Below are 72089 nucleotides of genomic sequence, written 5' to 3'. Positions count from 1 at the left end.
GCAGATGTTCTCAATGTAGACATAAATCACCTGGGAGCCTGTGCATAATATAGGTTTCTAGGTCTTCCTCCTCCTCACACTAAAGATTGTGATGCAGGGGAACTGGGATTAGGCCCAAGGCTCTGCATTCTGGTGCTAACTGGCTCTTGACTGTATATTAAAAACCACATTGTCATCTAACCCCCAGCAAAAAGAGCCCAAATAACAATGTAAACTTAAAATTGTAGGGGCTTCGTTTTGTTCTTTTATATGTTCTGAGTCCTTTTAGCCATATATTATACATTGAGAAAAGTCACAAATCAGTCCAACAAACTGAAAGACACAAGGTGTAGGACTGCAGGTCATACTTATCACCTGTCTTGGGCTGTAGATCTTAGAAGAGAGTTTGAGCACCATCCAACTAAGAACATGCAGAGTCAAAGGCAGTTTGCTTACCTGGTCTATTGACGAAAACTGGATCTGGGTATGTTTTTCCTTGTTTAAGGAGAAGTAAACAGAAAGACAACAGCATGGGATCCAGGAAAGACTACGACAGCACAAGTGAAAGCACAAATTTCCCTAGATAATGAAGAGAAGAATAAACTAAATATATCCCTGAAAACAACACATTATAGAAACAGAAAGAAAATTTTATAACATTTTGCAGTCCTCTTTAAAATATGAGAATATATTTTCATTTTAGCAGATGCAGAGAATCATCAGAGAAAAATCGGAGATAATTTGACTGGAAGATGAGATGAAAAGAATAGGAAAAATAGAAGAGAAGAGGGAAATAAAAGAAGAGGTAGAAAGGAATAAAATAGAAAAGGCAGAAAATAAATCAGCAATTAAAGTTAAAACATGACAATTCTCCTGTAATATATTTTGAACTTCAATTGATTCCAGTTGGTTTATGTGCTGCTGGATAAAATCTGCAGCCCACGAGGAAAGCTCACCCTTGAAGTATGCTCTCTTAACTTTCTCTTTGGATTCCGCTCCTCTGCCAGGTCCAGGTACTGTGTCTACCACCAAATAGCTTATCCCAGAGTTGAACTGGAGTCTCTTATTATTTTTTATAAAAAGAATGCAATTTTTCTGCTATTTTTATTTAGCACTTGAAAAAAGTATTAAGCTATTTGCATGAAGTGCTTTGCCAATAAAGGTTCCTTACCTATCTCTACAATACAGAGCCATAAGAGCAATACCAAGCCAACTACATTGACAAGTACTTGAGGAAATATTTTCTGTGTGGTCAAAGCTCTTACTAGAATGGCTTGTGTAATTTTGTTCAATTAAGAAAGATCAAAAAGCTACCCAAAGAGGATATTAGCTGTCATCATGCCTTGGATCTATTATCTTCTACCTAGGAACTGTGAATGATCCTTTAACTGTTAATCTTTTTATTAATAATTTTTAATTGACAAACGCATATATTTATCAAGTACAACATGACATACACACACACACACACTGTGGAATGGCTAAAATAACCTATTTAATGTATGCATTACTTCACACACTTATTGTTTTTATGGTGAGAATACTTAAAACCTACTCTCTGTAATTTTTCAGTTATACAATATATTGTTATTAACTGTAGTCACCATAATATATAATAAATCTCTTAAACTTATTTTTCTAACTGAAATTTTGTGTTTTTTCACCCATATCTCCCCAATCCTCCCACCCTCAGGCTCTGTTAACTATCATTTTTCTCTCTGTTTCTATGAGATTGACTTTTTTACATTCCATAAATAAGTGAAAACAAGTGGCATGTGTCCTTCTGTGCTTGGCTTAGTCCACTTAACGTAACGTCCTGCAGATTCAGCCACATTGGCACAAATGACAGGATTTCCCCACTTTTTAAGGCTGAATAGCATTCCATTGTGTATATATACCACATATTCTTTATTCCTTTATCTACTGATGGACATGTAGGTTGATTCCGTGTGTTGGCTATTGTGGGTAACGCTGCAATTAAAGTGAGAGTGCAGGTGTGTCTTCAACATATTGATTCAGTTCCTTTGTATGAATGCCCAGAAGTGGGATTACTGGATCATATGGTAGTTCTACTTTTAGTTTTTTACCTATGATTTTCCATAATGACTGTACTAATTTATGTTCCAACAAACAATGTAAAAGAGTTCCCTTATTATCTATCCTTGCCAATATTTATCTTTCTTTTTTTTGATAAAAGTCACTCTAACGGGTATAAGGTGATATCTTATTGTGGTTTTAATTTGCATTTCCCTAATGATTAGAAGTGTTGATCATCTTTTCGTGTACCTGTCGACTATTTGTATGTCTTTTTTGTGAAATATCTAGTTACATTTCTTGCCCATTTTTAAATATGGTTATTGTTTTCTTGATTTTTTGTGTGTTCCTTACATATTTTGGATATTAATCCCTTATCAGATGTATGGTTTGCAAATATTTCCTACCATTTGGTAGGTTGTCTCTTCATTTTGTTCGTTGTTTCCTTTGCTTTGCAGAATATTTTTAGTTTGTTGCCATTCCGTGTGACTGTTTTTGCTTTCATTGCTTATGCTTTTAGTGGCATATCCAAAAAAATCATTGCCCAATGTCATGGAGCTTTCCCTCTATGTTTTCATCTAGTAGTTTCACAGTTTCTGGTCTTATATTTAAGTTCTTAATCCACTTTCAGTTCATTTGTGTATGTGGTGTGAGATAAAGGACTAGTTTCATTCTTTCGCCTCTGGAGATCCAGTTTTTCCAACATCGTTTATTGAAAAGATTGTCCTTAACCTTTTGTGTGATCTTGGCACCTTCGTTAAACATTGATTGACTATAAATAAGGGGGCTTATTTTTGAGATTTCGATTTTGTTTCATTGGTCAAATTGTCTGTTTTTATGCAAGTGCCATGCTCTTTTGATCATAATCCCTCCGTAATATGTTTTGAAATCAGAGAGCGTGATGCATTCAGCTTTGTTCTTTTTGCTCATTGTTTTTGCTATTCTGGATCTTTTGTGATTTCATACAACTTTACAGGTTGTTTCTTCTACTTCTGAAAAAAATTACACTGGAATTTTGATAGGGATTACATTAAATCTCTGGATCACTTTGGGTAATCTGCACTGGATAATACAGACATTTTCATAATATTAATTCTTCTAATCTGTTAATACCAGATATCTTTGAATTATTTGTATTTCTTCAATTTAATTAATCAATATTTTATAGTTTTCAGTATACAGGTCTTTTACACCTCCTTGGTTAAATTTACTCATAGCTATTTAATATTTTTGTTGGTATTGTAAATAAGATTTCCTAATTTTCTTTTTTTTTTTTTTTTTTTTTTTTTTTTTTTTTTTTTTTGAAACGGAGTCTCACTCTGTCGCCCAGGCTGGAGTGCAGTGGCGCGATCTCGGCTCACTGCAAGCTCCGCCTCCCGGGTTCACGCCATTCTCCTGCCTCAGCCTCCCGAGTAGCTGGGACTACAGGCGCCCACAACCGCGCCCGGCTAATTTTTTGTATTTTTAGTAGAGACGGGGTTTCACCGTGGTCTCGATCTCCTGACCTTGTGATCCGCCCGCCTCGGCCTCCCAAAGTGCTGGGATTACAGGCGTGAGCCACCGCGCCCGGCCAGATTTCCTAATTTTCATTTTTGGATAGTCTGTTATTAGTATATAAGAATGTTACTAATTTTTTATGTTGATTTTGTATCCTGAAATTTTACTGAGTTTATCAGTTCTTATAGCTTTTTGGTGGAATCCTTAGGGTTTTATATGTATAAGATCATGTTGTTAGTAAATAGAGACAATTTCACGTCTTCCTTTTATACTAGGATGCCCTTTATTTCATTCCCTTGCCTAATTGCTCTGGTTAAAACTGCCAGCACTAAGTTGAAAAGAAGTGGCAAGGGTGGGTATTCTTGTCTTGTCGCTGATATTAGAGAAAAATCTTTCAACATTTTAGTGTTGAAAATCATGTAAGCTACAGGATTTTTATATATGATATTAATTGTGTTGAAGTATATTTTTTTCTTTATTTTTTATTTTTGTGAGTATATAGTAGGTGTGTATATTTATAGGGCACATGAAATATTTTGACACAGGCATACAATGTGTACTAAACCTATCAGGGTAAATGGGTATCCATCACCTTTAGCATTTATCTTTTCTTTGTGTTACAAACAATCCAATTATACTCTTCTAGTTATTTTAAAATGGACTGTAGTCACCCCGTGGTGCTATCAAATACTTTTATATCTTACTCATCTTTATATTAGTCCATTACTCCATAAAGAATACCTGAGACTGGGTAATTACAAAGGAAAGAGGTTTGACTCATACTTCTGCATAGTTGGAGAGGCCTCAAGAAACTTATAATCATGGCAGAAGGCAAAGGAGAAGCAAGGCATGCCTTACATGGCTGCAGGAGAGTGACAGGACACAGGGGCAACAGCCACTTTTAGAACCATCAGATCTCATAAGAACTCGTGCATCACAGCCCCCATGATCCAATCACCTCCCATCAGATCTCTCCTTTGACACCTGAGGACAACAGTTTGGGATGAGATTTGGGTGAGGACATAGAGCCAAACCATATCAATCCTCTCTAATTATATTTTTGTACCCATTGACTATCCTCCTTTCCTTCCTATCACTACCCTTCCCAGCCTCTGGTACATTTTCTCTATACCTAATCTGTTGAGAGTTTTTATTATGAAAGAGTGGTTATATTTGTCAAATGCCTTTTCTGCATTTATTGACATGATTATAGTTTATTCCTTTCATTCTGCTAATGGGCTATGTCACATTAATTTGCATATGTTGAACCATTCTTGCATCCAAGGGAAAAATCTCACTTGATTATAGTGAATAACCCTTTCAATGTGCTATTGAATTTAGTTCGTTGGTATTTTGTTGAGGATTGTTCCATTTTGTGTTCATCAGAGATAGTGGCCTGTAATTTTTATAAATAGTGTCTTTATCTGGCTTTGGTATCAGGGTAATAATGGTGGCCTTGTAAAATGAGTTTGAAGCCTTCTCTTCTCTTCACTTGGAAAGAGTTTCAAAAGGATTGGTATTAGTTGTAATCTAAGTGTTTGGTAGAATTTAGCAGTGAAGACATCATGTCCTGGGCTTTTCCTTGATAGGAGACTTTTTATAACCAATTCTATCACTTTATTCATTATTGGCCTGTTCAGATTTTCTATTTTCCTGGGATTCAGTGTTGGTAGCTTGTATGTGTCTATGAATTTATCCATTTCTTCTAGGTTTTCAATTTGTTGTTGTATAATTATTCAAGTAATAGCTTATGATCCTTTGTATTTTTATAGTATTCCGGAGTTTTAATGTCTCTTCTTTTGTTTCTGGTTTTATTTATATATTTGAGACTATTCTCTTTCTTCTTAGTTTAGGTAAAGATTGTAAATTTTATTTTTTTAAAAAAACAACTCTAAGTTTCACTATCTTTTCTATTTTTTCCTACTCTCTATTTCATTCATTTTGCTATTAACTTTGTTATTCCCTCCATCCTACTAATTTTGTGCTTAATTTGTTTTTCTTTTTCCATTTCCTTGAGGTGTAATATCAGATTATTTGATATCTTTCTTCTTTATCGATATAGGCATTTATTGCTATACATTTTCCTCTTAGAATTGCTTTTGCTGCAATCCGTAAGTTTTGATACATTGCATGCCCATTTGTGTTTGTCTCAAGATGTTTTAAATTACTATTTTAATTTCTATTTTGATCCTTTGGTAACACATTCAGGAGAGTGTTGTTTAATTTTTATGCATTTGTGATTTTTTCAAAATTCTACCTATTATTAATTTCTGGTTTCATACCATTGTGCTCAGAAAAAATACTTTATATAATTTCAATATTTTAAAATTTATAAAAAAGTACTTTTTGGTCTAGCATAAGATCTATCCTGGATAATGCTTCACGTGTGTGCATGTGTGCTTCGAAAGAATATGTATTCTGCTGCTGTTGGATGAAATGTTCTGTATATATGTCTGTTAGTTTCATTTGGTCTAAAGTGTGGTTCAAATTCAATGTTGCTTACTGATTTTTTGTCTGGATAATCTGTCCACTGTTGACAGTGGCATATTAAAATCCTCTACTATTATTACGTTGCACTCTATCTCTGACTTCAGATTTATTTATATTTGCTTTATATATTAAGTTGTTCCCATGTTGAATGCATATATATATTTATTATATCGTTTCAGTTTATTGATCACCTTATCATTACATAATGACTTTCTTTGTTTCATTTTATAGTTTTTTACCTAAGCTCTATTTTATCTAAGTATAGCTATCCCCACTCTCTTAGCCTCCATTTTCATTGAATATATTTTTCCATTCTTTACTTTCAGTCTATTGGAGTCTTTGTGGTAAACTGAGATTCTTATGGACAGCATATAGTTGGTCTTGCTTTTTTATCCATTCAGCTACTCTATCTTTTGATTGAAGAATTTAATCCATTTATATTTTAGGTAATTATTGATAGGTAGGAGCTTACTACTGCCATTTTGTTAATTGTTTTCTGATTGTTTGGTGTATCCTTTGTTCCTTTCTTTCTCTCTTGCTGGCTGACTTTATTTATTTATTTATTTAGGAATGGGTTCTTGCTCTGTTGCCCAGGCTGGAGTGCAGTGACATAATTACATTTCACTACAGCCTTGAACTCCCAGACTCAGGTGATCTCACCTCAGCTTCCTGAATAGCTGGGACTACAGGCGCATGTCACCATGCCAGGCTAATTTTTTAAATTTTTAAATATTTTGTAGAGATGAGGTCTCACCATATTGCTCAGGCTGGTCTTAAACTCCTGGGTTCAAGTGATCCTCCTGCCATGGCCTCACAAAGCCCTTAGATTATAGGTGTGAGCCACCATGCTGAGACTGTCTTCCTTTGTGATTGAATAATTTTCTCTAATGGTATATTTTGATTCCTTTTTATCTTTTGTGTATCTATGGTAGGTCTTTGCTTTGTGGTTACCATGAGCCTTACATTAAACACCATATAGGGGCTTTTTAAGGCTATTTTAAGTTGATAACAACTTAACTTCAATTGCATAATATAACTTTACATGTTTTCTCCACCTCCTTCCCACATGTTGTATTTTTGATATTAAAATTTACATTTTTATATTGTATATTCCTTAATAAATTATTGTAGTTATTATTTTTAATAGTTTTGTCTTTCAATCTTTGTCCTAAAGATATAAGTGATTTATACAACATCCACATAGTATTAGAGTATTCTGAATTTGACTGTGTACTTACTATTACCAGCACGTTTTATATTTTCACATGTTTCTGTGTTAATAATTAGTTTCCTTTGTTTTAGCCTGAAGAACTTTCTTTAGCATTTCTTGCAAGAGAGGTCTGGTGATGCTGAACTCCCTCAGCTTTAGCATGTCTGGGAAAGATTTTTTCACTTCTTTATTCTCAAAAGATGCCTTTAGCACTTTTACTATATCCTTCCACTCTCTCTGGCCTATAAGGTTTTTTTTTTTTTTCTGATAAATCCATGGCTAGCCTTACTAAAACTTCCTTGTGTGTAATTTACTTTATTTATCTTGTTACTTTCAGGATCCTCTCTTTGTCTCTGATTTTTGACAGTTTGGTTATAACATATTTTAGTATAGTTTTGTTTGGATTGAAACTTATTGGAAACATTTGACCTTTAGTACCTTGATATTGATATATTTTCCCAGATTTGGAAAATTTTATGCTATTATTTCTTTAAATAAGCTTCCTACCACTTTGTCCCTTTCTTCTTGAACCTATAACTCAAAAATTAGCTTTTTTTAAATTAAATACATAAATCATGTAAGCTTTCCTTATTCTTTTTCAATTTTTTCTTTTTTCTTTTTTTTTTTTTTGAGACGGAGTCTCGCTCTGTCACCCAGGCTGGAGTGCAGTGGCCAGATCTCAGCTCACTGCAAGCTCCGCCTCCCAGGTTCCCGCCATTCTCCTGCCTCAGCCTCCCGAGTAGCTGGGACCACAGGCGCCGCCACCTCGCCCGGCTAATTTTTTGTGTTTTTAGTAGAGACGGGGTTTCGCCGTGTTAGCCAGGATGGTCTCGATCTCCTGACCTAGTGATCCGCCCGTCTCGGCCTCCCAAAGTGCTGGGATTACAGGCTTGAGCCACCGCGCCCGGCCTCAATTTTTTCTTTTTTCTCTTTCAGCTATATATCATCAAATAACTTGTCTTTGAGTTCACATTCTTTCTTCTGCTGCATCAATTTTGCTATTAATGCTATTGTATTTTTATTTCATTAATTGTAATTTTCAGCTCTGGAATTTCTGTTTGATTTTTTTTGTATAATTTCAATCTCTGTTAAATTTATATTTTTGGTTATTTATTGCCTTCATGATTCCATTGAGTTGTTTTTCTATATTTTCTTGAAGTTCACTAAGCTTCCTTAAAGCAATTATTTTGAATTATTTTTCAGTCAATTTGTATAACCGCATTTCTTTGGAATCAGCTATTTGAATATTATTCTATTCTTTTGAGGTTTTATATCTTGGTTTTTCATGTTTCTTGCTGCCTTACATTGATGTCTGCACATTTTGTAGAGTAGTCGTCTCTTCCAAACTTTAAGGGTAGTTGCACTATAAGAAGACCTTCCCCTATGTATGGGTAAGGGGTTGCAGAGCCGTTTTCTAGGTGGTGTACAGCAGTTCTGGCATCAGTGAGATCAGTGTTGAAGAAGATTGCAGCTGTCCTTAGGGGTCAAAGCTGTGAATGTCTGCAGTGAGTGGTGGTGAGACTTGTTGGGGTCTTTGATAGTAATAGCTGCTAAGACTTTACTGATCTCTTCTTCTCTCACCCGGGAACTTGTAGCTGAGGAGATTCCCAGTGGCACTAAGTCTGGTTTAAAAACTTGTTTGCAGTGGTTATGGCACCAGTGTCTGATGGGTGGTGCCTATGGCGTGGTCATGGAGTTGAAGTCTGAAGCATGGGCATAAGTGGAAAGACTATGACTTTGGGCTTTGGAGAAGTGATTGCACTGGTGCCTGGGGCATAGACACCTCTGCTGTCATCTTGGTAATAGAATTCAATGCATGGATGCTCATGAAGCAGCAGGGGAGCCAAGAATGGAAGCACAGGTACAGAAAAGTTAGAGTAGCTTCAGGGTTGGTGCAGGGCCTAGCCCTCCATGACAGCTCAGCTGGTACCCAAGGCACAAGCATTCCTGCTGCCACATTGGTAGCAATATGCAAGACACAGATGCTTGTGATATAGCCAAGAAGCTAAGAATGGGAACACATGAGTGCACAGAGTCAGCGAAACTGTAGGATCAGGGTGAGATCTAGCTTTCTATGGTAACTAAAACCGTTCCTGGAGTATGGGAATGCACAATGAGAGCTTGGCTCCGGGGTTTGGAGTGCAAACTATCTTACTGTGGTGGTGACTCCAATGTCTTAGACGTGAGCAGCCCTAATGCAGCTACAGAGCCTAAGTCTGAAGTGTGGGCACTCATGAAGTGGTCACAGCTCCAGCGTTGGGGCTTACATGGGGTTGTGTCAGGTGATGATTTCTTTCCCAAAGTGAAGGGAGGTATGTGGAGCCCCATCTCTCTCTCTCTCTAGGGTCTCTCAGCAGGAATGGCTGTTGGTTATCTCAGTGGCAAGAGATGATGGTGTCATCTGCAGAGCAGACCACTGGGAACTACAGATAGCCTCCAAGTCTCTAATTTCTATGCACACAAAAGGTGAACAAACATAGGTTATGATTATGTTAACCAAGATGATATTAATGTAAACTTCTTACAAAGTATCCAAGTGATATTTGTCATAAAAAAAAAATCTTAGCAAAGAGAAGGACATCTGCTTTAAACCTATGCTTGATCTGTTTCTGGAAGTGATCAAGTAGTTTGTAGCATAGCCAAGAGAAGAATAGGCCTACATGTGGTATTACTCCTTTTTCTTTGGTTTGTAAGACTGAATAAATGGACACAACGGAAATACAACCTAACATACAGGATGTGCATGAGGCTGTGTTTGGTACAAATATATATATTTACAACACTTATTTGGGCTACTTTGTTAGAACTGGAAAAAAAAGTTAACCCACAAACAAATACCAGTATTAAGTCTCATCACAACTGCTTTTAATTATGAGTTAACTTTTAAAAGTTAGCTAAATGCATCCACCGCACTCCATTCTTCCCAATAATTTATTAACAAGCACTCTTGATCTAGGTTCAGTATACCTTTAGCAGTGAAATCACTTTAGTTCCAATGACAAAAGTGATTATTTTATAATTCCCTGGATACATTAAGTGTACACAAAAGTCACACGTGCCTGTCCTACTGGAGAGTTCTGGCTCACATGGGGTGTCAGATATGCCCATTAGAGCCTTAGCTCGGTTTTGCTCATTTTGGAGTCCTTAGGAATGAGTCCTATCCTCCATTCCCATACTAAGGCCTTCATGCAGTGTGAGTCACTATCATCCTCTCTGATGGTATTTTTGTTGAGGTAGATCAGATTTGTGTTGAGCCCTTAAAACAGCAGCCTGTGTTTCTGTATCCCATACAATATTGTCACGTCTACGCATCCTCAGCTCAATCAAATGACTTCCACAAATGTAGTTTATAAGGAGTATAAAATATCAACGTAGGGAGGCAGAAACCTGCATTTCAAGTGCCTCTACTGGTCAATTTAATTGGTGCTTTGAGATATATGCTTAAAACACATGGAGTTCATCACTACTCTCAGTGCTAGTGTAATGTCCTTCAAATATATATTTAATAAACAAATAAATCAATAATCTTAAACAAAAAATTAGGCCGGGCGCGGTGGTTCAAACCTGTAATCCCAGCACTTTGGGAGGCCGAGGCGGGTGGATCACGAGGTCAGGAGATCTAGACCATCCTGGCTAACATGGTGAAACCCCGTCTCTACTAAAAATACAAAAAACTAGCCGGGCGAGGTGGCCGGTGCCTGTAGTTCCAGCTACTCGGGAGGCTGAGGCAGGAGAATGGCGTGAACCCGGGAGGCGGAGCTTGCAGTGAGCCAAGATCGCGCCACTGCACTCCAGCCTGGGCGACACAGCGAGACTCCATCTCAAAAAAAAAAAAAAAAAAAAAAAAAATTAATAGTTCTTTACAACAATTTGTATTGTATCTCTCAGTTGTATTCTGTTTTACCATCTGTCATAACCAATTTAATTTCAAAAGTTAAAACTAAACTTTGGAATTATTAATAAAATGGATACAAAATTACTTTATTTTTTCCCTACTAATAAGGAATAGAAAGGCCCAAAAGGAATATATTTTCCATTTTAATCTTCAATATGAAACTTTTTAATTTCATTCATAAAAATATCTTCTTTTTTCCATAAAACCTAGAAAATCCAGAGGTTTTTCATAAAACCTGGCATATTAAAACAGAATTATCTCCTGATTTGCCTGTGTAATACGTGTATATATTTCTCTTTACCACTCTGCCTGAGTTTGAATACAGACAAGGTATGCTTAAGGGAAAACATAGTAGTTTAAAGCGTCATCCTAATCCCAAATCTCATGTGAATGTATTGTTTTCCATATTTAGAATTAACATCCCGACTGGTCAGGTGTTCATGAGCCAAGCTACCACACAAATGAGCCTGATGAAGAGAGACCCACATAACTCAGACACTGGTCCCACCCCATCAACAACAGTCTTCTGGAATACTATTTTGAGAGGCTGTTTGTCTTTCAGTATCTGATCCTTTAAGACATAAGAAACATAGCCCACCATGGCTTGTCCATACTACTCTACCTCCACGTCTCCAAAGTTGCCTTTTACTTCCTTACCTCCAAGATAGCACAGTTCCTAAGGGTAGCTGAGGCCTTCCCACTGCAGTCTGATGAGAATGCTGCTCCAAGAGATGTGGGATGCAGTGGAAACAATTCTTTACATCGTTACAGCCCCATAAATACCTTTAAAGCAAGAAGGAAACAAAATTCAAAGTATCAAAATCAAAGATTAAAATGTGACAGAACCAATCAGTGTAGATTATGAGCACCCACTTCCTGCCTTACACTGTGTCTACAGGACTTTAAATATACCATTGAAGAGTGTGTGTGTGTGTGTGTGTGTGTGTGTATAATCAATAAGTACAATAAGAGTTGAAGACATATTCACTCTTTTCACTTGCTTGTAATCTTGTGGATGTAAAATTTACTCACTTAACGCAGCAAAAGTATAATAAGCTCAGATGCCTATAGTAAGTATAATAGATACTCAAAAGAGAGAATAGATTGGGTTATACGGTTATGTAGAGTCAATTTTAATTTTTCTATTAGTGATATTCAAAAGTAATCTTCCTTGGCTATCTACCCAGTTACTAAGAAATTATCTTACTTATTTAAACTGCTAAAGCTGAACCCTTCCCAGTAAAGCTAAATCTGAAACTATCACCCCAGAGAATGTAACACAGAGGTTAAGCATACAAACGCTGCAGCTGGAGTGTTTGCACTCATGTTTTGACTTTATTAGGTATGTGACCTTGGGCAAATTACTTCACCTCTTTGTGTCTCACTTTTCTAATTTGTAAGATGGTATATTTTTAAATTTTTCCATGGGATTACAGTGAAAATTAATTATATTCATATTATTTCTAGTATAGTCCCTGCTGGTAAGCATCATGTAAGTTTTCACTATTATTTCAAATACAAGGATTTGTATAGGCATTATGTGAGCATTTGCTATCATTTCTGGTTTCTACCATCACGTGGCTGACCTTCTCCTACATGGTAATATAATTTGGGAATGATGGACCAGTACAGTACCCTGCAACTGGAAGTTCATGGTTTCTGAATGAAAGAGTCCAAACCAAGCAGAGTACAGATAGGTTGAGTGTGCCCAGAAGGCACTGGAATAAGTTATTTGAAAAAATTGGCCTAATCCTCCATTTCTTTGAGAAAGAAAACAGTTACCGTAAAGGGTTAAGAAGCCTTCACATCCGGAGGCTGACAACCTGTGTCAAAATACTAAAATCATGTTCGAATGTGCTAGTTTTATGAGGCTAAACCCTCAATTAGCCAAGGGAGGCCTGTATACATCACTGCTTCTTTCTTCCTGAAGAAGTCATAAAGATAAATTTATTCAATGTCCCGAGATTTTCAGATATAACAATCAGTGCCACACTGCTTGAAAGCAGTAGGAAATGGTTGGGCGCCATGGCTCATGCCTGTAATCCCAGCACTTTGGGAGGCCAAGGTGAGTGGATCACCTGAGGTCAGGAGTTCAAGACCAGACTGGTCAACATGGCAAAACCCCGTCTCTACTAAACATACAGAAAAATTAGCTGAGCGTGGTGGTGGGCACCTGTAATCCCAGCTACTTGGGAAGCTGAAGCAGGAGAATTGCTTGAACCAGGTAAGTGGAGGTTGCAGTAAGCCGAGATCGTGCCATTGCACTCCAGCCTGGGCGACACAGCAAGACACTGTCTCAAAAAAAAAAAAAAAAAATGTTTTTTAAATGAAAAGAAAGAAAGAAAAAGAAAAAAAGAAAGTGGTAGGTAATTAGACAGACTAGACATGTTGCCTTAAATCACTCAGTTATATTTCCTTTTCTTTTTTTTTTTTTTTTTTTGAGACGGAGTTTCACTCTCATTGCCCAGGCTGGAGTGCAATGGCGCAATCTCGGCTCACCGCAACCTCCGCCTCCCAGGTTCAAGCAATTCTTCTGCCTCAGCCTCCCAAGTAGCTGGGATTACAGGCATGCACCACTACGCCTGGCTAATTTTGTATTTTTAGTAGAGACGGGGTTTCTCCATGTTGAAGCTGGTCTTGAACTTCTGACCTCAGGTGATCCGCCCGCCTTGGCCTCCCAAAGTGCTGGGATTACAGGCGTGAGCCACCACACCCGGCTATATTTCCTTTTCTTGATAGGGAAGTTTTGTATTCCCTTTTCTTTACATGAAAAATCAGAAAGTTCACACCTACCTCCATAGCTGAAAGAGGAGAGCCCAGTTTGACTAGGAATAGCTTTGAAGATAATTGTCTCATTCCATACCTTATTTTGTGCTTCTGCAATGTTTTACAAAGAATTTTTTCAAAAGTCACTTTTACGTCTATTGTTTGCGTATAACCTCACAAAAAAAGCAGTTGTCTTTATCCTTATTTTAAAATGAGTAAACTGTGGATTAAAGACATAAAATATTTTAACCAATCACCTTTTCACAGCAAAAATGGGACTAACCCCAGTTTGGCTGGTCCTCAAACCCCTTCTCTTCCTAATCTTCATTACTGAATAGTTTTCAATTTTTCAGAGACGGTGCAGTGGCACAATCACAGCTCACTGCAGCCTTGAACTCCTGGGTTCAAGGAATCCTCCCACCTCAGCCTCTCAAGTATGTAAGACTACAGGTGTGTGCCACCATGCCTGGCTATTTTTTTTTTTTTTTTTCTGCAGAAACAGAGTCTCACTATGTTACCCAGGCTGGTCTTAAACTCCTAGGCTTAAGTGACCCTCCCGCCTCAGCCTCTCACAGTACTGGGATTACAGGTGTAAGCCACTGTGCCTCACCTGAAAATTTGAATTTTCTTAACTTCTGGTAAAAATGCAAAAATAGGGCTTAAAATTAGTTGGAGAAAATGTATTAACATACTTGTTATTGCTTTATAGTTTATCCAGTTATATTTGTATCCAAGAGGAATGAAAAATCATTCTTTACTGTCTTTCTCCCAAATGCTCTTGATCCTTTCCCATAAGGGAGAATCCCAGTTAACATACAGCTTCAAATTGTATATTATGAGTTTCCATGAACTTCCTTTTCATTATTTCTTGGATTCCTCAAACTAATCCCACACAGCTGACAGACAACTGGGGTTTACCCTTTTCTCCAATCCCATTCTTCCAAACAAGAAAAAAAAATCCCATGATCAAGGTACAAAGAGCTTTACTGAACTGTTAAAAAAAAGTTCACACCCCATTCTGTTTTTGAAAAATTAATTCATTCACACATTCACCAAAATATTTACTAAGAAACTGTAATAAGCTGAGCTCTGGAATACGTGTAGGGAAAGAGATTTTAAAAGTAATAGTACAATGAAATAAATCCTGATCTCAAAGAACTTATGTTCAGTGAAACAGCCCAGTTGCAAAGCTATATTTTAATGCTATATGTTTAATGCTCTGAGATGTCTAGGGAAGCCTTCCTGGGGAAATGACATAACATATTAAAAAGACTCCGATCTTGTAGCAACACTAAACATTTGAGGAAGAGGAAACATCTGTTTCCACTGAAATGGTACCAGTACCACTGTAAGCTGGCTGGGAACAAGGTGGAAAATGGGGCGTGGAGTTGGTGCTCCCCTTTCCCCTTCCAAAATATTTTTTTACATATAGATAAAGTCAGCATTGAGACAAATTTAAAGCAAAAGGAGTATACAACAGGCAACCTGGAAGCAAATGGATGGAGTGCGGAGGGTATTTTATCATCTTCCATTGTGGTAGTGTAGGAAGGAGTGCCTAAGGTGAGTCTGTACAGCCACTTCACTACTTCCTTCTGTCTCTCAAATATTTACAGATTCATTGGAAAGGTCAGGCACAAATCAGTGACCCTGGGTGATAAGAAAAAGTACATAAATAAAATATAAGAATGATGAGACTCTGGTTGAGGGAAAGAGAGGGGAAAATAAATACAAACAGACAGAAACGATGAGGAGCAGAGATTTTAAGCCATTTAAAAGGCAAAAATTTTAGAAACTTGGTGCAAATAAGCAAGATGTACTTTCACTATCAGTAGGATTTTGTCTTTCTATTGTTTCTTCTTTTACTTTTTTTCTTCATTTTTGAAGTATTCTGACATCCTCCTTGAAAAAAACTTTTAGCAGAGATACAAAGAAAAAAGTCAAATAAGTATTTCTTAATCTAATAGTCTAATTCAGTTCTGGTACACTCAATGACAATTGATAAGCCAATAAATCAGTCAATCAATCAATGACTTCAGTAGTTTAAAATTTATAATTATAAGCTGGATGAGGTGGTTCATGCTTGTAATCCCAGCACTTTAGGAGGCCGAAGCAGGCAGATCACTTGAGCTCAGGAGGTGGAGACCAGACTGGTTAACATGGTAAAACGTCATTTCCACCAAAAAAAAAAAAAAAAAAAATTAGCCAGGTGTGGTGGTATGTGCCTGTATTTTCAGCTACTCAGAGACTGAGGTGGGAGGATCCCTTGAGCCTGGGAGGTCAAGCCTGCAGTAAGCCATAATCACGCCACTGCACTCCAGCCTGGGTGACAGGGCGAGACTCTATCAATAAAAAGAATGAATGAACAGTTATAATTATATAGAGGACACAGTGGCAAACTGTAGTGTGAACATTTGACATAATTGAAGGGAGGAAGGATAATAAATGGTAAAGTAATGAGTCTAATAGTGCCAAGGTGTATGTAAAAGGGAAATCCTAAGTATGTCTCAGTCTTGAAGGGGGAAGGGAAGCCTGTGTTCAGAAGCCTAAGAGAGCAGCAAATTGAAGTCATGTCCTAAGCTGAGGCTATACCTACTGATACGGTTTGGGTCTGTGTCCCCACTCAAATCTCATGTCAAATTGTAATAACCAGTGTTGAAGGAGACGCTTGGTGTGAGGTGATTGGATTATGGGGGTGGATTTCTCCCTTGCTGTTCTTGTGATAGTGAGTGAGTTCTCATAAGATCTGGTTGTTTAAAAGTGTGCAGCACCTCCCCTTCTCTCTCTTCCTTTTGCTCAGACCATGTGAGATGCGCATGCTTCCTTTTTGCCTTTCGCCATCACTGTAAGTTTCTTGAGGCTTCCCCAGCCACATTTCCTATACAGCCTGGGGAGTCAAGAACCAATTAAATCTCATATCTTTTTAAATTACTCAGTCTCAGGTATTTCTTTATAGCAGTGCAAGAACAGACTAATATACCCACATACTGATAAAGGAAAATTAGTATGAGACATGTCCAAGTGGTGTGTGTGTATATATATATGTATTTCCAAGAGATAGTTAATCTTTAAGGTGACTATCTGGGGAACAAGGTGAGAATTGTGGTAAAACCACTCAGTTATCTACTCTAGCTGAATTTTTAATGTTGAATAATTTTAAGGATAAATGCAATCAAACATTTTTAAAGACCACATGTCTGCAATTTCTGATCAGAGGGCTCTAATATAGATTGGTTATATTAAGATAAGGTCTAGGAGTTTAGAAGAGCTGAGCTGTTTGTGGGGAATAAACACAGCTGATGTCTACCTGCTCTTCATAGTATGACCCCCTGGGTGTTTCTTTGGGATGGGGGCTGGCCATTCTTATTGGTTAGGCACTTCTTTTGATTGATGTGCCTCTGCCATTATGATTGTTGCGTATTTTGAACAACACCCCTGGAATAACTCCATGCCAGAAATGTGACCTAACAACCCAAAAGCTTCCCTTGTCAAGTGGCATTGCTTGCTCTAAGTTGTATATTATAAAGAGCAACCCTGCTGGTGCATTGGCTTTTTTTCCCCATGGGGTAGAACCCATAAACAAGTAAGATCTCCTAGGAACCACCTATGCTTAAATGAATAACTATGTGATGTCCATATGTCATGCTGTAACTATCAATCAGACTGTCTCTCAGAAAACCAGGACAGTTTATTGGCAGATAAGAATTCCTTTTGGAAATATAATCCTCCTTCTCCATTTACATAAGGATTCCCTTCCTATACTTGGGGAGAAGATATGAAAGAGCCTTGATCTCCTGATGTATTCCCAAGTTTATTATTGCCAAAGAGATCTGTAATCCAACCAAGAAAAAAATCTCCATGTACTTGTAGACTCTTCCCAGCCCTTCTGCTCTCCTCAGTACTCAGGTGAAAGCGTAGTCATCTTTCAGATCCAGCCACTGCAGTACACAGACTCTTTGGCTCATGCACTGCAAACTCTGGAACTCTCTTCCACAAACTGTTGTGCAATGTGTAAGGAATATCAGTCATGTCAATAATTAAATATATGGCAATAATCATCGCAGGAATTTGTGCAATGTCAATCCACGTGGGAGCTGAGAAGTAGTAAATGCTTTGGAGTAAATTTTCCAACCAGGGCAGAGACTGATGGCTCTATACAACTGCTTGCTGAAATCTATATGACCTCCACAAATCCAGCTCCTAGCAGGCAAAAGAATTCAATGGATCTGCAAAAGGAAGTGCAGGAGAGGGAAATAGAAAGAAACACTCTCTTGTATCCAATGAATATGTTTTTCTTTTCCTTTTACAGGAAAACAACTTTCTTATCTAGGTGTTTTAAAACACATTTTAGTATATCTCTTGTATTGATACATGTCACAGGACCTTGTAGAATGTGATTGGCATCTCTGAGTTAGAAGAAAAAACTATCATGGATGAATAAGATTGACATTCAGATGTTCCTTGGATACATTTCACCTCTAGATTTTTCTGGGTTTTATTTTTTCGTGTGTGTGTGTGTGTGTGTGTGTGTGTGTGTGAATTTAGGAATGATTTTCATAGCACCAACCTTCTAAGACATCTGGTCCTAGATGGCAAAAAACGTCATGTTGTTCAGACAGTGGCAAGTTCTCAAGACAGCACAGTATTTGCTTTGCTTCATTTCTAGAGCAGCCTACATGTAACAACTTGGCTTTCATTTCCCTTTGTGTTCTTCTCTCTACACATGCCTATCAAAAAGAAGAAAATAAAATGCTCATGCCCCAACTAAAGACTTGTGCCTGCTATTTTCCATAGGGAAAATAGCTTTGCTCTGGTTGAAAAGGGAAATCTTATCACACATTATATGTGTAGGGATGAATTCTGATTGCTTGCCACCAGACCATGAAGCAAAAGAAGAGTGAATAATAACCATACACTTTTCAGTTGGAGATGGAACTGGTAGACAGAATTTGAACCCTGGCTGACTGTAGAATTATTTGCCACCTTAGTCCATACTGATATTTCTGCAAAACACTTCACATGGGCTCAAGAATAGAACCAGAGGCAGACAGAGAATTCAACAATGGTTATTTATTTGATTAATTTATTAATTCCACAAATCTTTTTAAACCTCTTCTATATGCCATAGACAAAGCACTGAGGATACAGAAATGAAGAGCACAGCCCTATAGGAGTTTGACTTCCAAAAACAACAACATAATATACACTTGTAAACACCTAAAAATATGATATAATGTCATGTACCGTAAGTGCTGAAAAGCATAATAAAGCAAAAGATGGGCCTACAATCCAGGTGCACTTTAGATGTGCCTTCAGAGGAAGCCTCCTTGATCCGCATGTGTATGTGGGAGAAGTAATTTGAACAATCAAACAAGGGTTAAGAGCATACAGCATGATTTGATTTGATTTTATCATAGAAGATAGCATGAATTAAAAAACATTAAAATGCATGACATTATCTAAATTCTGAAATGTGAACTCTTTTACACATTATTTATACAATTCTGTGAAGTGGATAGAAGGTGTTAATTTTATCCTCTTCCCCTACAAAGTAAACTGTTAACAAAAAATTTATATAGATTGTGAGAGGCATAACCAGGATCATGAACAAAGACTTCCTGACTCCAAATATAACACGTGCTCAAAACACAATATTTGTCATCTATAACCAAATAGAGGTATTGAATTTTGCAGAGGAGCTCTTTTATTATGGATTCTAAACTGAACTAGACCTGCCCTATTTATGGCCCCCGAATGGGACCCCATATTTCTGTCTTCTACTCATGTCCTCTTTCCCTCAGATTTTAACCAGAATAGACTCCTAACCCCAAAGGAAGAGACATCCAAAGATGGGTGAACAGCCCAGATTCCATCTGGTAAAAATTTGTTTTTTGTTTGTTTGTTTGTTTTTGAGACAGAGTCTTGCTCTGTCACCCAGGCTGGAGTGAGGTGGCATGATCTCAGTTCACTGCAACCTCCACCTCCCACTGATTCAAGCAATTCTCTTGCCTCAGCCTCCTGAGTAGCTGGGATTACAGGTACGCGCCACCATGCCCAGCTAGTTTTTGTGTTTTTAGTAGGGACATGGTTTCACCATATTGACCAGGTTGGTCTCAAATTCCTGACCTCATGATCCACCCACCTCAGTCTCCCAAAGTGCTGGGATTGCAGGTGTGAGACACCACGCCTGGCCCCATTTGGTAAGAATTTGAACTAAGAGGTCAATGATCTGTAGACAATGGAACTCACAAATCAACTCAAATTGAGAGAGGAACAGAGGAAGTTCATAGGGTGAAAGGGAATAAAAGAGGAAAGTAGAGAAAGAAGTAACTAACACTGAGAAACAGAGACAACCACATTCATCCTGTAGAAAGTAAGGAATTACCCAAGATATTTGCCAAATCCTCAACCATAGCATACGCCATTGGTAGCTAAACTGAGAAAATCAATGATTTTTACCCTAATAAATATCTCTAGGGATAAAATGACTGTTATTTGACAAGGATAAGATAAGAGCTGAAGAACTGTCATCACTTGTTTACTGGTAGAAATAAAAAATGTAGATCCTCTAAAAATCTCGGTTGTGCTGTCTTTTTCAACTCCTTCACCCACAGTAAAGAGCTATAGCATTTCAGAACTGAAAGAGAACTCAGAGTTCATCGAGTTCAAGTAGGTCAAAATAATTTGATTTTATTTGGCCACATAACATCCCTGTGAGGTTCAGAGAAGCAGAGATTACAGATGGACAAGCTAAGGCACCCGAGGCTTTACCCAAGTCGTGGGCTTATGTGTGTCACAGAACTCCTGGCTTCCAGTTCTGTATCTCTTCTTCAGCAACAGTTACATAACAGAACATACTTTATTATCTTAAAGCAGTCGCTTCGTCAAACTTAAAAAGAATAAGGCTTAAGAACTCCACTTCACGGCTGGGCACAGAGGCTCATGCCTGTAATCCCAGCACTTTAGGAGACCAAGGCGGGTGGATCACCTGAGGTCAGGAGTTTGAGACCAGCCTGACTGACATGGAGAAACTCCATCTCTACTAAAAATACAAAATTATCTGGGCTTGGTGGAGCATGCCTGTAATCCCAGCTACTCGGGAGGCTGAGGCATGAGAATCGCTTGAACCTGGGAGATGGAGGTTGCAGTGAGCCGAGATCCCATCACTGCACTCCAGTCTGGGCAACAAGAGCGAAACTCCACCTCAAAAAAAAAAAAAAAAAATAGAACTCCACTTCAAAATAACCACAGGCCAGAGGGATCACACAAGAAAAAGACCTTAAATGAATACAAATGAAATAAAAAGTAGAGACTTAGATGAGGAGACTCTTTCGGGGCCTAGTGGCCTCTACAACAGCATGTGTTCCAAAAACTTCTAAGCTTCCTCTCTGGTCCTATCCTGTTTATTGAGATGAATTGCTCAATTCACCAAAATTCTCCAGGCCCAATTTTCATCTGCTAGGTAGAAAGAAGTTCTGATAAACCAGCATGCTATGAGGAATACAAATGAGCAAAATGAAAGGGACACTCTCTACAGCATGAAGAGATGAAGAGCTGTAAAGTAATGGGTTGATAAAGTTGAAAAGAGGCCTTGACAGGTAATCTGGCTGCAAAATATAGGATAAGGCAAATTATTATCTGCTACCCTGGCAGCTATTAGAGAGTTGAAAATACATGTATTTGTATTTCCAGAACACTTTGTCATGCAGTTGGGAAGAATGCAGAATGGGGAGCGATTCATTTACCTACTTCCACTGCTCCCCTCCATGATGGGGGTTTCTGCTTAATCCAAGATGAGAGTTGATTGGAGCAAAAGAGGTAGCCATGAATTAGAATGAAGTTTATTCCTGGAAACATTCCACCCATTCCCATTCTTACTGCCACCCCCACACTACTACTCAGCTGCTCCCCACTATCTTTTGCCATATTTAATAAATGTCTTTATGCTATCCATCATTATCCAAGGCTTCACACTATTAACTACTACAAGGAATGTTTTCCCCCAATAAATAAGTTCCTTTCCCCTCTAGACTTACTAACTAATAGTCATCACATCAACTTCATGTACTCTTCCACAAACATTTGTAGACCCTATTACTTATTAGGCACCAGCTTTAGCATGTAGCTTCTCACCTCACCAAAATCCTTAATCAGATAAAACGCAGCTAGGTTCCAAAAGATGCTGATGCTATAAATGTCAGTTGCAGAGCAGGCCAACAGAACCTGGTACTTCCAACCCCCAGAGATAGGGCAATGAGTCATGTGAGGCAAGGCTGCTGCTTGAATGGCTGAGCAGAGTCAGGACCTGACAGTGGCCCTAGACCTCCTGTTCTCTGAACAGCTACTGAGCCTGAGCTTTCATCAGCGGACGCATGAGTAAAAGGGAAGTTCAACCCTGGGGAGCTGCCACGCAGTCAGAGGATGTGAGTGACCAGCAGATATTGATCTGGCTTATTCCCTTTATACCCCAAAGACAAATAGATCTTTTCACAAAAAGTAGAATGAGGTCTAATGCACACACACGACCTCAGGTTGAGGAACAGCAAAGTGTTTTTGGATATCTCCATTGATGTTCAGAAAAATGCCCCGCTTTTCTCCATGCAGTTGAAGTGCCATTTTTTCAACCCTCATAGCACCTGTTATGAGTAAATCAGACAGGCTCTGTTACCATCTGAAATTCTATAACAAGCATTTTTCAGCCTTGGCCAGCATTCTAAAGAGAACAGCTTAATTCTCACCACTGCAAAGTCCAAGGAAATCAGAATATGAATCCACTGTTGATATATTTTCTTTTGACATACACAATTTTACTGAAACTGCTGACTTGGAGTTTGAAATGCAAAGATGTTTCATCTGAAAATTTTACAGGGACTATAAAGAGCTTCAGGAAAGCTCTTTATATCCCTATTTCAGAAATGCCATATTGCTTATCTGTTTGAATTCACTATATTCTTAAATCTAGAAGCCTTTTCAAAAAGGTTCAAACTATAATCCCCAACATAAACCTCCTTTGTCTTTATTGTTCACTTTATTGTATACCAATGACCAATATGAAAGATGTTTCATTTAGCACTATAGCTAGCAGTATATCCATTCCTGCATTTCTGAGACAGCTGCCAAGGTCCATGTTTGAGCAAAAATATCACATATTCTGTGTTGATCTCAATTTCTCAGGAAGATATGTGAGATGGGAATAGGCAAATCAACATTGTACTTTAGTGTCTGCCGGAATTATTTTGGATCCTTGATATATAGAAAAGTGGTTTGGATAGTTGGTCAGGCCAGACATAGTGCATCCCTGTTTCAAGGAAGGCACAGCAATAGACTGGGCCATTCCCAAGCGTTGGGGAAATGCTGTTTGGTTAGGGAAGTTGCTGGTTCTGAAGATTGAGTGATTTAAATACTCTGTGAGGAAAGTTATTGGTCAGTTGATAGGTCAGCCATGGTCTGAAGACTTTTTCTTTTAACATAACAATTTGTTTTCAGACTTTTGAAAACCTCCAATAGACTCAGTGCTAGCCAAGTATTTGGTGGTTTTGTGAAGGTTTTTGGTATTCATGTTGACTGCAGTTCTTCAGAAACCCATTTAAAATGTTGTTTCCTTTCCATGTGGCATTCTGAAAGGGAACAAGGGATTACAAATTTAAGATTGTGACAAAAAAGAATGTTCTTTGTAACTATTTCTGTATTTTCTAAGCTTTGTAAATGAGTTTGACTCATATTTTGCCAAGACTAAATACTAGATTTATTATTGGATTGTGATTTAAAACAAAAACAAAGATACATATATTCTTGGCAACTGGAACATATTATATATGTATAATTTGTTGTAGACTTTTGGTTTTCATTTTTCACTATGTTTTGAAGTTTGATTGACTCTATAAATGAGTCTTGAAGAAGGATAAATCATCTAAGCTTTATTTCAACACTTTCAAAGCAGGTTTAGCACAATTTTAAAGTCTAAGACACTCAGCATTCTTTGCAAGGCTTACCTCATTATCTCACGTTGCACACTGGGAATACCACATTTTCATGGACTTTCAAACACTGTTAAGGCTGTAACCTTGTCCACTCTTACAAATTTGACTCTACTAGACAAGCCAAGTAATGTATCCTTCTGAGAAACCTTGGAATCTCTGCTGAGACCACAGCCCCCTTCAGAATGGTTCTCCATTCATAGATTGCTGCACTTTATGTCTTATGATCTTCACCCCTTACCCTTCAGTTCCGGTTGCAACATCTCTGTCCAGATAATGCGTGGTCAATCCAAACGCAGCATCCACAGACTGGGCAAGAACCACAAGAAGTGCAGCTTGAAAATTCCACTCAGTAACATAATGGAATGACTGATACCATCAGATGTCTTGGTGAGAGATCTGTCTGAGAGATGTACAAACAGAGTCAGTAGTGGGAAAGAATTTAAGAGATAAATGAAATAAGATAGAAGGTGCAAACAAGGGGTAGAAGCCTGAAGGAAGCACAACCCATAGGTTGCAGATTTCGTTCTCAAGCAGAAGTTATGGCATGGAAGGAAGGAGAGAGAAGAGAAAGATTTATTAGTGGTAGAAGGTTTCGAAGAGAAAATAGGTAGAGAACAAGGCAGAGGGGAAACTGAACCACGAACATGGCAGAGTATCAATGGGGGTTGCCATGCACCACCACAGCTGAGATATTAGAGAAACAGATGCATTCTGACCAGCTGCCCAGTCCTCTGTAAGTTTGACTGCGGATTTCTTGAGGTTATACCCTGTCCTCCTTTATTCCCCTTACAACTCATCCCCACTAACTAAAACAAAAGAGTAGAGCTTTATCCACTTTCTGATAAAGACATTGAAACCTTAAGTAAATAATTCATTTACTGTAATGAAATATCTATTTTGTGGGTTGGTGCTTTGACAGGTTCTGTGAAGAATATAAATATGAAAATCTGCAATCACTGCTTTCAAGGGGCTCATTTGTTTAAATATATCAGTCCATAGTATGCTGATGAAGGGAGCAAAGGGTTAAAAACAGGCACCATGGAACCAAATTGCCTGATTTCAAATCCTGGCCCCAATATCAACTAGCTGTATGACCTTGGGCCAGTTCCTGAACCTCTTTGTGCCTAGGTTTCCTCATCTATAAAAGAGGGAAATACTCTAAAACCTACCTCATAGTAGTGTTCTTGTAAGGGTAATATGAGTTAAGTCCTACAAAAAGCTCAGAATAGAGTTCAGAGTAACTGAGGTTGTTCAGGCTCTTCTCAGATATCTTGAATTTTTGTGGAAAAGGAAGGAATTGGGTGGATTAAAAGCACCTATTCCTCATGGGAGAACAGTCTTTATGCCAAATCAGGCAGGGTGGTTCAGGAGTTACACCTATATTCCAAGGCAACTATCCACAAAACAGACATCCACCAGTGCTCCTGAGTCTTGGCACAGAAGATCCCTCCTCTCTTCAGTCACTCACATGCCAGGGAAGAAATCTGGCTCTCCTGCCTCCCTCCCTGGCTCCTGTTGGCCAGACATCTGCTACGTATGCTGTTGTTGCTTCTGCTTCACCTTTCCCCACATGATCTTATTCTTGCCCCTTCTCTTCCCTCTTCATACTTTCTTACAGGAAAGACGCTGGGGCAATTTTCTTTACAACATATGGAACCATGCAAAACATATATTTCTGCTTGACTCTGGTGGGTTCTCGAGTCAATCAAGACCATCTGGGCTTGCATATCTAATATCCCCCAGTCTACCCCATCTCCTAAATCAAATCCTTTCTGTATAATTTAACAGTGTCTTTGTGCTACAAAGCCCTTAATAATTTTTAAACAAAATTGCCTTAATACATAGCAATTGCTAAATGCAATACGGAAATATTTATTTCTCTTGCCAGCTATGGATTCCAAAGGCTGCCTTGCACAATGTGCAGAACTCTTTGTGATACAAACTATATAAGACATGTTTCTCAAAAACCACTTTTTTGGGGAGTCTAGCCACACATCACATTCAATTCTACTAGATATGAACATTGAAAAATTATCAGCAAGTTAATTGCCCAAGGAAAGAACTCAAACTAGCCCTGTAATATTTAATTTCCCCTTGTCCCTTCCATGGCTGACATCCGATATGCAGTGCTGAGTCTTTCTGATGGCACCTGTTTTCCAATTGTTGACTTGTACTTATCATTACTGCAAAACACTAAGGCATGAATTCTACTGATAGAGGGAAATCCAGCTGGAAAGTAACACCATCAGAGCATCCTGGAATATGTGATACGGTTACATAACTAGAGTCATGCATAAGCACCAAAGATAAACAATATTTTTTGTAATCATATACTTATAAAATCATTTAAATGATCAGGAATTTTTCAGTAGATTTGGAAATATTTCAAAGATCATTCTTTCAGGGATTTTTAAAGTCCCACAAGTATGCCATTTTCTTGAATGAATCTTTGAAATTGCTTCAGTTCTTCTGATGCATTCAGCTAATGCTGCGATCTAAACCTTTGTTGTAAGCAGTAGACTTGGATAGATTCTGTGAGGAATACAACAATACATCAGACACAGATTTGAGGCTCCAAGGAGTTTCCAATCTAGTAAAAAGAAATAAGACATATATACCTGTGTTCAGCAGATTGATAGCCATCTTAAAGATGTTTGTGCCCTACACTCAGGAACCTGTGAATATATCACCTTACATGGCAAAAAGTACTTAGCAGATGTGATTAAAGTTAAGCATCTTGTGATGGGAGAGATTATCCTGGATTGTCTGGGTGGGCCCAACATAATCACATGATTCCTTAAAGTGAGAGACTATCTATAAGCAGAGAAAGATGTAAATGGTCAAAGAAATACAATATTGCCAGCCTTGAAGATGAAAGGGGCCCATGAGCCAAGGAAAGTGGGTGGCCTGAAAAGCTGGAAGAAGCAAGAAAATTTTTCCCCTAGAAAATTTTCCAAATGAGAACTCAGCCCTGCTAACATCTTGATCTGAGCCAAGTGACACCCATGTCTCATTTTTCACCCCCAGAACTGTAAGCTAAAAAACTTTGTGTTGTTTTAAGCCAGTGAGTTTGTGGTACTCTATTAATGTAGCAACACAAAACTAATATAATGTGTAACTTGAATACAAATTAGAATGTGCCAATTGCTGTAGAAGAGATATAAAGTGAAGGAGATCTTAGATGAAGGTTAGCGTGGCAAAATCAACTATCTGTCTTCTCTCTGATCTTTATCTTTCTTGACTCTATGACTTGGATTTGTAACAAATAACACCCATATCGAAACAGCATTGTAATGTCCTCCCCATCTTCCTGGGAACTCTGCATCACAAAACTAAGGAAATCATGCAAATGAGATGAGTGACTTTTACAAGATAGGAAACTAGCAAAATTGGCTATTCCTGCACTGAACACAATTCACACCCAAGAAAAAGTTTCCAAAGCCATGTCTAATGCAGCCCAAAGCAAGTTTCTGAAATCACAAAGGTAGATTTATGATAGGATCACAGTGGCATCAAATGCTATTGCTACCTAAGACCTTTTCATTAAAAAATAAATTATAGCATTTCCAGAATGTGATACTCAGTTTAGCTAAGATGGAGTTCAAATAGGTAAAACGTTTTTGACTCAATTAAAGAGATAATCAAAAACAAAAAGTGGGGGGAAGGAATCTGTATGAGAGTAAATAGAAATAATACCTTATACTTGCACATGCAGATTATATTTATGTATAGGATGACACTTAATACTTACAACAATGCTGTTAAGGTCTTATTATCCTTGCTTTTACTGGTGAGGAAACCAAGGTCCCAGAGGTTTGATGGCTTGTTACTAAGTAGCAGGGCACAGGCTCACACCTAGGAGTAAGTAGAAACCCAGATGTCTTTTTTTTCACTGGTCTAGTGTAAGAGAAAGATACTAGAGTATAGACTCCAGGAGAGCAAGGGCTCTGGATACTCCCAACACTTGGCACAATACCTGCACATAGGAGGGTTTCAAAAGTGACTGTGAAATGAAGGAGCGCAGTCTGGTGAGGGACAGTACTCTCTGCACACTCCTTTACCAGACAGCCCTGGAAAAGAAGACAAAATAGCATGCCTTAGGACAACCTCCTCAAGTGATTTTAGGCAGAACTTTTAAGCCTTTGGCACATATTTGAATCATCTGTGGAGCTTTTAAAAATTCAAACATCCTGGCCACACCCTAGACCTGCTAGCATAAGATCTAAATGAGACCCTCTAGAGCTGGATCGCAATGAATCTTTGCTATTGAAAAACAAGTTTTGAGTCAGCACACAGCAGAAACCAAATGGTTTTGTTGTTTCTTTTTTTTCACTAAACAAATGACACCTGAATCTTTCCAGACTCCTGAGGTAAGTAAGTACAGTGCTAAACCCTGAGCAGGCCTGGATTCCTTAGTAATGAAGTGCACCCAGATGAGTTCTCCTTGCAACTGACAACCAAATTCTGTTGGTGGAGGGAGAGCAATGGGCAACTGAAAAACTAACCTTGGCACAGGGAGGGTAACAACACACACTGGGGCCTGGAGCAGGGAAGGGAGAGCATCACGATAAATAGTTGGTGCATGTGCGGCTTACTACCTAGGTGACAGGTTGATAGGTACAGCAAACCACCATGGCACACGTTTACCTATGTAACAAACCTGCACATCCTGCGTGTGTATCCCAGAACTTAAAATATAATTAAAAGAAAAAGAAAAACTGTTCTTGGTATGTTGGAGAGGTCTATATGCTTGTACATATAGCCCAAAATAATGAGAATATTATATCATAATGCTCTTACCTCATTCTTTACTCTGAGGGACCTGTTTTTCTCTTAATAGAAACCTAAAACAATGAGCACTCATAATTCTGAATAGAGCTAAAGTTTGGAATGGGAACTCTGCAAACATTATATATTCTCTCTTATTGTAGCATCTTGTTTATTTTCAGCAGGAGGGCACAGAGATCTGGGTGAGTTAAGAACAATGGTCACAGTTTATTGAACTCACCTGTTTTCTTAAAAAGGATAAATTATGCCTGATGCAGTACAGGGTTCTTTTAAGTCTCCCAGGGGGATGGGCCAGACACAGAGATTCTTGAAAGATGTCCATAGGTCATTTTGATGCACACCAGAATTGATGACCAATGTTCTGTAATCAAAACCCCAGCTACTCATGTAGGTAAACCATGCCCAACCCTTCATTAATTCATCATAAAATGGGTCTGATCCTTGAATCTACACTCCCTCCACTGTCTTAATGAAGTTACTCTTCTCAAGTCTCCTAAATACAAAGAAAGAAACTGGTGAAATCTAGGAAGGGTAATATTTTAAAACAAACTTTTGAAATTGTAGCTGAAAAGAATTGGAGAAAATAACGAATTATTTTAAGAGGTCTAACGGCAGAATGTTCTCAAAAGGAGAAAAACAAATGTTCAAGTATCCCTTTTGCAAGACAGGCCCAACGATGAGGTCAGTCAAGCAAAGTGGCATTTTTCCTTGGAATTCATTGAGGTATTCAGGTCATAATTGGCTGTAGGACTTGGGAAAATGTGGGAGAAGAAACTTGGATTTGGAAAACAGGGGAAAATTATCTCAATGCCCCACAAGCTCTCTCAAACTACAGATCTGCAGTGGGAAATTTAGTTAGAATTTCCAGTAATGAAGACAATATATCAAAGCCCTGGATTTCAAACAAGGGGGAAGGTCAGGGAAGTGGTTAAAAAAGGAAAAGAAAACTCTGAAATAAATAGTCTTGGACAGTTGAATGGTCAGATAATCTAACTGAGTCATAGGAAAGAATGATATGGTGTCTAAATGTTAAGTTGGGGGCGAGTGTCTTGTGCTTATGATCTGATTATGCATTGTTAAACAGGGGTACACAAGACAGATGCAACACCCACTAAAAAGTTTCATTTATCAAGTTTAACATAATAATTTCTTCTTTATCATATTCCCTCTTTAGAATCTGTCTTGCTTACTTTTCATATTCCTTCCTCAGAAATATTAAGGGTTATTGTTATTCTCAATAATAGTATCAGTAATCCATCACTTGAGCACATATTTCAGTTGTACCTACTATGTGTCCGATACTGTGCTGAGAAATATAAGATCCACAAAAGAAGTAAAACATGATGTCTATTCACACAAAACTTAAAACCTAAGTGGAACAGAATTTTTTCACATTCAGACATTAAATAATAATTGCCTATATGATACCAATAGGAAGTGTGATGTGATATGATTTCTGGAATGGGAGGTATCAGTACAACTAGGTTATGTTGAGACAAACCCCAGAGGGAAGTTGGGGACTTGATCTGGACCTTAATAATGGGGTAGAAGTGGAAGGTGTTAACTATTAGGTTGATGCACAAGTAATTGCAGTTTTTACAATTAAAAGTAATGGCAAAAACCGCAATTACTTGTGCACCAACCTAATACTAGCATGTGGAATTAACTGAGAGACATGAAAAAGCTCAGCTGGTATAAAGAAATTGGTATGTCTGCTTGACCATTGGAATCAAAAAGTCTATATTTAATATTTAAGTTACAAGAATCATAGAAAAAGACTGTAGCCTGATGGAATGAACTCAGGTGTTGAGACTGGATTCTGATTTTGCCACTATAACCTCAGCTTTCATCTAAAATAAGAAGAAATTTTGGATTTACTTATTTGAAAATGGCTTCTGACTTATTTCTGCTTGAATATTGCTCCTCAGCCTCCTGTGTTTCTCAAACTGCTTCCCCCTCTGGCCAAATGCCATCATTACTTTCCCCGTTTTGAGCCCCACCTAGAACTTTTAGGTACTGTCCACTTGATAGGCCATTGCTTCCTCTCACGTGGAAAGAGTCATGTTGAAAAAGTTTCCTTAAGTTCTCTCCACCAGGGTGGATTTCAGACAAACCTGTCTCTTCCTTTGATTGACCCATGAGTAGTTGCTAAACAAAACATACACATTGCTTCCAAGGATAAATATTTATTCTCAGAGTCTTTTCATCTGGAAAAACATAATATTAGCATCAAGCTCCAAGATCATTAGGAATATTACATCTAATTTATGGAATTATGTATATGGAGCATAATGGATGGAATACAAGAGTGTTTCAAAATTGATCATTATTATTTCCACTCAAAAAAATAGGCCAGTATCTCACTTTAAGTAGAAAAAGAAAGCAGAAAAAAATAATGGAAGTAGATGGAAAAAGAAGAAAGAACAATTGATGCTATTTGAATGCCCACTATATGTCAAACATTGTGTGAAGTTCTTCACAAATATGTTATCTCAGTAATAACTACCTATGCAATGGGTGTTAATATGCTCATTTTTGTAGATGAGAAAATTGGTACCTAGGGAGTATAATAATCTATTTAATGTAATAGAGAGGAAGTGACTAAGCCAAGATTAGAAGATTGATTTTAGGCAACCTTTATTAGTGAGCTTTTCTTGGGCTACCTTCCTCTCCTATCCCCATTAGATGTATTTGATTCCACAAAGGTTTTTGACACTTGCAGCTCTCTTTAGGAGGTTCAAACCATTGAGAAATTCTCAGTTGCTATATGTGTGCATGTGTTGCAGGTGTGTGCAATTCCTCTCCCCATTTCAGATGAGTTCATTTCTATTCATGCAAGATTCATCTCACTTCTCACTTTATTATTCATTTTTTAAAATTATCATTCATCACATTGGTGCACAAATAATTGTGGTTTTGGGCTGTGAATTTTAAATAATTATAACTAGGCTCAAATACATCTTTATTAATTAAAATAGGAACAGTTACAATCAACACATTTTTGCCAATGAGAAATAAGTTTGTTTATTCCTGCAGTATAAAAATCCATGTTTCGGGGCTTGATGAACTCTTGGAAAGCATTTTCTGCATCTTGCTGATTGTGGAAGCGTTTTTCCTGCAAAAAGTTGTTGAAATGCTTGGAGAAGTGGTGGTCGGTTGGCGAGGGGTCAGGTGAATATGGTAGAGGAAGCAAAAATTTGTAGCCCAATTCATTCAACTTTTGAAGCACTGGTTGTGCAACGTGCAGTTGGGTGTTGTCCCGGAGAATTGGGCTGTTTGTGTGGATCAGTGCTGGATCCAGGCATTGCAGTTTTCAGTGCATCTCATCGATTTGCTGAGTATACTTCTGAGAAAGCTGTAGTGGATCAGACCAGCAGCAGACCACCAAACAGTGACCATGACCATTTTTGGTGCAAGTTTAGATTTGGAAAGTGCTTTGGAGCTTCTTCTCAGTCAAACCACTGAGCTGGTCATCACTGGTTGTCGTATAAAATCCACTTTTCATTGCCCATTACAATGGGATCAAGAAATGCTTTGTTCTTGTGTTGAATAAGAGGCGGCAACACTTCAAAATGACAATTTTGAAAAATTTTTGGCTCAGCTCACGAGGCGCCAACTTATTAAGATTTTTCACCTTTTCGATTTGCTTCAAATGCCGAGCTATGCTCCTCATCTTCAAGGCTTTCCTCTCCTTTGCAAAACTTCTTGAACCACCATTGTATTGTATGGTCGGTAGCAATTCCTAGGCCAAATGCATTGTTGATGTTGGGAGTTGTCTCCGCTGCTTTATGACACATTTTGAACTTGAATAAGAAAATTGCCCAAATTTGCCTTTTCTCTAACATCATTTCCATAGTCTAAAATAAACATAAAATAAACAGCAAGTAATAAGTCATTAGCAAAAATACATAAAGTGAGAAAAGCCCATTAAAACACTGTATAACATAACCATATTTACTTAACAATGTATTCCAATATCTAACAGCAAATTCCAACAATGCAAAAACTGCAGTTACATTTACACCAACCTAACATTTCACTTCCTCACTTCAGTTATTATTATCCTTCCCTGGGACCTCATTCCAAAATGTCTTCAAATTAACCTTTATTTACTTTTACTGTTGGAATAGCTATATTGATATGTGTGTGTGTGTGTGTGTGTGTGTGTGTGTACATGCATGGTATGATGAATATGTTTCTAACTTTTTCATTCAACATTAATTTTTGGAAATCTACTTAGGCTACTCTGTGAACATTAAGTATTTCTTCTATTGTTGCACGTATTCCATAGTGCGCACTGCCAATGGCAGACACCAACTTTGGCTGTAATACTCCAATGCCGCAAACAATACCATTTCATTGTAGACTTATGTGAGAATTTTTCTAGGTTATATATCTAGACATAGGATTTCTGGACCATGTGGTTAGTACAGGAGTGTTTAAACTAAATTGAGCGCTACATCCTTCTCATTAGAATGGTCCACATGCAATCCCACTTGTTCCGGAGGGTTTCTACTTTATCCCTAGAGAGCCTTCTGCACTTGCCTTTGTGGAAGAGCATGCCATGTTAAGATAACATTCATGTTTATTAACATTAAGATCTTCAAAAGCCTTTAAAATCACACTTTATAAAATATAAAGAGAGATAGCCCCCAAAAGGACATTTCACAAATCAAATTCAATTCTTACAGCAGAATAGTTGTGATCCTTTTACAAGAGATTGGAACATACTAAGTTTCATGTCTCCCCTGTGGGGACGATATTACATGCCCTCCATCGGAGGGAGAGTCTATGCTTTAGCTTAATGGGAAAATGTCAAGTTTTTCTTTTGTAACGACTGTGTACTGTGAAAAATGACTTTTAAATGGGAGAATGAGATGGTCACTAGTACCTAGGTACTTGGCAAGCCTACCAAGGACTAAATGAGACATCAGAGCTTCGTATAATGGCATGGACCTAAGAAGCCTCCAAGACTATGGTGACGAGCAAGATGCAGACAGTCCATCATCTTGGAACATGTAGTTCATTGTTTCTTATCTCCCAATTGAGAAGCCTTTCTCAGGCTAAGTCTCCACTGGCTGCAAGGAACATGAGGTGTCTTGCTTTCATAAGCTATTTTATAACTCAGTGTGTTCAGGCCCTCACTCCTTTTATTTAAGCAAGATTGTCTCAATTTAAATTTGTCTGGCACATCTAGACCCATCTTTTTGGCCAGGACTTCACTCAAAAATGTATGGCTCTGAGAGAATAATGTTCTTCACACTAGATTTCTGAGGAGCTGTTCAATGTCTTTCCTAATTCAGCAGTGAAAATAATGAGCTGAAACAAAAGTAACCGTGACAGGAATTGTCCTCATTAATCATTTTCCCAACATCTCAAGAGGATCTGGTGGGCTCTTGACCTTGCCCCTTAAGTTAAGTACTTGGAATGTATTTTGACTCCTGGCAACTTACCCAGTACTGTGATAAATGTGACTTAGCTACCTTAGTTCTGGTTTGTGGGAAACAGTTGAATTTTGTATGGTTATGTTAGTGCACTGTTAACAAGAGAGAAATTTTTTTTAAAAAAATATGTGTGGGCAGGAAGGATTGTGAAGGAAAAATTATATGGCAAATCTGATTGACTCCTGGGATTTCAAATATGACAAGCAATGCTTTTTCTCTCCACATCATCAATTTCATGCTGTTTAGAATAACTGCTAGGTTTTCTTTTAGGTCTATTAGAAAATATTGGTATGTGACTTACTGTTGATAAGACACATGGGATAAATGTTAACAAAAGGGATGCTCACTCCCTACATGATACGTGGGTTATTATGTATGTTAATAAAAAAGACTGTGCTTTTCAATTTTACTTTGTAGATTTGAAGATCTGTAACAAGGGATGTATTGAAATTTAGGAAACTCTAGTATTTTCTTCTTATAGCCATTTTTATGGCTAATAATTATCATATAAATTATGAAACTCAGAAGATCCTATAATAAAACCATTCATTGGGCATTTACTTCATTTCAGGCATTGCATCATTTGTTCACTCATTTATACATTTAACAAATATTTATTGAGTACTTAATATATGTCAGGCATTTTGACAAAAACTGAGGCTATAATGGCAAGACATAGACAGTCCTTAACCAATGGGAAAGACAGAACCCAGAAAGATAACAAGCAGACAACCACAAGAAAATGTTTCAAATGTTATAATTTAAAAAAATCAGGACACTATTTACTTATCATAATAAAGAAAAAGAGAACAAAAGGAAAACTAAACTAAGGGACATGGAGAGAGAAAATTATATTTAAGCTGAAACCTAAAGGATGACTGAGAGTTCTGCTGAGGAAGAGAGGGGAGGAGTGATTTGCAGGCAATTAGCCTTTAGGAAGAATATAAACCAAAAGAAAGATTACAGCATATTCACGGAATGGAAACGAGTCCTGGTTTTCCTAAGTTGTGCAATGAAAGGTGGTCATAAGCAGTGGCTAAATTATGAAAACCTCATAAAGTATGTTTTGGACTTCAGAATTTATCCTAAAACCACAGATAGATAAATACTATACGACATGGACAGACAGTATTATTTTCACATATCAGATAAAAAATTAGCATAGAGAGGTTAAATATGCTTTTGTTTATTCAGCAAGCAATTGGTCAAACCAGATTTTTTATTATTATTATACTTTAGGTTCTAGGGTACATGTGCACAACGTGCAGGTTTGTTACATATGTATATTTGTGCCATGTTGGTGTGTTGCACCCATCAACTCATCATTTACATCAGGTATAACTCCCAAAGCCATCTCTCCCCCTCCCCGCTCCCCATAATAGGCCCCAGTGTGTGATGTTCCCCTTCCAGAGTCCAAGTGATCTCATTGTTCAATTCCCACCTATAAGTGAGAACATGCGGTGTTTGGTTTTCTGTTCTTGAAATAGTTTGCTGAGAATGATGGTTTCCAGCTGCATCCATGTCCCTACAAAGGACACGAACTCATCGTTTTTTATGGCTGCATAGTATTCCATGGTGTATATGTGCCACATTTTCTTAATCCAGTCTGTCACTTTTTTTTAACAATCACTGCCTGGCTCCAAAAACTCGGACTTTTACTTTATATGTTATGGCCTGTCTTCTAACTCACATAAAACCTAGCCACTGGGTGGCCTTATCTTGACCTACTATTGCATTCAGAGAGACATTGATCCAACATTTAAACATGATTTTTTAAAGATTAAATATATACTACTGTGCCTCAAGAAATTTCCAGGATAGAAGGAGGTTCTATTCATATTTCAAGTAAAGCTTTATATCCTCCTTTTCGTCTCTTTTGGTCTCAATGACACTTACACTTATAAGCTATTTCCCATGTCTCTCCTCTTTCCACATCCAAAACACAAATTCCCTAAGTCTTATCCACATAGGCACTCATACCCCTTCATTTTTTCACTCTTAGTGTAACCTTCATTTATTTCCGCGAGTAACTCTTGGTTTATTCCAGTGTGAACTTAGCCATCTTCTACAGATTCTCCGATTTTTGTCTCTCACCTTCCTCCAGTTAGCAGAGGCAGAATAAGCCAGATAGTACTCTGCCTGACAATGTTCTATTGAAGGACAAAACTCCTAAATAATCATGGCTGAGAAGAATTCAGACATACATTAAATCTTATATGAATGAGGTGCATGAATGGGGTGTTACTGAGAGCCCAGTGACTTGGAAAGAGGGTTGCTTCTGTGCAAAGACAGATGCCACAATTCCAAGTGCCCTGGGGTGGAAATCACATGGGATATCTGGCCAGTTACTAACGTGAATTTATTGGCATGGGAAAAAAATACAGCTTGCTATGTGCCACTCTAGAAAAGGCAGGCCATTTCCTTAACACAATGGCCCCAGCTGTAAATTTCAAACTGCTTCCATTTCACCCTAAAGAAGAAAAACCATTCCTCTGAAAAGCCTCAAGAGAAAAGTATCAACTTGCCAAACTTATCACCACCTGGAGGAAAAAACTCCCTATGCCATTATTCACTTTCCAACAACATGTATTGATAAGAAAAAGCAATGGGTCTATCTAAGGGACATAATAGCTTAAGAGAAGATGATGGCATCAAATAATAAGGACATCGTAAGCGGAAACATGAGATTCTAATAAAAGCCTTATGAAAGAGACAAATTAGCGCACACACACACAAAGAGTATTTGGACCAAAATAAAGAAGAATCCAAACTTAAAAATTAGAGAAATTGAAAATAAGTTGGCTACCAATAAAAATTATGTTGTGTAATTTAAAGTATAAATTGCAAAGTACAAAGAAAGGAAATTCATAAATGAAATCTTAAGAGATATATAGATGAAAAAAATAGATTAAAAATGATAATCAGGAAGGGACTTCAAGATGACTGACTAGAGGTATCTGATACTCGTTCTCCTCTTCCACAAAGAAAAACCACAAGAGTGAGTAGATAATCACACTTCAAATGGATCATCTAACAGAGAACACTGGAATTCAACAAAAAAATAACAGGAAACACCTAGCACAAGGAGAAAGAGGAAAATGAGTCAGCCCACTTGGCAGGGATTGGCTGGGGAAACTGGAGAGACTTCCCAATATGGGGAAAGGGAAGTGAATGACCCCCAGGAGTCCATATTCCCACCCCAGATTCCTACAATCCTGGCCACAGTAGAGTCTCTAGACCCTTGCAGGCCCTAAGACTAACATAGGTAGTGTCTGGATATCATATAAAGGCATTGCTACAGGGAGAGAACTCACACTAGGTCCCACACACCTGTAGCTACAGCAAGGCTCATATTGAGAGCCCAGTCCCAACTAGACTGTATCTTGCCTTGGAGCCTACCACAGTTGGTTCCTGGAACCAACCCAATACCCATCAATGATAGACTGGATAAAGAAATGTGGCACATATACACCATGGAATACTATGCATCCATAAAAAAGGATGAGTTCATGTCCTTTGCAGGGACATGTTTGAAGCTGAAAACCATCATTCTCAGCAAACTAACACAGGAACAGAAAACCAAACACTGCATGTTCTCACTCATAAGTGGGAGGTGAACAATGAGGACACATGGAAACAGGGAGCGGAACATCACACACCACGGCCTGTTGGGATTGGGGGGCTAGGGGAGGAATAGCATTAGGAGAAATGCCTAATGTAGGTGACCAGTTGATGGGTGCAGCAAACCACCATGGCCCGTGTATACCTATGTAACAAACTTGCACATTCTGCACATGTATCCCTGAACTTAAAGTATAATAATAAAAGAAAAAACACTGATGACATAAATTGAAAAGGACACAAACAGATGAAAAAGTATCACATACTCATGGATTGAAAAAATTAATATTAAAATGACCATGCTGTGAAAAGCAATCTACAGATTTAATGCAATCCCTATTAAAATATCAATGTCATTTTTCACAGAAAAATAACAACTATAAAATTCATTTGGGTGAAATAAAGGGCCCAAATACCCAAAGCAGTCCTGAGTGAAAAACAACAAAGCTGGAGGTGTCACGCTTCCTGACTTCAAAGAATATTACAAGGCTATAGTAACAAAACAGCATGGTATTGGTATAAAAACAGACACATAGACCAATGGAGAACAGAATGGATAACCCAGAAACACATCCGTGTATTTACAACCAACTGTTTTTCAACAAAGGCATCAAGAAAACACAGTGAGTAAAAGACCTCCTCTTCAATAATTGGTACTGAAAAAACTGGATATCCATATGCAGAAGAATAAAATTAGACATCAATCTCCCAGCATATGCAAAAAGAATTCAAGATGGATTACAGGCTTAAATGTAAAAGCTGAAACTATAAAACTACTGGCAGAAAACATAGAGAAAGTTCTTCAGAACACTGGTCTAGGCAAAGATTTTATGGCTAAGACTTCAAAAATGCAGGTTAAAAAAAAAAAATAGACAAATGGGGCTGTACTAAAACAGCTTCCACACAGGAAAGGAAACAATCAACAGAGTAAGGAGACAACCTGTTGAATGAGAAAACATCTATAAACTATTCACCCACAAGGGACTAATATCCAGAATGTGTGAGGAATTCAAACAACTCAACAGCAAGAAACAAATAATCTCTTTAAAACGTAAGCAAAGGAAGTGAATATCAAAATAAGACATGCAAATGACTAAACAGGTATATGAGAAAATGCTTAACATCACTAATCATCAGGTAAATGCAAATCAAAACCACAATAAGATATCATCTCACACCAGCTAGAATGGCCATTATTAAAAAGATAAAAAATAAAATAACAGATTCTGGTGAGGATACAGAGAAAAGGGAACTCTTATACACTGTTGGTGGGAATGTAAATTAGTATAGCCACTATGGAAAAGAGTGTGGAGATTTGTCAAAAAAACTAAAAAACAGCTACTATATGACCCAGCAATCTCACTATTGGATATTTACTCAAAAGAAAAAAAAATCAGTATATCAGATGGATACCTGCACCCTTATGTTTATTGTAGCGCTACTTGTAACAGTAAAGATATGGAATCAATCTAAGTGTCAATCAATGTATGAATAGTCATACATTTTGGGTGTCTGTCCCCTCTAAATCTCACATGATTCCCAATATTGTGTGTGGGGCCTTGTGGGAGGTGATTGGATCATGGTGGCAGATCCCTCATGAATTATTTAGCACCATCCATTTGGTAGCAATTGAGTTCTCACTTAGTTAGTTCATGAGATAATTAAAAGTCTGGGAGCTTCCCCACCTCGCTCTATGTTACTCTCTCTCTTGCACACATGATATGCCTGCTTCCGCTTTATCTTCTACCATGATTGTAAGCTTCCTGAGGCCATCGACAGAAACCAGAAGATATTGGTGCCATGCTTGCACCAGAAGCCAAGCAGATATTGGTGCCTGCAAAACTGTGAGCAAATTAAATCTCTTTTCTTTATAAATTACCGAGTCTCAGGTATTTCTTTATAGCAATGCAAGAAAGGCCTAAATGGATTTAGAAAATGTGATGTATAGATACACAATGGAATACTATTGGGTCATAAAAAGAAAGATATCATGTCATTTGCAGCAACGTGAATCGAACTGGAAGTTATTATGTTAAATGAAATAAGCCAGGCATAGGAAGATAAATAGTCCATGTTCTCACTCATACATGGGATCTAAAAAGTTGATCTCATGGAAATAGAGAGTAGAATGATAGATACTAGAAGCTGGGAAGGGTGCGTGGGTTTAAGCAGCAGGGAGATAAAGAGAAGTTAGCTAATGATTACAAATATATAGTAAGATGGAATAAGTTCTAATGTTTGATAGCAGAGTAGGGTGAGTATAGTTAACAGCAATGTTTGGTATATTTCAAAATAGCTATAAGAGAAGACTTGAAAGGTTCCCAATACATAGAAATGACAAATATTTGAAGTGATTGACATCCCACATATCCTGACTAGGTCATTAGAGTATATGCATGTAACAAAATATTTCATGTATTACATAAATATGTAAAAATATTATGTATCAATAAAATTAATCTTAAAAAATGATAATCAGAGGAATATTAGAATGCAAACTCAATGAGAACAGGAATCTTGTACTTCTTCATTATTGTCAATTGCTATAATGATGCCAAACCCATGGTAGGTGCTAAATGAATGAGTGAATGAAGACACAGTTAATAGAAGAAAAGTTACCTAAGCTCAAAATTTTTTAAATAGCCTACTAGATGGGTACAGGCCTGATTTTCCCTACTCCTCTCTAGAAAGTACGACTATAAACTCTGGAAATGGTGTAAATGAACAAACAAACAAACACATTAGAAAGAACTCTGAAAGATGTAAAGGAGAAGGCAAGCTAGTTTGGGAGCCTAGAACTAGAGGAATGGCACAGTAGTAGGATGTCTTGCATACCTCACCGAAGAGGAGTGTCACTCAGCCCCATCTTTCCTGGTCCTCAACCTAACAACAGAAGGCAGCTGAGATAGGCTCATCCTTTCACCAGATTGAGCAGAAGTCCCTCTGGCAACATTAGGTGAGACAGACCACATGGGTAAGGTGAATGGATTTAGAGCCCTGCCGATAATAAGCAGCCTGAAGAAGCATTCTTCTTTCCTGTAGAGCCTGAGACTCCTATACTCCATCAACAGATGTTAAGCCAGGTTGGAGAAACTGGCAAAGAAACCCAGCCTGTCTAGGAAGTTCTTTGCTCCAGTGGCCCAAGAATCTCTGCCTCCTGCCCAGAGATATCATGATACCCAGGAGGCGTTATCCCCCCTCAGCTGAGAGACACTCAGCAGCTTCATCTTGGGAAACCCCTTCTTCAATCCCAGGTAACACTGTCAGAGAGCAACTGTTGTTCCAGAATCACTAGGTAAATCAAGTAGACCAAAAGAATACCACAAAGGCTCAATTTTCTGAGCTTCAGAATAATAGCTCACAAAGGTCACAGGATGACCCTAAATAGGACATGGCCTAAATCATGCTGCTATAAAGACACATGCACACGTATGTTTATTGCGGCACTATTCACAATAGCAAAGACTTGGAATCAACCCAAATGTCCATCAGTGACAGACTGGATTAAGAAAATGTGGCACATATACACCATGGAATACTATGCAGCTATAAAAAAGGATGAGTTTGTGTCCTTTGTAGGGACATGGATGCAGCTAGAAACCATCATTCTTAGCAAACTATCACAAGAACAGAAAACCAAACACCGCATGTTCTCATTCATAGGTGGGAATTGAACAATGAGATCACTTGGACTTGGGAAGGGGAACATCACACACCGGGGCCTATCATGGGGAGGGGGGAGGGGGGAGGGGTTGCACTGGGAGTTATACCTGATGTAAATGACGAGTTGATGGGTGCTGACGAGTTGATGGGTGCAGCACAGCAACATGGCACAAGTATACATATGTAACAAACCTGCACGTTATGCACATGTACCCTAGAACTTAAAGTATAATAATAAAAAATAAATTAAAAAAATAAAAATAAAAAAATAAATAAGATTTCGCATCTCCTCACATAATAGACAAAATGTCAAGAAAATAATTAAAAAACACCCATCATACCAAGAACCAAGAAAATCACAATGTAAATAAGAAATCAACTGACCGCAAAATAAAGATGAATCAGATGTTGGAATTACCTTACAAAGATTATAAAGCAACTATTAGAAAAACACTCCAACAATCAATTACAAATTCTCTTGAAAAAAATAAAACTAGAAAATATTAGCACAAAAATAGAAGTTATAAAAAACAGTCAAAATGAAAAATGCAATAGAAATTGAAATGAAATTGAATTGAAAAATGCAATAGAAATTGAAATGAAAAATGCAATAGAAATTGAAACTCACTGAATGGGCTAAAGAGTAGAGTGGAGATGATGACAACGAATAGTGTCAGTGATTTGAGGACAAAACAATAGATTGGCTCTTAACCAAATCTGAGCAAAAGAAAAAAAAATGAATAAAACAATTAACAGAGTTTGAGAGACCTGGCGAACAATAACAACAACAAAAAAATGTTCATATCATTGGCATCCCAGAAGGAGAGGGAAGATAAAAGGAGACAAAAAGATTATTTGAGGAAATAATGCCTAAAAGTTTTCCAAATTATATATGTTAAAGACAAAGACCTACAGATCCAAGAAGCTGAGCAAAACCTCTCCGACCACCAAAAAAATTAAACTCAATGAAATCTACACCAAAATCACATAAACTTTTGACAACTAAAGGCAAAGAAAAAAATATTGGAAGCAATCAGGCAGAAGTAACATATATATTTCTTTCTTTTTTTTTTCTTTTTTTTATTATTATACTTTAAGTTCTAGGGTACATGTGCACAATGTGCAGGTTTGTTACATATGTATACTTGTGCCATGTTGCTGTGCTGCACCCATCAACTCGTCAGCACCCATCAACTCGTCATTTACATCAGGTATAACTCCCAGTGCCATCCCTCCCCCCTCCCCTCCCCATAATAGGCCCCAGTGTGTGATGTTCCCCTTCCCAAGTCCAAGTGATCTCATTGTTCAATTCCCACCTATGAGTGAGAACATGCGGTGTTTGGTTTTCTGTTCTTGCGATAGTTTGCTAAGAATGATGGTTTCTAGCTGCATCCATGTCCCTACAAAGGACACAAATTCATCCTTTTTATGTCCACATAGTATTCCATGGTGTATATGTGCCACATTTTCTTAATCCAGTCTGTCACTGATGGATATTTGGGTTGATTCCAAGTCTTTGCTATTGTGAATAGTGCTGCAATAAACATACGTGTGCATGTGTCTTTATAGCAGCATGATTTATAATCCTTTGGGTATATATCCAGTAATGGGATGGCTGGGTCATATGGTATTTCTAGTTCTAGATCCTTGAGGAATCACCATACTGTTTTCCACAATGGTTGAACTAGTTTACAATCCCACCAACAGTGTAAAAGTGTTCCTATTTCTCCACATCCTCTCCAGCACCTGTTGTTTCCTGACTTTTTAATGATCATCATTCTAACTGGTGTGAAATGGTATCTCATTGTGGTTTTGATTTGCATTTCTCTGATGGCCAGTGATGACGAGCATTTTTTCATGTGTCTGTTGGCTGTGTGCATGTCTTCTTTTGAGAAGTGTCTGTTGAAATCCTTTGCCAATTTTTGATGGGGTTGTTTGTTTTTTTCTTGTAAATTTGTTTAAGTTCTTTGTAGGTTCTGCATGGTAGCCCTTTGTCAGATGAGTAGATTGCAAAAATTTTCTCCCATTCTGTAGGTTGCCTGTCCACTCTGATGGTAGTTTCTTTTGCTGTGCAGAAGCTCTTTAGTTTAATTAGATCCCATTTGTCAATTTTGGCTTTTGTTGCCATTGCTTTTGGTGTTTTAGACATGAAGTCCTTGCCCATGCCTATGTCCTGAATGGTATTACCTAGGTTTTCTTCTAGAATTTTTGTGGTATTAGGTCTAACATTTAAGTCTCTAATCCATCTTGAATTAATTTTCATATAAGGAGTAAGGAAAGGATCCAGTTTCAGTTTTCTACTTATGGCTAGCCAATTTTCCCAGCACCCTTTATTAAACAGGGAATCCATTCGCCGTTTCTTGTTTTTCTCAGGTTTGTCAAAGACCAGATGTGTGGTATTATTTCTGAGGACTCTGTTCTGTTCCATTGGTCTACATCTCTGTTTTGGTACCAGTATCATGCTGTTTTGGTTACTGTAGCCTTGTAGTATAGTTTGAAGTCAGGTAGCGTGATGCCTCCAGCTTTGTTCTTTTGGCTTAGGATTGTCTTGGCAATGCGGGCTCTTTTTTGGTTCCATAGGAACTTTAACATAGTTTTTTCCAATTCTGTGAAGAAAGTCATTGGTAGCTTGATGGAGGTGGCATTGAATATGTAAATTACCTTGGGCAGTATGGCCATTTTCACGATATTGATTCTTCCTATCCATGAGCATGGTATGTTCTGCCATTTGTTTGTGTCCTCTTTTATTTCACTGAGCAATGATTTGTAGTTCTCCTTGAAGAGGTCCTTTACATCCCTTGTAAGTTGGATTCCTAGGTATTTTATTCCCTTTGAAGCAATTGTGAATGGAAGTTCATTCCTGATTTGGCTCTCTGTTTGTCTGTTACTGCTGTATAAGAATGCTTTTGATTTTTGCACATTAATTTTGTATCCTGAGACTTTGCTGAAGTTGCTTATCAGCTTAAGGAGATTTTGGGCTGAGATGATGGGATTTTCTAAATATACAATCATGTCATCTGCAAACAGGGACAATTTGTTTTTTTTTTTTTTTTTTTTTTTTTTTTTTTTTTTTTTTTTTTTTTTTTTTTTTTTTTTATTATACTTTAAGTTGTAGGGTACATGTGCATAACGTGCAGGTTTGTTACATATGTATACTTGTGCCATGTTGGTGTGCTGCACCCATCAACTCATCGTTTACATCAGGTATAACTCCCAATGCAATCCCTCCCCCCTCCCCCCTCCCCATGATAGGCCCCAGTGTGTGATGTTCCCCTTCCTGAGTCCATGTGATCTCATTGTTCAGTTCCCACCTATGAGTGAGAACATGCGGTGTTTGGTTTTCTGTTCTTGTGATAGTTTGCTAAGAATGATGGTTTCCAGCTGCATCCATGTCCCTACAAAGGATGCAAACTCATCCTTTTTGATGGCTGCATAGTATTCCATGGTGTATATGTGCCACATTTTCTTAATCCAATCTGTCACTGATGGACATTTGGGTTGATTCCAAGTCTTTGCTATTGTGAAGAGTGCTGCAATAAACATACGTGTGCATGTGTCTTTATAGCAGCATAATTTATAATCCTTTGGGTATATACCCAGTAATGGGATGGCTGGGTCATATGGTACATCTAGTTCTAGATCCTTGAGGAATCGCCATACTGTTTTCCATAATGGTTGAACTAGTTTACAATCCCACCAACAGTGTAAAAGTGTTCCTATTTCTCCACATCCTCTCCAGCACCTGTTGTCTCCTGACTTTTTAATGATCGCCATTCTAACTGGTGTGAGATGGTATCTCATTGTGGTTTTGATTTGCATTTCTCTGATGGCCAGTGATGATGAGCATTTTTTTTCATGTGTCTGTTGGCTGTATGAATGTCTTCTTTTGAGAAATGTCTGTTCATATCCTTTGCCCACTTTTTGATGGGGTTGTTTGTTTTTTTCTTGTAAATTTGTTTGAGTTCCTTGTAGGTTCTGGATATTAGCCCTTTGTCAGATGAGTAGATTGCAAAAATTTTCTCCCATTCTGTAGGTTGCCTGTTCACTCTGGTGGTAGTTTCTTTTGCTGTGCAGAAGCTCTTTAATTTAATGAGATCCCATTTGTCAATTTTGGCTTTTGCTGCCGTTGCTTTTGGTGTTTTAGACATGAAGTCTTTGCCCATGCCTATGTCCTGAATGGTACTACCTAGGTTTTCCTCTAGGATTTTTATGGTATTAGGTCTAACATTTAAGTCTCTAATCCATCTTGAATTAATTTTTGTATAAGGAGTAAGGAAAGGATCCAGTTTCAGCTTTCTACTTATGGCTAGCCAATTTTCCCAGCACCATTTATTAAATAGGGAATCCTTTCCCCATTTCTTGTTTCTCTCAGGTTTGTCAAAGATCAGATGGCTGTAGATGTGTGGTATTATTTCTGAGGGCTCTGTTCTGTTCCATTGGTCTATATCTCTGTTTTGGTACCAGTACCATGCTGTTTTGGTTACTGTAGCCTTGTAGTAGAGTTTGAAGTCAGGTAGCGTGATGCCTCCAGCTTTGTTCTTTTGACTTAGGATTGTCTTGGAGATGCGGGCTCTTTTTTGGTTCCATATGAACTTTAAAGCAGTTTTTTCCAATTCTGTGAAGAAACTCATTGGTAGCTTGATGGGGATGGCATTGAATCTATAAATTACCTTGGGCAATATGGCCATTTTCACGATATTGATTCTTCCTATCCATGAGCATGGTATGTTCTTCCATTTGTTTGTGTCCTCTTTGATTTCACTGAGCAGTGGTTTGTAGTTCTCCTTGAAGAGGTCCTTTACATCCCTTGTAAGTTGGATTCCTAGGTATTTGATTCTCTTTGAAGCAATTGTGAATGGAAGTTCATTCCTGATTTGGCTCTCTGTTTGTCTGTTACTGGTGTATAAGAATGCTTGTGATTTTTGCACATTAATTTTGTATCCTGAGACTTTGCTGAAGTTGCTTATCAGCTTAAGGAGATTTTGGGCTGAGACAATGGGGTTTTCTAAATATACAATCATGTCATCTGCAAACAGGGACAGTTTGACTTCTTCTTTTCCTAACTGAATACCCTTAATTTCTTTCTCTTGCCTGATTGCCCTAGCCAGAACTTCCAACACTATGTTGAATAGGAGTGGTGAGAGAGGGCATCCCTGTCTTGTGCCAGTTTTCAAAGGGAATTTTTCCAGTTTTTGCCCATTCAGTATGATATTGGCTGTGGGTTTGTCATAAATAGCTGTTATTATTTTGAGGTATGTTCCATCAATACCGAATTTATTGAGCGTTTTTAGCATGAAGGGCTGTTGAATTTTGTCAAAAGCCTTTTCTGCATCAATTGAGATAATCATGTGGTTCTTGTCTTTGGTTCTGTTTATATGCTGGATTATGTTTATTGATTTGCGAATGTTGAACCAGCCTTGCATCCCAGGGATGAAGCCCACTTGATCATGGTGGATAAGCTTTTTGATGTGTTGCTGAATCCGGTTTGCCAGTATTTTATTGAGGATTTTTGCATCGATGTTCATCAGGGATATTGGTCTAAAATTCTCTTTTTTAGTTGTGTCTCTGCCAGGCTTTGGTATCAGGATGATGTTGGCCTCATAAAATGAGTTAGGGAGGATTCCCTCTTTTTCTATTGATTGGAATAGTTTCAGAAGGAATGGTACCAACTCCTCCTTGTACCTCTGGTAGAATTCAGCTGTGAATCCATCTGGTCATGGACTTTTTTTGGTTGGTAGGCTATTAATTATTGCCTCAATTTCAGAGCCTGCTATTGGTCTATTCAGGGATTCAACTTCTTCCTGGTTTAGTCTTGGAAGAGTGTAAGTGTCCAGGAAATTATCCATTTCTTCTAGATTTTCCAGTTTATTTGCGTAGAGGTGTTTATAGTATTCTCTGATGGTAGTTTGTATTTCTGTGGGGTCGGTGGTGATATCCCCTTTATCATTTTTAATTGCGTCGATTTGATTCCTCTCTCTTTTCTTCTTTATTAGTCTTGCTAGTGGTCTGTCAATTTTGTTGATCTTTTCAAAAAACCAACTCCTGGATTCATTGATTTTTTGGAGGGTTTTTTGTGTCTCTATCTCCTTCAGTTCTGCTCTGATCTTAGTTATTTCTAGCCTTCTGCTAGCTTTCGAATGTGTTTGCTCTTGCTTCTCTAGTTCTTTTAATTGTGATGTTAGAGTGTCAATTTTAGATCTTTCCTGCTTTCTCTTGTGGGCATTTAGTGCTATAAATTTCCCTCTACACACTGCTTTAAATGTGTCCCAGAGATTCTGGTATGTTGTATCTTTGTTCTCATTGGTTTCAAAGAACATCTTTATTTCTGCCTTCATTTCGTTATGTACCCAGTAGTCATTCAGGAGCAGGTTGTTCAGTTTCCATGTAGTTGAGCGGTTTTGATTGAGTTTCTTAGTCCTGAGTTCTAGTTTGATTGCACTGTGGTCTGAGAGACAGTTTGTTATAATTTCTGTTCTTGTACATTTGCTGAGGAGTGCTTTACTTCCAATTACGTGGTCGATTTTGGAGTAAGTACGATGTGGTGCTGAGAAGAATGTATATTCTGTTGATTTGGGGTGGAGAGTTCTATAGATGTCTATTAGGTCTGCTTGCTGCAGAGATGAGTTCAATTCCTGGATATCCTTGTTAACTTTCTGTCTCGTTGATCTGTCTAATGTTGACAGTGGAGTGTTGAAGTCTCCCATTATTATTGTATGGGAGTCTAAGTCTCTTTGTAAGTCTCTAAGGACTTGCTTTATGAATCTGGGTGCTCCTGTATTGGGTGCATATATATTTAGGATAGTTAGCTCTTCCTGTTGAATTGATCCCTTTACCATTATGTAATGGCCTTCTTTGTCTCTTTTGATCTTTGATGGTTTAAAGTCTGTTTTATCAGAGACTAGTATTGCAACCCCTGCTTTTTTTTGTTCTCCATTTGCTTGGTAAATCTTCCTCCATCCCTTTATTTTGAGCCTATGTATGTCTCTGCGTGTGAGATGGGTCTCCTGAATACAGCAGACTGATGGGTCTTGACTCTTTATCCAGTTTGCCAGTCTGTGTCTTTTAATTGGAGCATTTAGTCCATTTACATTTAAGGTTAAGATTGTTATGTGTGAACTTGATCCTGCCATTATGATATTAACTGGTTATTTTGCTCGTTAGTTGATGCAGTTTCTTCCTAGCCTCGATGGTCTTTACATTTTGGCATGTTTTTGCAATGGCTGGTACCAGTTGTTCCTTTCCATGTTTAGTGCTTCCTTCAGGGTCTCTTGTAAGGCAGGCCTAGTGGTGACAAAATCTCTAAGCATTTGCTTATCTGTAAAGGATTTTATTTCTCCTTCACTTATGAAACTTAGTTTGGCTGGATATGAAATTCTGGGTTTAAAATTCTTTTCTTTAAGAATGTTGAATATTGGCCCCCACTCTCTTCTGGCTTGGAGAGTTTCTGCTGAGAGATCTGCTGTTAGTCTTATGGGCTTCCCTTTGTGGGTAACCCGACCTTTCTCTCTGGCTGCCCTTAAGATTTTTTCCTTCATTTCAACTTTGGTGAATCTGGCAATTATGTGTCTTGGAGTTGCTCTTCTCGAGGAGTATCTTTGTGGCGTTCTCTGTATTTCCTGGATTTGAATGTTGGCCTGCCCTACTAGGTTGGGGAAGTTCTCCTGGATGATATCCTGAAGAGTGTTTTCCAACTTGGTTCCATTTTCCCCCTCACTTTCAGGCACCCCGATCAGACGTAGATTTGGTCTTTTTACATAATCCCATACTTCTTGCAGGCTTTGTTCATTTCTTTTTCTTCTTTTTTCTTTTGGTTTCTCTTCTCGCTTCATTTCATTCATTTGATCCTCAATCGCAGATACTCTTTCTTCCAGTTGATCGAGTCGGTTACTGAAGCTTGTGCATTTGTCACGTATTTCTCGTGTCATGGTTTTCATCTCTTTCATTTCGTTTATGACCTTCTCTGCATTAATTACTCTAGCCATCAATTCTTCCACTTTTTTTTCAAGATTTTTAGTTTCTTTGCGCTGGGTACGTAATTCCTCCTTTAGCTCTGAGAAATTTGATGGACTGAAGCCTTCTTCTCTCATCTCGTCAAAGTCATTCTCCGTCCAGCTTTGATCCGTTGCTGGCGATGAGCTGCGCTCCTTTGCCGGGGGAGATGCACTCTTATTTTTGGAATTTCCAGCTTTTCTGCCCTGCTTTTTCCCCATCTTTGTGGTTTTATCTGCCTCTGGTCTTTGATGATGGTGATGTACTGATGGGGTTTTGGTGTAGGTGTCCTTCCTGTTTGATAGTTTTCCTTCTAACAGTCAGGACCCTCAGCTGTAGGTCTGTTGGAGATTACTTGAGGTCCACTCCAGACCCTGTTTGCCTGGGTATCAGCAGCAGAGGCTGCAGAAGATAGAATATTTCTGAACAGCGAGTGTACCTGTCTGATTCTTGCTTTGGAAGCTTCCTCTCAGGGGTGTACTCCACCCTGTGAGGTGTGGGGTGTCAGACTGCCCCTAGTGGGGGATGTCTCCCAGTTAGGCTACTCAGGGGTCAGGGACCCACTTGAGCAGGAAGTCTGTCCCTTCTCAGATCTCAACCTCCGTGTTGGGAGATCCACTGCTCTCTTCAAAGCTGTCAGACAGAGTCGTTTGCGTCTGCAGAGGTTTCGGCTATGTTTGTTATTGCCCTGTCCCCAGAGGTGGAGTCTACAGAGACAGGCAGGTTTCCTTGAGCTGCTGTGAGCTCCACCCACTTCGAGCTTCTCAGCAGCTTTGTTTACCTACTTAAGCCTCAGCAATGGCGGGCGCCCCTCCCCCAGCCTCACTGCTGCCTTGCCGGTAGATCACAGACTGCTGTGCTAGCAATGAGGGAGGCTCCGTGGGTGTGGGACCCTCCCGGCCAGGTGTGGGATATGATCTCCTGGTGTGCCTGTTGGCTTAAAGCGCAGTATTGGGGTGGGAGTTACCCGATTTTCCAGGTGTTGTGTGTCTCAGTTCCCCTGGCTAGGAAAAGGGATTCCCTTCCCCCTTGCGCTTCCCAGGTGAGGCAATGCCTCGCCCTGCTTCAGCTCTCGCTGGTCGGGCTGCAGCAGCTGACCAGCACCGATCGTCCGGCACTCCCCAGTGAGATGAACCCAGTACCTCAGTTGAAAATGCAGAAATCACCGGTCTTCTGTGTCGCTCGCGCTGGGAGTTGGAGACTGGAGCTGTTCCTATTCGGCCATCTTGCTCCGCCCCCAACAGGGACAATTTGAATTCTTCTTTTCCTAACTAAATACACTTGATCTCTTTCTCTTGCCTGATTGCCCTAGCCAGAACTTCCAACACTATGTTGAATAGGAGTGGTGAGAGAGGGCATCCCTGTCTTGTGCCCATTTTCAAAGGGAATGCTTCCAGTTTTTGCCCATTCGGTATGGTATTGGCTGTGGGCCTGTCATAAATAGCTCTTATTATTTTGAGATACGTTCCATCAATACCGAATTTATTGAGAGTTTTTAGCATGAAGGGCTGTTGAATTTTGTCAAAGAACTTTTCTGCATCTATTGAGATAATCATGTGGTTTTCATCTTTGCTTCTTTTTATATGCTGGATCACGTTTATTGATTTGCGTATGTTGAACCAGCCTTGCATCCCAGGGATGAAGCCCACTTGATCATGGTGGGTAAGCCTTTTGATGTAGTGCTGGTTTTGGTTTGCCAGTATTTTATTGAGGATTTTTGCATCAATGTTCATCAGGGATATTGATCTAAAATTCTCTTTTTTTGTTGTGTCTCTGCCAGGCTTTGCTATCAGGATGATGTTGGCCTCATAAAATGTGTCAGGGAGGATTCCCTCTTTTTCCATTGATTGGAATAATTTCAGAAGGAATGGTACCAGCTCCTCCTTGTACCTCTGGTAGAATTCAGCTATGAATCCGTCTGGTCCTGGACTTTGTTTGGTTGGTAGGCTATTAATTATTGCCTCAATTTCAGAGCCTGCTATTGGTCTATTCAGGGATTCAACTTCTTCCTGATTTAGTCTTGGGAGAGTGTAAGTGTCCAGGAAATTATCCATTTCTTCCAGATTTTCTAGTTTATTTGCATAGAGGTGTTTATAGTATTCTCTGATGGTAGTTTGTATTTCTGTGCAGTTGGTGGTGATATCTCCTTTATCATTTTTTATTGCATCTATTTGATTCTCTCTCTTTTCCTCTTTATTAGTCTTGCTAGCAGTCTATCAATTTTGCTGATCTTTTCAAAAAACCAGCTCCTGGATTCATTGATTTTTTTGGAGGGTTTTTTGTGTCTCTATCTCCTTCAGTTCTGCTCTGATCTTAGTTATTTCTTGCCTTCTGCTAGATTTTGAATGTGTTTGCTCTTGCTTCTCTAATTCTTTTAATTGTGATGTTAGAGTGTCAATTTTAGATCTTTCCAGCTTTCTCTTATGGCATTTAGTGCTATAAATTTCCCTCTACACACTGCTTTAAATGTGTCCCAGAGATTCTGGTATGTTGTATCTTTGTTCTCATTAGTTTCAAAGAACATCTTTATTTCTGCCTTCATTTCATTATGTACCCAGTAGTCATTCAGGAGCAGGTTGTTCAGTTTCCATGTAGCTGAGTGGTTTTGATTGAGTTTCCTATTCCTGAGTTCTAGTTTGATTGCACTGTGGTCTGAGAGACAGTTTGTTATAATTTCTGTTCTTGTACATTTGCTGAGGAGTGCTTTACTTCCAATTATGTGGTCAACTTTGGAATAAGTGTGATGTGGTGCTGAGAAGAATGTATATTCTGTTGATTTGGGGTGGAGAGTTCTGTAGATGTCTATTAGGTCTGATTGGTACAGAGTTGAGTTCAATTCCTGTTATCCTTGTTAACTTTCTGTCTCGTTGATCTGTCTACTGTTGACAGTGGGGTGTTGAAGTCTCCCATTATTATTGTATGAGAGTCTAAGTCTCTTTGTAAGTCTCTAAGGACTTGCTTTATGAATCTGGGTGCTCTTGTATTGGGTGCATATATATTTAGGATAGTTATCTCTTCCTATTGAACTGATCCCTTTACCATTATGTAATGGTCTTCTTTGTCTCTTTTGATCTTTGATGGTTTAAAGTCTGTTTTATCAGGGACTAGGATTGCAACCCCTGCTTTTTTTGTTCTCCATTTGCTTGGTAGATCTTCCTCCATCCCTTTATTTTGAGCCTATGTGTGTCTCTGCATGTGAGATGGGTCTCCTGAATACAGCAAACTGATGGGTCTTGACTCTTTATCCAATTTGCCAGTCTGTGTCTTTTAATTGGACCACTTAGTCCATTTACATTTAAGGTTAATATTGTTATGTGTGAACTTGATCCTGTCATTGTGATATTAGCTGGTTATTTTGCTTGCTAGTTGATGCAGTTTCTTCCTAGCATCAATAATCTTTACATTTTGGCATGTTTTTACAATAGCTGGTACCAGTTGTTCCTTTCCATGTTTAGTGCTTCCTTCAGGATCTCTTGTAGGGCAGCCCTGGTGGTGACAAAATCTCTAAGCATTTGCTTGTCTGTAAAGGATTTTATTTCTCCTTCACTGATGAAACTTAGTTTGGCTGGATATGAAATTCTGGGTTGAAAATTCTCTTCTTTAGGAATGTTGAATATTGTCCCCCACTCTCTTCTGTCTTGTAGAGTTTCTGCTGACAGATCTGCTGTTAGTCTGATGGGCTTCCCTTTGTGGGTAACCCGACCTTTCTCTCTGGCTGCCCTTAACATTTTTTCCTTCGTTTCAACTTTGGTGAATCTGGCAATTATGTGTCTTGGAGTTGCTCTTCTCAAGGAGTATCTTTGCGGCATTCTCTGTATTTCCTGAATTTGAATGTTGGCCTGCCTTACTAGGTTGGGGAAGTTCTCCTGGATGATATCCTGAAGAGTGCTTTCCAACTTGGTTCCATTTTCCCCCTCACTTTCAGACACCCCTATCCGATGTAGATTTGATCTTTTCACATAATCCCATACTTCTTGAAGGCTTTGTTCATTTCTTTTTCCTCTTTTTTCTTTAGACGTCTTTTCTCACTTCATTTCATTCATTTGATCCTCAATCGCTGATACTCATTGTTCCAGTTGATCAAGTCGGTTACTGAAGCTTTTGCATTTGTCACGTATTTCTCGTGTCATGGTTTTATCTCTGTCAGTTCGTTTATGGCCTTCTCTGCATTGATTATTCTAGTTATCCATTCTTCATTTTCACGATTTTTAGTTTCTTTGTGCTGGGTATGTAATTCCTCCTGTAGCTCTTAGACGTTTGATGGACTGAAGCCTTCTTCTCTCAACTCGTCAAAGTTGTTCTCCATCCAGCTTTGATCCATTGTTGGGGATGAGCTGCATTCCTTTGGAGGGGGAGATGCACTCTTATTTTTTGAATTTCCAGCTTTTCTGCCCTGCTTTTTCCCCATCTTTGTGGTTTTATCTACCTTTGGTCTTTGATGATGGTGATATACTGATGGGGTTTTGGTGTAGGTGTCCTTTCTGTTTGTTAGTGTTCCTTCTAACAGTCAGGACCCTTAGCTGCAGGTCTGTTGGAGATTGCTTGAGGTCCACTCCAGATGCTGTTTGCTTGGGTATCAGCAATGGAGGCTGCAGAAGATAGAATATTGCTGAACAGCAAGTGTTCCTGTCTGATTCTTGCTCTGGAAGCTTCGTCTCAGGGGTATACTGTGCCGTGTGAGGTGTGGGATGCCCGTCGGCACCTAGTGGGGGATATCTCCCAGGTAGGCTACTCAGGAGTCAGGGACCCACTTAAGCAGGCAGTCTGTCCATTCTCAAATCTCAACCTCCATGTTGGGAGATCCACTGCTCTCTTTAAAGCTGTCAGACAGGGTCATTTGCATCTGAAGAGGTTTCTGCTGCTTTTTGTTTAGCAATGCCCTGTCCCCAGAGGTGGAGTCTACAAAGACAGGCAGGCCTCTTTGAGCTGCTATGGGCTCCACCAAGTTCAAGCTTCCTGGCTGCTTTGTTTACCTACTTAAGCCTCAGCAATGGTGGGCACCCCCTTCCAGCCTTGCTGCTGCCTTGCAGTTAGATTGCAGACTGCTGTGCTAGCAATGAGGGAGGCTCCATGGGCATGGGACCCTCCCAGCCAGGTGTGGGATATAATCTCCTGGTGTGCCATTTGCTAAGACCCTTGGTAAAGTGCAGCATTAGGGTGGAAGTTACCCGATTTTCCAGGTGTTATGTGTCTCAGTTCCCCTGGCTAGGAAAAGGGATTCCCATCCCCCTGTGCTTTCCAGGCGAGGCAATGCCTCGCCCTGCTTCAGCTCTCACTGGTCGGGCTGCACCAGCTGACCAGCACTGATTGTCTGGCACTCCCCAGTGAGATGAACCCAGTTCCTCAGTTGAAAATGCAGAAATCACTCATCTTCTGTGTCGCTCACGCTGGGAGCTAGAGACTGGAGCTCTTCCTATTCGGCCATCTTGCTCCAAAACCCACCAGAAGTAACATATTACCTATAGAGGAGTCCCAATTCAAATAACAGTTGATTTCTCACTGGAAATCACGCAGGTCATAGGATGTGGCACTATATTTTTCAAGTGATAAAAAAACTGTCAACTGTGCATTCTATATCTAAAAAAACCCTATTATTTATGATTAAAGGGGAAATAAAAACATTCTGAAAGAAAAAAATAACTAAAATAACTTTACACTAGCAAGCCTATTCTTAATTATTACCTAAAGGAAATTCTTCCAGCTGAAGTGAAATGAAAGAATGAAAGATGGAAAGAAAGATAGGGAGGGAGGGAAGGAGGGAAGAAGAAAAGAAAGAGGAAAGAAGAAAAGAAAGAAGGAAGGAAGAGAACTTTGGGGTTTTGTCTTCAATCAGGATAGTCCCGTGGAGAGTCATCAAGTTGTTTGTATAAATTATCTGTTATTTTTCATTGATAAGTGGTATTTTGTGATATACTTTTGCTAAATTTTGTTTAAGCATTCACCTGCAGAAAGGAAAGACAGATTAGTGACTACCAGGAGTTAGGGCTGAAGAGAGGGTGAGAGGTGGTGCAAGAGAATGGAGGGTGTAGTTATGAAAAGATAACAGGAGGAATTCCTGTGGTGTTGGAAACTTGTGGTGCAGTATCTTGACTGAGGTGTTTGATGCACAAACAATGCATGTGATTTAATTGTATAGAACTCAATATATACATGCAGACATAAGTACATACATGCACACAGAGATTAGTAGGAGTAAAAGTAGTAAAGCTAATAGAAATAGGTGGGTTATATCAATGTAAATCTTCTGGTTTTAACAATGTTTCACTATAGATTTTCAAAATGTTACCATTGGGAAAATTTAGACAAAGTGTGCATTGGATCTTTCTGTATTGGTTCTTACAGCTACATAAACATCTACAATTATTTCAGTGCAAATCTCAATGAAACAAAAAGTACACTACTGTGTTAGTCAGCCTCAAAGACAGCTCTCCCTGATCCTGGGATTCCCACTCATCCCCAGTATTCAGCCCTTGTGTAGCTCATAAAAGACATTGTAGTTTCTACCTTACTTTTCAATGGATCATTCACTTTGGGGAAGCCATCCATCTGGCATCAAATGTCTCATCTTCACCAATGGGAAATTCAAGAGATAGCTACATTTATTGACTAATGAGAAAAAAAGTGCTATCATAGAAGACTCTTATACCTCCCTAAGATATCCTTCATTTTCAGATACCATAAAGATCCAAAACTTATTCAGCTACTCACTCCATGCACTATGACTGAAGCAATTACCTGAGAAACCAGTCTGATTCACCAAGAAAATTGTGTACAAACTCTCTAGATGTAAACAGTGCCTATAATAGAGCATTGTGCACAATTAACTTGGTAATATTCACAGCAAATTCTGAATAAATGCTTTTAATATAATTAAAAAGTATAATATAAGTAAGTGAGAATTCATGTCATAAAACAGACCTTCTGTGAAGAAAAATACATGTTAACAAGGAAGCAAAATACAAAACTATTTTAGCAAACCCAGGAGTTGAAAGAGAAGTGAAGGATTCATTTGGAGAGTATAACTATCCTAAAGGTCTAGTTCTTGTGGAGATAATGGATAGATTTGACCAAGTAAATACAGTGGGTGGAGATCATAACATCATTTAATTTTAGTAAATGATGTGGATGTAACTGTTACAGGTAAGATTTTAAAGATAAAAAAGTAATCACTAGTTAAAAAGTAGATGCCAAATTATACTTCCAAATTATAAGGGAGAGAAAGAGAATATTTGGAAAGGAATATGATAAAACTGGCTCATAGAAATTAAGGTTCTTGCTTTAGATTAGACAGAGAGGCAGAGATGTCTACACTAGGTCCATCTGGCTCCAAAATTCATGTATTTCTACTCTATTGTGTGGCCTCTATTTATGATTCTAACAGACTTATACTGAAGATTTTCCAGGTTCACAAGCATCTGTCCCATGTTTTCATCATTTCCAAAATCAGTGAACAAAGCAAATGTTAACAACTTACCCTAGTAGCTTAATTTGGCACTGCAAAATAGCTGGAGTAACTAGCAACAGGAAAAAAAAAAGAGAGAGAGAGAGAGAGAATAGTCATTCACAAAAGGAAAAATGAGTTAGATATTAGTAAAAGACATCTGACTCATTCAATGACCACCCAGGAGATCAAGAAGGAAGATACTCAGAGAATTGGTGGTGTCTAGGAACTCCAAAGATAATATTTGTAATATGTTTTTTCTCATCATCCATATTTATGTTACTAATAAAATAACAATACATAGCAGTTCTAAAGAAATCATTCATTTCTTAGAATATCATGTTCCAATGATCTTACAACATTGGCTTGTAAAGAACCCCAATAAAAATGAATTTGGATGGCCAATAAACTTATTTTTAAAATGCTTGACATCACTAATCATTAAGAAAATGGAAATTAAAATCACAATGAAATCCTACTTTACTTCTGCAAGAATGGCCATTATTAAAAATTCAAAAAACAGTAAATGTTGACATGGGTATGCTGAAAAGGGAACACTTATAAACGGCTGATGGGAATGTAAATCAGTACAATCTCTATGGAAAACAGTATGGAGGTTACCTAAAGAAATAAAAGTAGGTCTACCATTTAATTTAGCAATCCCACCACTGGGTATCTACCAAAAGGAAAATAAGTCATTATATCAAAAAGACACCTGCATGCATATGTTTATTGCAGCACAATTTACAATTGCAAAGATATGGAACCAACCTAAGTGCCCATCAACCAATGAGTGAATAAAGAAAATATGGTATATATACACACTACGGAATATTATAAAAAGGAATGAAATTATGTATTTTACAGCAACTTGGGTGGGGCTGGAGGCCATTATTCCAAGTGAAGTAACTCAGAAATGGAAAACCAAATTAAGCTATGGGTATGCAAAGGCATACAGAGTGATATAATAAAATATGGAGACTCACAGCAGGGAGGGTGGCAGAGGGACAAGGTTTACAAATTTACATATTGGGTACAATGTACGCTATTTGAGTGATAGGCACACTGAAATCTCAGACTTCACCACTATAGAATTCATCCGTGTAACCAAAACCACTTGTACTCCAAAAGACATTGAAATTTTAAAAAACTTTGCACCTGGAAAATGAAATTATTTTGGAGATCTCAGAGCATGTAGTGAGAGTGAGTTTGATTTTTAGAGAAAATTGAAAGACAATTCTCTTTTCTAATCAAAATTTTATTTTTTTGAAAAATTGTATCCTTCCTTCAGAAGAAGGGTGCCTCTTTCAGGATGTTTCTAAATGCTCTGTGGCAAAAGTATTCCTTTTCTTTCAGACAATGTAGTATTGGCCTTCCCCCTAATGGTGCCAAGTGCTGTGAATGAGATTTCATGGAAAAGACAGGACTTGAACAAGGAGAATTTTATCCAGGCAGAAGCACATTGTTTAATGTTACAACTGAAGTTAATGGCAACTGTTGTAGCCCTGAATTGTTTCTGTACCGCAATGAGTGTGGATATTATCCTGAAGTTTCCGAGAAAAAAGTCTCATGCTGAGGTTTGGAAATTTTCATTCTGAAGTAGTCAGAACATTTTTTAAAATGACAAGTTCTGAGCACGAATATCAAAATATTGAATAAGTTGGGGCACTGGATAACAGAGAAATATGAAAGATCTAATTCAAATGGCTGGGCCAAATAATGACTAAGGAGAAATAATAACCATCTGTAAATATTTTAGGAAAATAGGGAGCAAGAAGGTAAAAGGAATTTCTCTGAATTATCCAAAGGGGTATAACTAAGAGAAACAGGATTAAATTGAGCAAAGAAAAGGTAGGCAGAGAATGAGGGGGAAAATGACCACATAATGAGATCTGTCAGTCTGTGAAATAGTCCTTCAAAGGAGGTGGTGGAAACCCCATTGCTTGAATCATTTTCAGCTAAGTTGGAAAAATTGATCTATTAAGAGTATTATCCAACCATGGAAGAAGAGAGGCTTGAGGATGAGCAATGTATCTTTTCCATCTTTAACTTCTATATTTTTGGAAAAGGAAAAAAAATGAAGATAAGGAAGCAACCTAGTAGAATATCTTGGAGAAAAACAAAAATAATCTAGAAACCACAGGATAACAGTGATAAGTGAAACAAATGGAAAGAGAAAACCCATGAAAACACACCACTTTCAAAAAATATGTAAACACTTAAAACATGGCTAACGAAGGGGTGACTTCAAAGAGAGTTAGGAATTTATTTAAGGGTTTCTGTTTTTCTATTTATAATAAAATATCAAAATCACAACATTCCTCTTAAGTAACTGAAGGACTGTCATGATTATTTGAGTTAGGCTAACACGGTTGTGTTTGTTTAGGACCCCAGCAAATCTGCATGCTTCAGAGAAATCTGGATGATCTGATCCTCTATAGTGGCCAGACCCTGGTAATACTGGTTAAGCAAAGTGATAGAATAATCACAATTAAATAATATATAATTAAATTATTAAACATCATATAAACTATATAAAAATATTGAACATTGACCACAGGCAAAGCACAATTTCAGATAATGTAAGGATTACAAAGGTTTATAAAACTTGGTCATTTTACTCCTTGAGATGTGAGTCTATTGGAAAAGACAGACTGATGGGAAACATAATATGTCTCTGGGCAATGAAGCACCAATGCCCTTCTTGGACAGAAATGTTCTTCTTACTCCCACTCAAAGCCTCAGGGACTCATCCTGCTTTTCTCTTCTCAGGGTGGCTGCCTCTTCCCACTCTTTCTCCTTTCCGCAAACTCAGCTTTACCATTTCTTACTACCGTGAAGAAGAGAAATGAGGGCTTTTTCCTTTTTCACATTTAATCAGTATTGGAATAGCAGTGGAAACTCATAACAATATCATATTTATTTTGTGCTTTTTCTATGCCCAGATACTATAATGGGTCCTTAAAATGCAATGTTTATTTTAATCCAAGTCAACATCCTGTGTGTTGAGTAGTAGAATTACCCATATTTTATAGATTTTCAAACTGAGGCTTAGAGATGTTTATAACTTGTCCAAATTCAAACAGGAAGGAAGCAATGGAGCTACAATATGAGCACATGTTGCTATCGACTGAGTTGTGTGTCTCCAGATTCATATGTTGATGCCCTAACCCCCAATGTGATTGTATTTAGAGAGAGGGCTGATGAATTTTGTATGATTTCACCACAAAAAAAAGACAGACCTTGATTTATATTTTGTTTCCTCCTACTATTAGCACATAGTTGCAAGCATGACTGTATTTCATTTAATAACCTAATTATTGGTTTAATAAGTATATTTTTATAATTTTTAATTTTATTTCTCATTGTAAAATCAAATAAACCCTTTGTTCACTGTTACTGAAGTTAATTTAAGTAGCCTTTCTGCAGAACAAGTTGTAAAGCTTATAAGACTTAGATAACAAAAGTTTTTTCACCTACAGCTCTCTATATACTTTTTAAAAATAAAATGGAAGCTTTTTCAGTGTGTTTTATTCTACTTTTGTATCTAAGAAACACAATTAACAATCAATCCCCATCTCTCCTTTTCTGATATCTGCTACTACAACAATGATAACAGACAGCAAAGTCCATATGTATGGTCCCTGATTTAGGATAGTTTGGCTTACAATTTTTCAACCTTACAATGTGTTTATTGGGATATTAAATACATTTCTGACAGGGTATAGTTTACTTATGATGGGTTTATTGGGATATAACCCTATTGCATACCAAGGAACATCTGTATATTATTTGCGTTTAAGTCCTGAATTTAATTAACAATCCTACAACTCTTTATTTTGGTTGACTGTTTTGGTGAATATCCAGGCTACAAAGAAATGCTCTATGTTCTCCAATGGGACAGTTGTTTAAGCTAAATAAGTCCAACAGGTAAAAAGGAATCCACTCTAAGAACAAAACAGGATGCAGTCTGGGAGTGGATAATCATCATTATAAGAAAGCATCCAACACATGTACATTTATGGAGCAAATATGTATCCATGATTACAAATAGGAGATTACAAGTTAATATCCTAGGAAAATGCTACTTTGGCAAGGTTCCCAAATCAATTTGGTAACAGAAATTCTTGACAATACTACCTAAAACTCCTCAAATCTACTTTTTCTGAGAAAGCATTGTCTTTCAATCAGCAGTCTGAAGCAAGATGTGTAACAGTCTGAAATATCCTTTCCATTGTTGAAAGCTTCAAACCTTTCCACACTAAGGGATTTATGACTATTTCTGATATATTCAGTCATTTCCCCTATATTTTTCCTGGCACTATGTTGAAAGGATAATTTAAACATTAAGATTTATGTGCCATTTAAAGTAAAGGCAATCGGTTCATTCTCTAAGAGGTGTGATTTGACTGCCATCTGGCTAAAGTAATGGCTTCTTTCCAGGTTAGTGACAAGTGAAAAGAAAAAAATTGAAGACTAGAGAAGGGTATTCCTAAATAAACTCCAAGCAACAGATGAGGGGAGCCATTTGTATACCAAATGTCATAGAGGAAAGGTTAGGAAGCATTGGTTTTGGTGTCAGACAAACGCAAGTCCTGGTTCTGAATCTATTTACCATATGTATAAACCTTGGCTGAGCTGCTCAGTACTCTGAGTTTTAGCTTCCTCATAGGTGAAATGGGAACAATAACAGGGTTGTTGTATATCTTAAATGGGGTAATACACATATAGTGGTAAGTGGTGAATGGACATATAACAAAGTCAATAAAATTATACATTATATCACTATCAAAATACCTTATAAGAAGTAAATGAAAGTTAATTTTTTATACTCCTTAACCACTAAATTATTCTTTCTGAGAATGTGGTATGAGGAAAATTTGCATCAACATCACAACGTGAGCTACTTGTTAAAAATGCTCATTTCTAATGCCCACCTAGCTATACTTAATTTTTTGAATTTATTTATCTGTTGAATGAATCAACAAATATTTTGGAACACTTGGTATATGCCAGTCACAGTACTGGAAATAAAATGATGAATATGACAAACAAGTTCCCTGCCCTTATAGAATTTACATTCTAATGGAGAAGACACAGTAAATAAATAATATAATTAACAGATTGTGTTAAATGTTACATAGTAAGCAGGTTGATGAAACAGAACAACCTGAAAAGGCCACTTTAGATAGGGTGGTTTGGTGAAGACATTCAGGGGAGATGACGTATGAGTTGAGACTTGAAGAAATTGAGACTACTATGATAACAGCCAGAAGAAGAGCATTCCTGGCAGAAGGAAGAAAAATCCAATGGCCTAGAAGTTTGAAAGACTTGGAATGTTTTTATAAGGAGATCAATGTAACCGGAATGTTGTGAGAGAGGAATGGTACGAACTGATATTGAATATATTGAAGAGAAAAGCCCTTGTACCTCTTGGATCTATTTGCTTTCTATTATAAATTCATCCCATCCACTTTTCCAGAATTGTGGTTGGTATCTTTTTCTGGGGAACTATACTAAGGAAAGTTAATGGGATAAGCTACAAACCCCACCATATTGCTGTCTCAAGATTGCAACTAATGCTCATCTTTCTTCTCTGCTGCCCATTCTAGAATTCCTTCAACTTCAGCACTTCTGCTGGTCCAGGTGGCTTATTTAGTGAGGTGATCCAGACCCTCACGTGGAATATAAGCTTCTGGTCACCATGTTGTTCTAGGCCATGACTATTGCACTTTACTACTACTGTTAAAATTAAGAAGAGCTGCAGGAGCATACTAAAAAAATTCCCTATTGTATCACCCAGTTGTTAAACATATTACTTCCTATTTTCACTGTATAGCAGCTATCCTGCTTCCTTCTGGTCTTCAGAGCCTATTACCCTTTGTGCTGATCTCTTTGCATGGAGATCCCAAAGTAACTGGATGGAAACCATACCTTAGAATTTAATAGGATTTTTACTGTGTTCTCTAAAGGAAGCATTATCCTTCTCAGTTAACTAGAACTCCTAGCCTCAAAAAACATGAAGCTGCTGGGCTGGAAAGCACATATGTGGACCATTGGAGGTGATGATATGTGGAGATATTCTGATTTCCACAGTTTGTTTCAAGAACCAATGTGTTTAACCTACGGGGAACCCTGTACCATATGATAGTCATTGACTTAGAGCAGGTGTCAGCATATTTTTTTTTTTGTAAAAGGCCAAACAGTAAATAGTTTGGGCTTTACAGGCAATATGATCTTTGTTGCAACTCTTAATTCTGCTGCTTTAGTGTGAAAGCAGCCATAGGCAATATGTAAATGAAGGAAAGTGGCCATGTTCTATTAAAACATTATTTACAACAAAGCTGGCAGGTCCTTGGACTGTAGTTTGTTGACTCCTGATTTAGAGGTGTAGTGCATTCTAGGGAATGGCATTCCATTCTTGCAGAGTAACATATCCCACTGATGCCAGAACTGAATATTCAAAAGGCAAATCCATCGCTCTACTGGGTGGGCAGCTTCTAAGTAGTGGGCTGTCATGTCACAGAACCCAAAACTATAACCATTTTATTGTTGTAGGTGGTGTTTGGGGTCTTATTTGTTATTATGAAGGACCGCTTATTATCTGTTCAGTTGATTTGATATTCTGTAGCACTCAGATGATAGTGCTAACCAAGACTATGTGAGCAGGAAAGACAAAATGAATTGCTGTCTTCCAGAGTAAGAGTGATTCCATGTAATCAGTTTACTATCAATAGGCTGGTTACCCTTCTGCTATATTAGGGGCTCAGTATTAGTACCCTTTGCTGGATGCTGAATATTTAGAAGTGGCAGTAGCTAGATAAGTTTTGGTAAGTGGGAACAAATAGGGGATATCCTCTATTCTTGCCATTCTGGTTACTCCTCTCATAAGCCTATTGTCTCAGCAGTGAGGTGGTAGATGCCAGATGCTATCTGATATCAGTTGACTCATAAGTTCAACATTGTGCTTTTCCTCACCACAGAACCTCTGGTAACATAAGGTCTGCTGGGCCTTATGACCCAGATGGTAGAGCTGCCTGAATTCTAGCCTGGACGTCCTGCAGACCTCTTATCTGTGTTGAGCCCTGCTAAGAGCAGATAGCTTTTATATCACTTGGTTAGTGGGTTTAAGAAGTATTCCCAAGTATGTAAAATTTTCTCTCCAGGAACCTGAAGGGGCTTACAAGGCATTGTGCTACCTTTCTAATGATAGGATTTGTAAGTTTTAATAGTTTATCCCTTATTTTGGAGGAGATTTACATGCATGCCCTTGACCACTGTAAAATTCACTGATGCAGCAGTCCTTGAATCTTCACAGGGTGTATCTTCCACCTCTGGACTATACATGATTTCCCAAGGAGCACATATATCTTATCAGAGCCTCCAACATACTTGTCACTTTTTGCTTATTTGTTCCAATTAAGATGGGTCATCAATACAGTGGAACAATATGACATACTGCAGAATATCCAGACAGTTGAGGTCTCTTGGAAATATATTACAAGAGAGGGTTGGAGATTTAATATAGCTTTAGGCCAAGACTGTATATATTTATTATTGTCTGTTCCATGTGAATGAAAACTGGTTTTAAGCCTCTTTCTTGACAGAGATGGAAAATAACACATCTGCTAAGTCAATGGCCAAATGCCATCTACCCAAGTCCATGGTAATCTGCTCTAGCGATGATACCACACCTGGCATAGAAGCTGCAATTGGGACTCGTATAATAGTTTGTTGAGTCTGCAGCACTATACTGTTATCCAATAGAATCTCAACGTTTTCACAGGGGCCAGACTGGCAAATTAAATGATAGCATCAATCATCTCTGCCTCCTTTAGGTCTTAATTTCTACCATTCTTGCTGAAATGCAATATTGTTTTTATTTATCATTTTGACTGGGCGTGGAGTGGGCAGCTTCAATAGCTTCCACCTAACCTTTCGTATCGTGATAATGCTTATTCCACAAGCCAAGGAATCAATGTGAGAGTTGTGCCCATAATGAATTACATATTTGGAGATAGGAATAAGAACTTACCTGTGAGCCATCCCTGGGCCAGAGCTCCACTTATTACCTGGCTTTCATAATCACCATTGTAAGCGGGACATCCTTGACAATGCTTCATGCTTCTGAGTATCAGTGCCAACTCAGAGCCTATGTACGAGAGTCCTTGAAATTTCTGGAAATTCCTCTTTTCCCATTGTATAGTATTATGTATAGTTACATTTCCTTTGGGGAAAGAACTGGAAGAATTATTCCTATATATATTTACCATAGAGTTGCAGAGCCCCTTGTTCTGAGCACCCAGTCGCTCTCCCCTTCAGTCAGCAGGTTCTGGGCCCAAGATTTCCCTCAAGTCTGGAAACTGGGCAACGATTGTGGTATATTATTGAGGGAGGTGCTCTCAGCCTCCTAATCATTAATTTTTCTTGTATTTGGTAGTATAAATTAAGCAATAGCCCTGTTTGCTGCCCATGTATCTTTCTCCCCAGGAATTTTGTATTCTGTTAATCATTTTATAGCTCTGTGCGGGTCAGACCCGGAATTGGCACTCCGGTTTTGCCTGTCATTACAGTAATTGTGCACAGCTTGCTTCTGATGATTAAGCACCTGCCCTCTTTCATCCTCATTGCCTGTTTTGGGACAATCCTGGTCTGCAAGGGAAAGCCAGTGTTGAGCTTCCCATTGACACTGGTATCCCTCTCCCAAGTGCAATCCTTGTTCCCTCGGTAAAAAGATTGTCTGCCTAGCCCTCCCACGAACATTGTCAGCTGGTAAGTTTTCCAGCCATATGTAGTGTATCCTTTCTAACATGTTCACTTCTCTCCTCCTATTGATCCCTCTGTCAGCTGTTTGTCTCTGTAGTTCTAGTATTCTTACTTCATTTAGAGCAGTCTTTGTTTTTGTCAAGCTTCCAAGGAGCATCCTAGCAGTATATTAATACTTTCTTCTAAAGTCTTACCAAGGGGTTAAATCCTATATCCCAGAAAAGCAGCAAATAAAGTCTTGCTTATCCAACTTTATATTCTGCGCCCCTGATCCAGCACCTCAGGAACAAATTTCAAAAAACACTCCTGGCCCCTGCTACTGTCTGTTGACTGGGTCTCACTGATCCTTTGGATTACATTTCTTTTCCTTTTTTGGCAGATCTGGCACTTCTCTGGCTGGGATGTATTATGAATTAACCCTAAATATTGATCTGGTGGTCAGGAGAGGAGATGGGGACAGATCCTGAGAGGAGTGCATACTGTCTTTTAAAGCAGGATGGGGAAGCACTGGCCTTTTAAAGGAATGTGTGGGCCATTCCTGCAGGCCCGAAGGGAACAGAGTATCTGGAAATCCAGGATTTTTGATGATTTGACCCATAATGGCCCCATCTCTAGACTCTGGATTCTCCGCCTTCATAATAGGCTTCTGATCTCAGCATGTCAGATTTGCCATGGTTGACTAGTCAACTTTCTCTGGAATTCTACTAGTCTTACAACATTCTTTTCTTCCCTTCAAATTCCAAGAATTGAGTCTCTTTTCTACTACCAAAAAAGCTCCCCAGTTTTTAGAGCTATTATTTAATTAATTGTTAATTATCGTCAGCATTTTAAGGTATTTCTTCAATGACTCAGTAGCACCCAGCAAAGACTGTCTGATTGATTTCACAGCCTTTATAATTACTATTTTCTCAGAATCTTTCAAATGCCTAAGATGATCTCACACTTGTACATTTCCTTTCACCAGGTATCTTGTTCCAGTTCACCATTAGTGAAAGTTTTCACAATAACCACTATAACACGTTAGGGGCTATGAGTACTCTACTCACCTTCTATAATGGGGTCCTCATTACCAGTTGGCCAGAGGTAGTTCCAGCTCCTAGACTTTCACTTTATAATCTATTTCCTGGAGTCGCTCCTGACTTCATCTGCCAGAGGATAGGTTCCCTGTGAGAAATACTCTAAGATAAAAATTTGTATGCAGGAGATTTTTATGGGAGAAAGCTCTTGGGAACAACACGAGTAAATGATGGAAAAACTGCAGCATTAGGGAGAGGAACAAGTGGAACTGCAACACAGTCAAACAGATGTCTCAGTCCGTCCTCCAGGAAGCTCTGGAGCTGGGAAAGGCCTTCAAAGTAGTCCAAAATGGAGGCAATAAAGTTGGGCCATTGTACCTTCATCAACAGTCAGTCACTGGGTGCAGACTGTCACAGGGAAGGAAGCACAACTTTAGAAGAGGTGGCTTCCTGTAGTTGAGGGGAATTCCCAGAGAGAAACTCAGAGCTGTTTGCAACCAATACCTATAAACTGGGATAATGAGTGTCCTGGTCCTGAAAGCAAGGATCTGTATTGCACTCCATAGCATTTACTAAATCATCACTATTGAGTTCACTTTTTAGTGAGTCTAGAACACTAGATATCTTTCAAAATCACCATGGTGGCAAAGATACTTGGAGCGAGGAGAGTTTTTGGATGTGTGATCAGTAAATGAGATCTGCACAAGAAATGGTTCATCTCAAGTGTCCAAAAATTTTACTTTACCACAGCTGCCTTCAGTATAATTCACAATTGTTTCCAAAGATCCAAGACAATTACTCACTTATTTCTTCCCCAAAAAATCTCTTCCAATTTTACAAGTGAGGAAAGAATGTCATAATATTTAGAATAATAGAATGAGTTGGTATGCTTGCAGCAAAGCCAATCCTACAAGTGAACTTCTAAGCAGATCTTCCTGTGAATAAATGGCCGACAGAATCAAAGTCCTCCCATCATCTTCTGAGTTTGGCCTATAAGCCTGCACATGTACCGGGATTAGAATTCCCATTTACCCTTTATAATTAAGGCATTATCCAGTTAAGCAAAATATTTGTTAAACTACTGTGTGCCTTTAGCAAGAACTATAAGATATGGGGTTGTTGCAACATCAATGACTCAAAGGTTAAGGATGCAATTTCTTTCATCAACATTTAATGTGGTGAAGTGACTTTTATGACTTTTCACTATGCATATTTTTTAAGCTGGTAAGAATTATGGGAATCAATGACACATCAACTTCCTAGAACTAAAGAATTAACAAGGTTCAAAAGCAAGTTCGTTGCTCTACTTCGTCACCTGAATTCAGTTCAACTTAGATCTAAATCCCTGGAATCTTCAAAGAGAACCAATAAGCCCCTAATATCTACCATTGTTAATTTCTGATGATCCTTGTAGGATATCTTTCTTTGTGAGGAAAGAAGAAAATAATAGTGCATTGCAGTCAATCATTAAATCATGGAAGCTGGGCATGGTATTGAGAAGAAAACTAAACATTTTAGCTGTCAGCAATGTAGAAATACTTTAAAGAATGCCAAATTTGAGGACTTAACCAAAATCCTATTTAAATAGATTTAGTATAAAACCTACATAAGGAAATAAGTCAGTATAAGTATGTGAATTCACATTAAGTTGTTTATAAATAGCAAACAGTTTAGGGAGCCTGGTTTTATGTACAGTGCATTCTTCACTTGGTACTTACAGTGCATTTGGGAAAATGGAAATATTTTCAGTATTACAACTGGAAAGTCAGTAAGCTATTTTATGCCAATGCCTCAGACTTTTCCTAGGACAAGTCTGGAAATATGGATCCCATATTCCTAGGAAACACTTGAGATGGTACTGGAGTTTCAACCTTTTCCTGGCCACAAAGAAACCTGGATATGGCACTTCCTGGCTTCCTTCTATACAGAATAGGCACTGAGAATTTTCTAGGCTGTATAACCATGTTCCTTGTCACAATGCAAGTCACATCACCACTTGTTAAAATCCTGTGAAGGTATTACCATGATCCCCATTTCATAGATAAAGATTCTGAAGCACAGAGATGTTAAATGTCTTACTCCAAGTCATAAAGTCAGTAAGAAGGGAGGCATAATTCAAACCCAGGCAGTTTGCTTGAAGAACTTGTGGGTTTAATTACTTGGCAATGCTGACTTCTGCTCACATTATTTATTAACAGTATTAATAAAACCAGGAGAATTTGAGGAGAAACAGAAATGAAAATATATATAAATCATACCTTTGAAGCTGATTACCCCATTTGATTCTGTTTTGTTACCCAGTCAGTCAGGCATCTGCATTTGATTTGCAAATCTTTACAAGAATTATGACTCTCAATGGATCAACAAATATTCCAGACACTTAAAAGAAACAGGATGAATAATTTTGGTTTTGGTAGTTATATTAGTCAGAGTTTTACAGAGAAACAGAACTGATAGGATATATAGATATAGGGAGAAATGGAGATAGAGGTATAAGAGTAGATTTATTATAGGATTGGCTCACATGATTATAGGGGCTGAGAATTGGCATGAAATGCTGTCTGCAGGCTGGAGAACCAGGAAACCTGGTGTCGTAATTTAGTTCAGTTCCAAAGGCTTGAGAAAGAGGAGTGCTAATATTTGAGGGCAGGAGAAGATGATGTCTCACCCAAAACTTCTGCCTTTTGTTCCACTGGGGCTCTCAACAGATTGGGTAATGCCCATCTACATTGGTGAGAGCCATCTGCTTTACTCAGTCTACAGATTCAAGCGCTGATCTCTTTTAGAAATACTCCCACAGCCCCACCCAGAAATAATTTTTTATCAGCTATCTGGGCATTTCATAGCCCAGTTAAGTTATCATAGTGGTGTTACTTAAATACTGTTACCCAGACTACTCCTTTTAAAGTTCTGAGTTATCCCAGTGGCATATTTGCTTTGCCAGCTAACTAATCTACAAAATGAATTGCACATGCAAATCTATCAGATGTGCTTCTTGAGTTTCTTTAATTCATTTTTTGGCTATAATTTTCTAAATAGAAATGTGAAATAAATTATATTATCATATCTCATTTTTTTCTGATTTTAAACACAATATACACTTACTGTTAAAATTTACTAAATAGTGAAATACATACAATTGAAGATACACTTAATTTATACTCTTACTTAACAAAGAAACTAGTAATATTTTCATAGATTTTTCTTCCTCCTCCTCTTCCTCTTTCTTTTCCTTCTCCTACTTTTAGCTTTTCAATAAAAGTACATCCTGCAGGTGTGGCTTTCCATCCTACTTTATATCACTGTATATTTGTCTTAGTCATTAACTATTCTTCAAAAGCAAATTTCAGTGGGCAACTGAATAATACTATATTACATGGATACAACTTAAAGGACATTTGGACATTGTATCAGTTCATTTTCATGCTGTCAAGCCATCTTATAAAACCATCAGATCTTCTGAGAACGCACTCATTATCATTCACTGTCAGGAGAATAGCATGAGCAGCATGAAGGTAACCATCCCCATGATTTAATTACCTTCCACCAGGTCCCTCCCATGACATGTGGGGATTATGGGGACTACAATTCAAGATGAGATTTGGGTGGGGACACAGCCAAACCATATTACTCCTGCCCCTGGCCCCTCCCAAATCTCATGTCCTTGCATTTCAAACACAATCATGCCCTTCCAACAGTCCCCCAAAATCTCAAGTGATTCTAGCATTAATTCAAAAGTCCAAGTTCAAAGTCTCATATGGAAGGGACAAGGCAAGTCCCTTCCACCTATGAGCCTGTAAAATCAAAGGCAAGTTAGTTACTTCCTAGATACAATGGGGACACAGGCATTGTGTAAATACAGCCATTCCAAATGGGAGAAATTGGCCAAAACAAAGAGACTACAGGTCCCATGCAAGTCCGAAATTCAACAAGGCAGTAATTAGATCTTAAAGTTGTGAAATAATCTCCTTTGATCCTATGTCTCACAGCCAGGTCGTGATGATGCAAGAGGTGGGCTCCCATGGTCTTGGGAAGCTCTGCCACTTTCACTTTGCAGGGTATAACCCCCCTCTAGACTGCTTTAATGGGCTGGTGTTGAGTGCCTGCAGCTTTTCCAGGCAAGCTGTAGGTGGATTCACTATTCTCGGGTCTGGAGGATGGTGGCCCTCTTATCACAGCTTCACTAGGCAGTGCCCCACTGGGGACTCTGTATGGGACCTCTGACACCACATTTCTCTTCCTCACTGACCTAGCAGAGGTTCTCCATGAGGGCGCCACCCTTACAACAAACTTCTGTCTGGACATCCAAGCATTTCTACACATCCTCTGAAATCTAGGCAGAGGTTCCCAAACCTCAGTTCTTGCTTTCTGTGCACCTGCAGGCTCAACACCACATGAAAGCTGCCAAGGCTTGGGGCTTGCACCTCCTGAAGCCACAGCCCAAGCTGTGCTTTGGCCTCTTTTAGCCAGGGCTGGAGTGGCTGAGATGCTGGTCACCCAGTTGCTAGGCTGCACACAGTAAGGGGTACCTGGGCCCAGCCCACAAAACCATTTTTTCCTCCTAGGTCTCCAGGTCTGTGATGGGAAGGGCTGTTGCGAAGGTCTCTGACATGCCATGGAGACATTTTCCCCATTGCCTTGGTGATTAATATTTGGCTCCTCATTACTTATGCAAATTTCTGCAGCAGGCTTGAATTTCTCCCCAGGAAATGGGGTTTTTCTTCACTATTGCGTCATCAGCCTACAAATTTCCAAACTTTTATGCTCTGCTTCCTTTTTAAACATAAGTTCCAATTCCAACTCATATCTTTATGAATGAATAAAACTCAATGATTTTAAAAGCACCCATGTCACATCTTGAATGCTGTGCCACTTAGAAATTTATTCTGCCAGATACCCTAAATCATCTCCCTCAAGTTCAAAGTTCCACAGATCTCTAGGGTGGGAACAAAATGTCATCAGTCTCTTTGCTAAAGCATAACAAGAGTCACATTTATTCCAGTTCTCAACAGGTTCCTCATCTCCATCTCAGTCCACTTCAGCCTAGACTTCATTGTCCATATCACTATCAGCATTTTTGTCAAAGCCATTCAACAAGTCTCTAGGAAGTTTCAAACTTTCCCACATCTTTCTGTATTCTGAGCCTTCCAAGTCTCTAAGAAGTTCAAAACCTTCCCACATTTTTCTATCTTCTTCTGAGTCCTACAAATGGTTCCAACTTCTGCCTGTTACCCAGTTCCAAAGTCGCTTCCACATATTTGGGTATTCTTACAGCAGTGCCCCACTACATGGTACCAATTTACAGTATTAGTTCATTTTCACACTGCTATGAAGAAATACCCAAGGCTGGTTAATTTATAAAGAAAAGAGATTGAATTGACTCACAGTTCAGCATGGGTGGAAAGGCCTCAGGAAGCTAACAATCATGGTAGAAGGGAAACCAAACACATGCTTCTTCACGTGGCAACAAGAGTGAGAAGAATGAGAGCCTAGCAAAGGTGGAAGCCGCTTAT

The 72089-nt window shown here is 38.4% G+C and overlaps 1 long non-coding RNA gene across 1 annotated transcript; it reads right to left on the bottom strand.

Annotated features, from left to right (window-relative positions):
* Positions 1–30995: 30995 nt before the first annotated feature.
* Positions 30996–67063, bottom strand: LOC123571758 (uncharacterized). The gene is made up of 4 exons (XR_010584806.1): positions 66607–67063; positions 64830–65035; positions 56828–56867; positions 30996–32493 (listed from the first exon to the last, which is right to left on the bottom strand). It is a non-coding gene; the product is annotated as an uncharacterized lncRNA (long non-coding RNA).
* Between the last annotated feature and the right edge of the window lie 5026 nt (positions 67064–72089).

Source organism: Macaca fascicularis, chromosome 2 (genome assembly GCF_037993035.2).
Source record: "Macaca fascicularis isolate 582-1 chromosome 2, T2T-MFA8v1.1".
Classification (NCBI taxonomy): Eukaryota; Metazoa; Chordata; class Mammalia; order Primates; family Cercopithecidae; genus Macaca; species Macaca fascicularis.
Note: the sequence above shows the minus strand (reverse complement) of the source record. Positions and strands in the feature narration are given on the sequence as shown.